At 40.2% G+C, this 72,089-nt stretch overlaps 1 protein-coding gene across 2 annotated transcripts; it reads right to left on the minus strand.

Moving 5' to 3' along the window:
* Window positions 1–21,803: 21,803 nt before the first annotated feature.
* kiz (kizuna centrosomal protein) lies at window positions 21,804–46,273 on the minus strand. 2 transcript variants are annotated; one of them, XM_073483528.1, is made up of 15 exons: window positions 46,113–46,273; window positions 45,494–45,556; window positions 44,826–44,988; window positions 43,374–43,448; window positions 41,432–42,047; window positions 41,045–41,294; window positions 37,852–37,971; window positions 37,001–37,165; window positions 35,382–35,532; window positions 33,210–33,366; window positions 32,662–32,724; window positions 31,194–31,289; window positions 30,662–30,731; window positions 23,044–23,090; window positions 21,804–22,118 (listed from the first exon to the last, which is right to left on the minus strand). In XM_073483528.1, exons 1-15 carry the CDS (start codon window positions 46,271–46,273, stop codon window positions 22,015–22,017), a joined length of 2,301 nt encoding a protein of 766 aa, XP_073339629.1. In that variant the 3' UTR covers window positions 21,804–22,014. The 2 variants fall into 2 exon arrangements, with proteins under 2 accessions (XP_073339629.1, XP_073339630.1); XM_073483529.1 differs by lacking the exon at window positions 46,113–46,273 and adding an exon at window positions 45,897–45,954.
* Between the last annotated feature and the right edge of the window lie 25,816 nt (window positions 46,274–72,089).

Genomic DNA, 72,089 nt, shown 5'->3' on the forward strand with positions numbered 1-72,089 from the left:
CTTTATTGATCCCAAGAGGAGCAATTCATTTGCGTCCATACCGACAACTCCAAAACACAAGCAAGGTATTTATATCTCAGAGGCAACAGATCAACATACATGGATCAAAGAAAAAAACAATGAGCAGCAGTAAATTAAATAAAACATGTGAATGCTCATATAAATAACTTAAGTTTAAAAGGAATGTTTTTTGTTACTTTATTCAAGAAGTTATTAAGTGTTTTCCCCACAGTCAAAGCAGCTTATTCAACTTGTTGGTCGTGTCCAGATGAAGCAAAGAATGTTATTAATGTTGATGATATTTTACGAAAGTTTAGGGATCAATATATTTAACAGTAAGAAACATGTCAATGCTGTTCCCGTTTAGCCTGTTGCCACAGTGTTTATCAGATAGTTCCTGGGAGTCAGGCAAAACCACTTCAAGAGGCCAACATTAAGGACTATAGTACGTGATGGAAGGATATATTCACAATATTACGTTTTACGAACACGGCAAAACAACACAAATTGAGGCCAAGTTCTGGTCTTAACGGTAACAAGAGAAGCCTTGATCATTGCTAGCTAACAATAATTCATGTGATCTCAAAATTGTGTCAGCAACCAACCAATCTGTTCTTTTTTAAAATCTTTTCTAAGGTTACCATAGAAATAAGGAGGAAGCTAATCTGGGTGATATTGGTGATCAGACATTAGGCTAACTCCTCTTGATATAACGTTAGCTAGCTAGCTTGGTAGCATTTTGCCAACATTAGCTAACCTCAAATGAGATGTCTGTGTGAAGATCGTGGCATACAATGTGAGTTTACATTGTGATGTTACCTTTGAACAAACAATGTAGCGAAATGCTAGTGGCACCAGGTGTTAGAGGGGAAAAACATGCATATCACAGAGGAATAGGAAAAAAAGAAAAAGAAAAGAAAAAATCAGATTAAGTAAAAACGTAAAATCTATGCTGTGAACATCTAGTCAATGACATCGCTTAAGTGCCTTTAAGCCAGTTTTTTTTTTACTTACGCTGTATAAACATAGAAAATGTGTAAAGGACCTTTTTTTGTTCAGGAAAAGACAGAACTTTATTGTGATAGATTTAAGTGCATGAGCAGTATGTAAGCAGCACATCGTTTAAACTAGACTGTAGATAGACTGCATGTAGTGCTCCCGCTGCTGTCTGATGGTTACATGGATTTAATCAACTGACAGGGACAGCCGTCTTAATTCAGTAGAACCAGCTTTAGATACTACGTTAAATTGGAAATATACAAAACTTAAAATATTGTAGCTTACATCAAAGTGGTTTATTATAGAGATGTGTGAAGACTCCATCAACTAAATGGAAAGAACGCTCTCTGTAATTACATTTGCAACAGGAAATGACTGGATGGACATATATGAAAGTGCAATTTTATGATCTGCATCAACACAACTGCATCTACATCACTGTGCAACACAAGTGACTTTATTCAGAGCTGCATATCACCACAACAACAGAAGCCCAAACAAACAATATTAGAAGACTGATATCAATCATCCATTAATATGAGATTATTGTTTTGGGTGTCAGAAAAACAATTCCTGGTCTATTACCTTCACACAGTAACTAGATATAGAATACTCCTTTAGGACTTTATGACATGAAACATCTGTCAAACATAATTTAGTTATACAAATTAAAATGGAAAATGTTTTTAAAGGCTATTTTCAATTTAATTTGCAAACCAGTGACAGGATTTTACTGACTGCTCTGCTTTGACCTGGACATTTTTGATTTGATATTAGTTTACTCATCTTCTTCACCCTTAATTTGTCAAAACACTGAAATGAGCTCTTCTAAATACTATACACTGCATCTAATTTTGACAAAATCAAAAAAGGAAAACTCAATTTGGTATTTTTAACGCACTCCTCATTACATCCAATTCAAACATTGGGTCAGAAATTAGCAATGACTTCATTAATATTCAATAAACTCGATAATACATTTCATTTCAACAAATGGATATCTTGTTTTGGAAAGTAACAGTTGTCCCTCAGTCTCCCTTAAAAATTGCTTGTCAATGTTTGTGAGCAATGCCACTTAAACCATTGGACACTGCCGACAAGGTTAACAGGGTGGCTTTTATGGAAAACAAAGGACAAATCTAATAACCTGTTTTGAACAAAGTGATGGGGGGAATGAGACATTAAGTTATCCTTTAAAATTCTAAATTAATTCAGAGATGGAAACATTCATAATTTTAACAGTCCACACGCCTTTATATTTTAATCTCAACCTTTATGCAACAAATTACATGGTCATTAGTGAGGGCTCATCTCTGATGAACCAAATAGAGCAGCAGTACTAAAGGACAGTCGCTTTATTCAGTCAGGTGAAAGCACTTCCATTAAAGTCTGCTTAATAGTTGCTTCGATTGAAGGATCCACAAACATGTTTTTTCCTTTTTAAAAATAATTCAAGTCTGACATCAATATTTTTTGTAACTTTAGCGATGGCTGTCGGTCAGTCAGCTGGTCAGCTGGTTCACCTCTCCTCAGACTGATATCTTTCAACAACTATTGGATGGATTGCTATGAAATCTTATACAGACATTCATGGTCCACAGAGGATGAAGGCTGTAATGACCTTGGTGAGCCACTGACTTTTCATTTAGCGTCACCAGCAGGTCAAATGTTCAACATACAGTGAAATATCTTAATATCTTCTATATATATTGGCATAATGTTTGGTACAGGCATTCATGGTTCCCAGACAATTTATCTTTCTGACATTGGAATTTCCACCAGTTTTCCGTCAGTGTTGCAGCCTGTCCTCGTCAGAAAAATGACTATATAGGTCTACTGTGCAAGCAGCCTATTACAACCCATATGTACAGTTATTGTTAGGCAGCAAACCCTCAAGGCCAAAGCAACTATTATGGCATGAAGTCAGGTGAAGAAGAATAAAGAGCGACAAAGTTGGCATAGTGAGAAGGGTGTGGTAGAGTGGATGGTTGGGTAAAGCAAACACAGGACTTTCACACAGAAGGCCGCTGTTCCTGTTCAGTGTGAAAACTAAAAGTCAACGACTGAGATACTCTAACTTACTATGTATAGTTAACTTAAGCTGCGTGCATAACGTACAATATGTAACATACATACATGACTTAAGTTACATAAGTGACATGCTTGTTTTAACCCAAAGTGCTTTCCTAAACCTAACCAAGATGTTCTAGTGCCTAAAACCTAACAAAGTAGTTTAATGACTAAACTTAACCAAGTACTACTAGTGCCTAAACCTAACTGGGTAGTTTTAGTGCCTAAACCTAACCTAGAAGTTTATTGCCTTAACCTTAGCAAGTAGCTTTCGTTTTTTATCGTGACAGGCACAAAATTAGACCTGAAAACGACCTGTAGGCAGTCATATCATCAATATCATACCGGTGTTTCACTACAGTTTGAATGTCTGTATCAGTAGAATATTTTTTTCCAGTGCACTCTCTTTTTCTTTCTCTCCTTCTCTCCCTCTTTTTCCCCCTCCCACTTTCTCGCTCTTTCAACAGGGGTAAAGGAAAATCACGTCATCATATTTATTGATAATTATCAAAGGCAAACTCCAGATAGGAGTAACTAGGAGCAGCGCTGCCTGTGTCAACACAAACACGCGAGTGAGCAGCAGCAGCTCAGCAATGCAGCCACCACGCTAAGAGCATCCTGTGTGGCCAGCCTGTTAGTGCTTTAACCTAACCAGGTCGCTTTAGTGTCTAAACCTAACCTAGTAGTTTTAATGCCTTAACCTAACCAAGTAGTTTTAGTGCTTGAACCTAGCTACGTAGTTTTAGTGCCTTAACCTTACCAAGGTGTTTTACTGCCTAAAGCTAACCAGACTGTAAGGTTTGGTTCATCTGTTGCAGATACGCTGCATTGATTATGATGTTTTGAGAACCCTAATACTTCAGTTTGTGATCAAATACAAAATACAAAACCTATCCCCATCAGCCTCAGCTGTATTTTTTTAGCACAAATTAGTAAATGTTAGCATGTTCACTTGCTAAACTAAAACAGGAATGTGTTAAACATTATGGATGCTACCATCATCATGCTAGCATTGTTATTAGGAGCATGCTTTGCCAAAGTGCATCCTCACGTGTCATCTTTTTCAATGTCCAAAATGCTTTCGAAAATATGACAAATGGGTGATAATCCACACAATGTTTTATCCAGCACCCACTTTACTGCCATTGCTAATATGCCACTTTGTCACTGTACAACCAGTGCTTAATTTTAATCTGTAATGTAATGATCGATGAATGAGTTGAAGGAATAAACTGCCCTCAGCGAAGTCTGTCATTTCTAAATAGGTGAAAATTTCATGAAAATCGACTGCGTTCTGCTTTTCCTGGATTAAAAACATGTTTTGTAGTCCATCCTTCACACAGTGCACATGCATACAGATACGTAATACTCATCTCACTTCTATCTGACATTGTTTCTGGTGTTGAATTCAAGGTCGACATAATCACAGTCAGGTTTGGAATGCAGTAATTAACTGTGTTGGGCATTACAGTAATTGATTTCTACATAGTAGAAACTTGCCATACACTGGAAATTAGTGTATGAATACATGAAAGAAACCTCATATATTTCATTGACTAACAGGATTTGTCCATCACAGCTGCAGAGCCTCATGAATTTCTCCTTTCCATTGAGGGACCTGAGGCTGAAACAAATCTGGCAGATTCACAAGCTGCCTTGCCTAATAATGACTTCCCTTTGTGCTAATGCCATGGTGATGAAGAAGAATCAGCAGCACCATATTTTTTAAAGATGGAAAATCCACGTCGTCCTTCTTCACATGATGCATATAATTGCTGTAAACTAATGAGCGAATTCATTAATAGATTGAAGGATGAATATTCTACTTATATGTCACATCACTGGAGGTCATCTGATGTTGGGGCCCTTGGTGATCTCTACCAAGCTGCTGCACATTAAGACCAGTCAGGTGTGCCATGAGGCATTTCATGGGGACATATCCAAAGCGAAGAGAGAGTAGCAGTAAAGTGTGGGGGAATTATTTAAGCCCCGCAATTAAGGCTGGGGTTGATAAGATTTTAAAGCAACAGCGAGGTAAATTTTGAGAGTATCCAACTGAAAAAAAAAATTCACCTCCGCCCTTTAGAGCCACTCCTCCGAAACACATGGACAAGCACAGCCTGTATACACAGACTGCCCCGTTGCTCTTACTGGCCAGCTGGGAAATGTGTTAATGGATAGTTTCCTGGCTCTCTTAGCTTTTTAGTCTATTAAATACATACATAAAAAACTCTGTTTAATGTGAAAGTGCCGCAATAATATGAACACAAGCAAAATAGCCGCCATGAACGTACTTCAGTCTGAAAAGGCTACCTGGCGCGACAGTTAGTCTTTACTGCTGTAGGTTTGTGCTTTGTGCTAAATGATTCAATGACAGGCGTTCCATTTACCTCGGAAGTCGGAACCGGGAATGACGTCATACCCGATGTTGACTGCCTCCCCGTACAACAAGTTGGAATATCAGTTCTAGCCAGGGAGATTGATAGAAATTTTTCACAATACCAGTTGATTAACAATGCATTACGCAGTATTTTGCAAATACAAACACCGAAGCAACATGTCTAAAGACAGAAGTTGGACAGAACTGTCTGTAAACCTGATTTAATAAGACAGTGCTACTGTGAGTGCTAATAAACAGTATATTCTACAGCTTTCACACCTTTTCAAGACTGGCAGTATGGAAATTCTGATTTCAAATGGAATGTACTATTTGTGTTAGATGGCTGCTAAACAACAGGCTCAGGGGCTGTGTACTGTGAGAATGTACTGATGAACAGTATCATCGCTTATCATGTCCAACTATCCAACGTCTCACTCACATATAAGAAAACATCTGACATTATCATAATGAACATAAACAATGAATATAACTATGGTTAGCACTCACCATTGTCAAGCTAGGTTTGGCTTCACTTTCTCTGCCATTCTTGTGCAACTAACTCACTAATAGCTTTAGCAATTCATCTGCCTAGCCTTGTGGAGGAGCTGAATGAGGTGAAAGGACAGCCTTATCAGAGGCCTGCAATAGCAACAAATACAGGACTGTTTTTCTTTTATTTGTCAGCGCATTTGATTTATTGATTGCTGTCCGAATGTTTCAGAATGGATTATTGCACAAATATATCAAAAATGTCTGTAAAATCACTCACCAGCCCTAGCTTTAAGATTATTCTCTGAGAGAAACTTGTCACATTATGTTTAAATGATTTGACATTTGGCGTATGTGACATTTTCTTTTTTTTTTCTTTTTTTCTTTTTTTTTTTAAGTTGAATCAAGGCTACATAAAAGGGAAACAAATGTCTTCATATTCAGTTCAATAAAATAATTATTTCAATGTATGGATAACAAAACACTGTTTAAAAAAACAATACAAAAACTACAGATGCCATAAATATATAATGTAGCATGCTAGCTGTTTTCTGTGTTGTTTACTTAAATAACTATAGTACATATTGTTTGTTGATCACTAGATCTTGGATACTTTTATTCCTCCTGAATGATGACCTAAATAGAGGAAAAACACAGGCTTACCCATGAAATGTTTTTTTTCTCTGAGGGGCATTATCCCCATACAGTACTGAGTAAACACATATCAAAGCATGGGACTAATGAATAGGCCTACTGCTTGGCCTTCCTTCGCAGAGTATGGAGCTTTTGAAAAGAAAACTAACTGAATGGCATATGTCGCCGTGCTCATGTCAGTGTTTGCATACAAAGAGCTACACTTATTTCAATTGAGTCTACATATATAGGTTGGCACAAAAGATGTTTCAAAATCAGTCCCTCAAACGTAGAGATAAGCATCGGCTGAAGAGATCTTTGAATTTAATATTTGACCTCACCAGTTGTAAAATGTTGATATCATTAATATTTAAAGTTCCATCCATCCATCCACCCCTCTCTTAATCGAATGCACTATTGTTACTCATGTGTCCTTCAGACTTTCATTCATAGAAAATCTGCTTAACACACACGCGAAGTCACGTTTTATTTTCATGTTTTTCCTTATATTGTACTTTTGTTTACTACTTGCTGCTGCAATACCCCATCTGATATTTATTGGCCACTAGTTCAAGGCTGCTATTCCACTTATTTTTCAATACAACCAAACTCAGTTTTTATATTGCATGTGCATGTGTTTGAGTGAATTCTAAAAAGACAAAAGTAAACTCTGATTATGACTATAATGTCAACTATAATGTCGAATAACATTAGCCTACATTCTTAAATTCTATTCATTTACATTTTTATCCAAACCAAGTTACAATAAGTGCATTCAACCACGTGGATACTACACAAATATTGCAACATTTTGCAAAAATGTGAATGACAATTATGTACAAATCTTGTAGTTAATGATCATCATACTGACTTACGCAGTAGCTCATTTATTGTTGTTCATATTTTTATGGCATTAAATTATACAAGTGCTGTGCTGTGTTGTTGCTATGACAAGGCTTTGACTTGAATCTCTGTTATACTGACTGATTGAACTGATACTCATCACAACTTTATGCAATGCATTTTTTTTCTTATTGTATCATACACTCAAAGATTTTCCTGTGTTTTAGTATATTTATTACATGTAAATTTACCATCTAATTTTATTACATAAGTAAGTATAAGTAAAGTGTCACATTTAATGTGTATCATGTTGAGTCAAAGTGAATTTATTAAATAAATTAGTCTGATTACATAAAATGAAAGCAGACTTATATATAAACCTTATGTGTTCATTCAATTATTATATATAAAGTTAAGGAGAACTCCTTTAAAAGTAATGGGGAAAAAAATCTCATGAAACCCATGTTTATAATGCATTATAGACATCAGCGCCATAATGAGTTATGATTATGGTTATAAAGCATTATAAATATCCATAAGTGCTTATAACTGTGATTGTACAGGGTTAGTAATGGGTTAGAATGCATGGGCTTCATAGAAAGGGTTACCTTAAGTAATGCATTTCAAGCTGTTTTCTATCACTTGTAATAAATCACATAATAAAGCACATCCAGTTATTTAATTTATTATTATTTTTAAACATTTGAGTGTGTTTTATATTAAGGTACACATTCTGTATATTGTGTTTATTGCAAATTATGTTTTGAGTGTACATGTTGTCTTTCAGGCTGTCTAAATACTACCCCAGTTGTTAAGATCACCTAGAGCTGTGCTGATTCCCAATGTGTAAGACTTCACACCTGTTACATTAACAATGTAAAGATTACTAGTAAAATAGCGCAAACACTTCCACTTGAATGATGCCATACTCCCATCTCATGCCTATAGTGAAAGCTCAGATCTGTTACAATATTGTTATTTACCAAAGGAAATTGGTTAGCCTGAGTCTGAGAACAGCATTGTGCAACAAATATTGATAGCACTCATGTTTTGATGCCGAGGGAGCCAAATTCATAGGGCTAATTGTCAAAATACCTCTTCCAGCTCAAGCGCTGCAAGACTTGAGGGCACTTGTTTGCCTCTTCTGCTCTGATGATTCAATAACTCCAAACAAGTTTGCAGCCTCAGGAGTGATGCCTCATACTTCCTTTTATCACCGTGAGAGACGAGGGAACGTATAAAGCTCTCAGCGATACTGCTGCAATCTAATAGTGCATTTTGACCTTTGTGTTGCACTCACAGATTGTAAAATTTGTGATGCTTTGGGTTCAAATGTGTCACACAAAAGGCCAGGCTGCACATGTGATGCTATGCTGCGGCCACACACCTATTTTACGGGGCATGTGCCTCGTGACAAAAGGCCATTCCTTGGTTACCTTACAAGAGACTTTGTGCCCTAAGGAAAGTACCCAATAAGCTTAGCAGCAGAGCCACGGTTCACCTGTTTGTGTCACTAGCTAATAACGGCTTTGAAACCTCAGCAATAAATAAATGGTGGCAGGCAGTCAGGGGTCTGTTGATTCAAGTTGAGCATTAGCATTTCTCCTCCATGCTAATGGCTGACCCTGTATTCCCCCAGTGAGGACTAGTGAGCGTGCCAGCTCCCAGATAGCAGCCGGTGTTAATGACAGGGGGTCCAACCAATCCCCTTGCTGTGTCTTGGGCTAATCTGCTTTGATCACCTTTGCTAACATCTCTATTATCAACAGATTTCAGCCATCAACAAGGAATTACATTAATGCCAGTTCCTGTGACCCAGCTGCACTGAGCACAGGTGTGTGCGTGTATGTGTGTGTGTAAGTTTGCTAACATGTATTCCTTTGGGAGAATAGAAGAGGTCGTAAGGGTGAAGATTTGCAAATGCAATAACATTCACTAGGCTGACATTATGCATTGTCTGCATTTCAGAGACTCATGCACAGAGCAGAGGCAAGTCGCACACTCTGAGATCACCAGGTCCCTGCAAGGATAGGAATATAAGACACTGCAACAACTCCCTCAGATCATTTAGTATTATTTGTGCATTCGGGGAAAGATGCAGAGCAGGAAATCTGTGGATGTGTGGCAGGCGGGCACAGCCACGTCTCTAGTGGCTGTGGGAGAGCGTACCATGAATAAATTTAGCGCTGTCCCCAGGAGATTGCCTTCAATCACGAAGCATAAGGTGTCAATGCTGCGCCCTGTGTGCATGGAGCACCAAATTACCTTCCACCAGATTGCTGAGCTTGGTCTAATAGGAACGGGGGAATGGACTGTTGAGGATGGACTGCTAATTAATCTGGCCAAAGTCAGAGCTCATGTCCTGGGCCCGCTGACAACTGGTCAAGTTGAGACCAGGGATACATGTATTATCAAATGAATGTGGGTAGACAAAAAAGTGAGCCTTGGCAGAAAATTCTCATGAAAGAAATGAAGTACCCTGTTGTCTTTGTATGTCTAAAAATCAGTGTGTAAAGATAATTATGTGTGTTTATTTGGTTTTGATCATAATATCTGTGCTAATACTGAATGCTGAATGGTATAAACAACAACAAAAGGGTGCATTATCTGCCTTGAAACAAATATTTGACAACGCATTTGACATAATGTTTATAATCTAATATTTATAGCCTTTGTTATGCTGTGCAAAAACACTGTAATATGAATCCATAATCAGCAAAGCATTTTAATGTAGCATAACAGCATCAAATGTTCCCAGTGAATCCTATGGTGTATGAACCATATTATTAAAGGCCATATCTAGTATTCAGCACAAGCTGAAATATTAACATCTCAATTTACATACAAATTTCCATGTATCTAAAAGCAAAAAACTCTTTACCAAGCCATTTTCCTATTTTGAATAATAGGTGGTTTTCTGAGATCCAGTTGATTGACTAAATAAAGACATGACTAGTGCATTAAAGCAATTGTTTATTGCCACTGAATCATGGCGTATGTATAATTTTGCAGTAAATGGTTATTAACTGATACAGAAACCATGGATTTGTATAATAGCTGGTAATCATTCTACCTCAGGATGTGTTTTCACCCTCATACACAGGGTTAAAGAATTAGAGTGTAGTCAATTACATTTAGCAGGTCACAGAAATTGATTTACTGCCTAAGGAATGTTTTTTTTTCTCCTGCTGGGCTTCAGCTCTGTGGTGGCATTCTGCTCACATAATCAAGGATGAGCGTTGCCTGTCTACCCAATCTACTACTTGGTCCCACAGGGAAAGATGACTTGCAACAGGAAAACCTGCATGAATACTAATTTGCCTACTTGGCTTTAACAGCTTTTGCAAGCCAATCTCATAGGAATTTGTAGAATATGATGCCTTTCCATCTTTCCATATTAATTACCCCAACTGAAAATGGGGACGGCAAGAGATGGGGACGGAGGAAAAGAGTGACAGAGGAAGAGGGAGAGAAAGAGAGTCAGAGAATCATGGGAATAGCTCTGAGCAGGGACTCTGCTCTCCATCCTAAATGCGGTTAATTATAATGTGATTTGAAGCATCTCAAGCAGGAATCTGGCAATCTAGATTTTGAGCTCTCTGACCACAGCTCCAGTTTAGGTCTCTTCATTATGGCTCAGCATAGCCGGCCCTTCTTGTCTCCTGACTGAGGATCGCAGAGGCAGGAGTAAAACTGGGGCACCTTGGTTACATACACACCAGGCATGTTTGGAGCAGATTATTCTGTTTCCTGAACTCTTACGCTTTTAGTTAATTTCAATTAGGTAGGTGACAACCATACCTTCTAAACACACATTATATAATTTCTGTCACTCAGGGTCTGTCAATCGAAACAATCAAAACAAAAGATGTCATTTAATGATGAGCATGGGATAATGGGAGTTGTTGTCTTCATTGTGAAAGCACAATTTGTAAGATATGGTCAGAATTTTAGTTTAAAACATTCATCATTCAAACAAACGTGATAGTTTCCGATAGTTTCAGCTGAGAGATATAAAAGTGATGAGTTTGATAATTAGACTAATAAGTAAACAAAATAAACTGTGAGGAGATATTTTTGACATTAATTTTCCTTACTAAAAAAAAACCCCTCAAGTTTCTCTTTTTACTGAGCTAAGACAAGCTTAATTGCCTCAGCAAAACTCTACATCAACAAAGTAAAATAGTCTTGGTTTGTATTTCCACAAACACCTCTGGTTTGGTTGAAGTAAATCCTCAATTCACTGAGTATAATGTGAAAATATTCTACATGCCATTTTCGCCTGCTGCTGATGCCAAACTCTCTCTCTCCTCTGGCACTTAACGCCTCTCTGTCCCTGCCTGCTGTGTCTTCCCATCCCGGACTCATAGCCCAAGTCAGAGCCAAGAGCCAAGTAAATCACTTACATACTGGATTCCCTGTCTTCAAACTAGCATCTGTTGTGCCCACTCAGGTGGTGCGAACAGAGTCCCGTCAGCAAAATGGGCCATTAGCTCCAGGCTTATTGAGCCACTTGCTAACAGCAGCTAGCATGGCAGCCAGTTGCTACAGCCAAATACAGCTGCAGCAAAGAGTAGCAAGTCCAGAATAGTGAGCAGCAGCAAGCAGTTATGCTGCCTCCTCTAGTATTGAAGCTTCCTTCCAATTCTGGCTTTATTTACCTCACGTTTAGTCACGTTGACTGGCTTTCTTCCTCACTCTCTGACATATCAGTTACACCGAACTTTGGGATGCATTTGGGATAATGCAAAACTCAATAAAATATACAATAAATGTCTTTTTCGAGTTAATGTACCAACACCTAGGAATATTATTGAATCCACTACTTTAATTATCAAATCACGTTATTTAATGCTTTATTATAGTAGTATTGCATTGAGGGAAAATTTAACTGAAAATTATTTGACCTACAAAAAAATCCACTCCACAGTTAAGAGAACCACCACATAGAGGAGCACCACATGCTCCTGAAGTACTGATGTCTTCATTGCTGCTGAGCAGAGGGAGACTGATGGACACTGATGGACACATATAGTGCCATGTCTTCTATTCTATTGGTAGCAAATTGGAGATAATTTGATTTTGTTTGATTATTTTGATGTGCGAAGAGTTTCAACCTGCAAATGACCTACAAAAACAGGTATTAATCACTGTGTACTCACCTTCATTATCAACACCGACTGAGTCTGAACATTTTGTACATTTGCATGCAGTTTGCTGAATTTTGACTTTCCTTCCACACCTTTTGTAGAGTGCTGTGTTGGTTTATGTGCCATAATGCATATTTATCAACAGCCACTCACTGTTTACATGAATTTAATGGAAGAAGAACTGGTTGATGATCATAGTTTGTGCTGTTCTGCAATTTACTGTATAACATAAGTCTGTCTACTTAAGCACCATTTTGAAGTGCTTGTACTTTACTTGAGTATTTACATATTTCTTCTACTTTATGTCAACTCCACTACATTTTGGAGGCTAATATTGTACTTTTCACTGCACTACATTTTAGACCATTTGACTTTAGTTAACTTAATATTATTAACACAAATTATAATCAACTAAAACATTATGATTATGACCCTATTTATGATATTTAAGTTAGTTGTATTAATTCATTTCATATTTTATTTTATTACTTTTATAATATTAGTTGTGTGTACTTGTGTGGGGGTTGGGCCATGCATTTGATGATAGCCTGCATATATAACTGAGCAGTTTCAACCTAAATAAATACCAAACAAAACAAGCAACATTTAACATTTGACCAGACACCGGCACCGGCAGAAAAAGGGCCATGTGATATATTAAAATAATGTCAACATACTGATGTCAAATTATAATTCCAATAATGATTTCTATGGGCTGATACTCATCATCATCTTATAAGATGTTTTAATGAGCAATGCTATCAAAGTTGAAAATGTAAAGTTTATTGTGGAGGCAGTTTTTGCACAGTGGTAAATGTTTAGGATACAAAATCATGTCATATACACAACCTATTGCTAACTGCCTTAGCTTAGAGGGACTGTGCATGTATCTTAGTTCCACACAGAAATGGAGACTGCTATATACTATACAATATTATATAGCAAAAATACAGTCTCGTTATCAAAAGATCAAAGCTGTATGGACATGTAACAGCAATCCATAAAGACACGGTATCCAGCTGTAGATGGGAGCACCTCAGTGCTTTTATATACGTCCACTGAAATCCTCCATAAAGCATCTCCATAATAAGGGTGTTAGGCGTCCGTGCTGAACAGATTTTCACTTGGCCCTTTGTGTAGGAGAATCTCACCTGGTCTTTGGAGTGGGGGCAGAGGGGAGCAAACCTTCCTGCCCCGACTATGGAGAGACAGCCTTCCTCTGTAACCCACTCTCATTCACAGACATCATTCATGTGCAAATCACCCTTGGACCTATTGTTCACCCACTGCGCTTTCAGATACTTGCTGAATCAAGTGATAAATGTAATGGCAGGGCTGGAGATAAGTTGCATATGAGTAAAAAGAAATAATAAGACATATCAGAGCACTCACATTTGTCCAAAGGGGGAAAACTAACTTCATACAACAAGTTTTTGAGTAGTACTAAAATGTCTTTCTGTTTGTGTATTTGAAAATGTACCTTTTCACCAACAATATTCAGTCTTGAGTGAGCATGGTTCTCACCTAAGGGTGTTACACAAAATGACTCATTCCTGTGCTTAGAGACAACAGTGATACATTAATAAGGTTCCTGTGTTTGTGCTGTCATAATGGCTGGTTTGAGTAACGATTAAAATAATTTTCATAATCATCTTGTCCTCAAAGGTGTAGTATTTATGCAGCATTCAAATCAATCAAGGGTTGCTAGGGTGATGTTACTTGGTCAGTATAAGCAGACAGATGTTGTAATGTGCACATTGTGATCACAATATTATTATGACCATGAGAAGACATAGAAAACAACTCATGAGGTAGAAGCTATTTATTCATAACTTTATGAAATATCTTAAAAAGTATTTTCCCAGAGTAGTAGTTCCTTTTTAACTGTAGCTATCTGAAGAGAAGACCTAATGAATGTAATATTTCTGTGTTCTTTAGTGACTATTAGTGACTGCAAAGAATCTACTGGATTTTTTATTAAGTACATATTTTAAAAGGATACATATTTTTAAAAAATAGAATGCTCCATAGATAATTAATCAGCTGTAAAAGCAATGAGGCTGTAATGCTAATTACAAAGAACATATAGGCCTTTTTTCCAGAAGACATTAAGGCAAATCACAGCAGAGAAAGGTAGATGTAAAGAGAAATTCAAGATGGCTGAATTCCATTTAGCTGCTTCTGAATCACTCCTCCATTCACTTGTTCACTCCCTGTATGATACTCAATATTTTTTAATGAGCAGTAAATTCAGATTTATAACATTTATGTTTTGTGTATTTTGTGTCAAGTGAAGCGTTATCGGTTTATATTAAATCGATAACGCTTTTAAGTCCTTATAATAAGCTTTAGTCAAGAGGTTATAAGTCTATGTAAGATGCTTATTAACATTATCATGTGTTAATTAGACTAAGGAATATATAAGTAATATAACACTTAAAACTATGTAAGTGTTAATAATAGCATCATAAACACATTTATTGTTAGATTATGGAGCATTTATAAGCACTTATAAGATACTTACTAACAGTTTATAGAATGCTTAATAAAACCTTACTAGTTTCTGATAATTGCTTGTAACAGAATTAAAAGGTACTTGCTTTATTAAGATTAATATAGATATAATAGATCAATTATGCTTTATGCAGCTACAGGATCTGAAGCAAGAACAACTGCATATTAGTTTATTTTAAAAAAAACTACTAAAATATAACATTTGTATCGTAATATATAAAAATAAATGTTAATAAATGGCTAACTGAGTATGTATTACAATTAATGAAGCAACAAAAAAGCTTAACAATGACAGTAAGTTAAACTCATAAGGTTTTATTAACATTTTTAAGCAGTCTATAAACTGTTAATAAGTGCTTATAAATGTCTTATAAGCTACAAAACTTGTTTATTCTGCTATTAATAACACTTATATAGTCTTATTAACATAAGGTTATGTTAAAAGCATTTTAATGTAAAGAGTTACCTTTAATTCTATAAAATGTGACACATTGCATTGTTGGATTGTTGTCAGAGAGTATAGTGTACATGTTCATGACACTATATTGTTTTTAAAAGTGCTGTATAAATAAAGGTTATTATTATTACTACTTTTCTCGTTTTGTTGTTCGAGGCTATGAGGGCAATACATACATCATAAGGGTACGTATAAGATATATAGATATATAGGGAGGGATTTTGGACCCAATACTGGTATCGTGCATGTTGGCTCATTGTCTCGATTGAATAGAACAGAGCCATCTTTAATGTTTAAAGTAACACCTGTGCTTTTCATACTACGAATCAAAATGTGTGCTGTGTAAAAGGTTTATTCTTACCACATGTGTGCGCAAAAAATATCATATTTGTTCTAAGGAGTGGCCCAAGTGTAAAGGACATGTTGTTACTTAAATCTGAAAGTCGTGTCTTCTCCGTACAGTGGCAATTCTAGGGAATGGTTATCAGGTTGTGGCTGATGGGGAATCAGTCACTATAGTCTGCGAGGTATTCTGTCATGAACTGAAGATGTGGACACCTGCTGGTGGCCAGGGATCACAAAAATCATTATGATTCATCCTCTGTGGACTGTCATGTGTAGACCAAATGCAAATCTATCCAAATCTATCAAATAGTTACTGATCGGTAATGTTGGATAAAAAGAACGGAATAAGAGTACCATTCCTACATTCGATGCTAACGTGGCCACAATGAGTAATGCTGAATGTTGCCTTTATTTTTTTATAATCCGGCAAACACAATTTTTTAGAGTGTGATACTTGCTGTAGATTAATATAATTTAATACAATTAATACAATACAGTATTAAATTGAGCATACATTCTTGTAAATAGGCAACCAAACAGGGCATAGCTGCAGATGTTCCATGATGTAGCAGCACAACATGACACATGGAACAGGAGCCTTGGAGACACAGCTTGATTAAGCTTTGAATTGCACACTGAATAACTGAATTGTTTTTGTTACAATGTTCAAGGACAAAATCACTAATCGTAGCCTAAGTAAACATTTTACCAACAACTCTGCTGATCAGTGGAAAAGATTGTTTAACTCTATATAATGGTGCCTGATGTCTTTGAAAATCAAAAGCACAGCCTTTTGTCTCTTTAGCACACATACCAAAGAAGCTGCCGAGGAGGCCACATCAGAATGAATGAATATTTAATTGAGGCCTATTGAGGCAGGAGATCAAAATGACCTTGCTCTAAATGATTATTCACTGATAAAAATAAAAGTAGGCTAGCGGAGAATGGAAGGCGCACACTCGAGAGCCTCGGTTTGTCCAGCGAGTGGGAATATATTACCCAAACATATGAGAACAAAACCATAGCATTGTTGATGAATGTGTTTAACTTTGCCAATTGCTTTCATCTATGTGTCCCCCCCACTTGCAGCTAACATTAAATTCTTATTTGAACAAAACTCTGAAATACATAATAGCCATTCTAAGAGCACATAGAGGAAGAGCGGATTAACAGACTGTTAAAAAAGAAACCATTTTCACACATTTCTTATGATTACATGTGCATTGTATGCATGAAATCTGCTGTTATGGAGAGATAAATCCACTATTTCACTTAATAGCAACACAAGTGTCTTAGTTGAACAATTTAGACGCATGCATGAGACTCAAATGCAAAGACACCAATGAAAGAAGAGTGACCCTTTCCTATTGGAAGTTGTCTGGACAAAAAGCAGGTCAATCTGGCTTGTGAGGGAGCAAGACCCTCCTCTCAACTTTCCAGACACTCATGGCAGCCATTGGTGAGGGGAAAAAAAGGGCTGAATCGATGTGGACTGAACATGAATGGCTTTAAGCTCAGTACTTGATAGCAAGCCAGACGGAAAGGAACCGGCTTCCATACTCAAAAAACACTGTAGTGGTTGTGAGTTCACATTCTAAAGTAAATCTGTAATATTTTTGTGTGTTGAGTAACCTGCTCTAGTCTTAAATCTTTGCAGAATTTTCGGGATCACTGCACTTTTCACGTACATTACAAAAATGACATTCAGGGGCGACATTTCTGAATAACTGGCCATACAATATACATCATACAATATACTGAACTCAATGTTCTGTGCAACTACAATGAAGAAAAATAAATGTTTCAGTGATCTAACATGTCACTCGAAACATCAGATTTTGGGTGTCAGAGATGCAACAAAATATCTAATTTAAAGGGCTTCTGTGGAACTTCTGCGTTGTGCCGGAAGCCTGTCATTAGTTTATATTAATGGCCTTTATTTCAAAACTAACGTGAGCCACTGTTGCTCTCTGTTAGCGGAGTGGAGAGAGGCTCTGAGACGAGGCACTCGAGAACGTGCCTCAAAAGTCAAATCCTTTGGACTGTAGCGTAACATCCGACCCAAGTCCTTCACAAAGAAATCCACAGTCCAGCAGCATCAAACAACTTCAACACAAGCTTGTATAGGCAACCGAGAGAGATGGGGAAGGTCTCATTTTTCACGTCACGTTACAATGTGCTCACATATGGCAAATAGAATAAGTGATTAATACATGTAAATTGCTACAAATTGTTACATAGAGCCCCTTTAATCTACAAGTTATTTTGTTGAATAAATTGATTAATTGTTTGGTCTATAAAATGAATTGATAGCTTGAGTTTACCCTAAACTAGCAGTTAGTATGAGATGTTGCTATTGGACCAATATCAAAGATGCTTGCAAAGCAACACAGTACAAAGACTAAGCATAGCAGAGACGTCAGATAAATCAGACCGCCGTGTTTAACTATTATTCTTTAAATGTTACAGCTACGGCTGAAAATGATGACAGAAATAAACAAGTTTGCGGATTTCACATGCCTCTGTAATACAAGTCAACTGTTGTTTTTAATACAACATCAGTTATCTGGTCTGTAGGAATCGTGTACATGGGCAATAATTGTGGGCTGGAACGTGGAAAATTTGTGTCCATGTACATGAATCCTACAGATTCAATTTTGTCACTATTGCGTTAACTAATTTTAATAAACATATAACTGTAACCACAATCTTTTGCTAACCTCAACCAATGTTAACTCTACAGATTACATTTATAACCCTAACCCTGACTGTTTAATGAAGTGGTAATATCTTTTCCCAACCTTAACCACAGTGCTCTTGTTGCCTAAACCTAACCACAGACTTCTGGTGTGAAAGTCCTGGACTATGCACTTGCCATCCACCCCGACCTTCTTCCCTTTGATGCTAATGCAGTGTATAAATATAGTGTTTCATTCATTCAAAGAAATCTGGTGCAGACACAAACGATTATCAGGCTGACAGGCATGAAAATAATTTTAAAAAATGAGTGTCCATGTACACAAAAAAAAAGATTAGAGTTTATTTTGTGACAACTTCTCGAACAACCATGATCTGAACCGTAGAAACTCACAAATGTTGTGAATAATGATGCAATGGCAAGACTGCTACAATGGTAGTTCTGGAGAATCTAGGCAATGAATAAAGACATTTGAGCAGACTTTGAGGGCTAACTTAAAACAGCTACTATTTGAATTCACAAAGTTTTGTTCTTTGTGTAATCCACTAGTTTATGTAATATATATTTTATGTGAACGTTATATGAACTCAAAAGTCTGGTTGCTGCTGCCGGGTAGCTGGTTTGTGATGCGTGGTTCCCCTTTTATATTAGTACCGAAATGTTGTCTATTGTGTTCTGCAACAGCAGACTGGTATCTATTAGCATTTGTACATCTAACAAGACTGCATACAGTCAGCCCCTGACCTTTGTTACATATGGTAGATGTGGATCTCTATGGGTGCACAAAGATTGAGTCATAGTGTCAGACGTATTTACATGCACGCAATGTTAATAGATTGTGTGCATGTTATTGTTATGTTTTTACTCATTTTGCTAAACTGCATTTTTTGTCTGCTTAACACTTCATTAAAAGTGAGACGTATTGCTTCAGCAACCAGCTATTACTGATTGAAAACATAATTCTAAATGGTTACCGATTACATTTTGAAGCTGATGATGAAGACAAGGTTCTCTCTTTGAGCACATGTAGCTGCTAAAACGCAGCAAATTTGACAAAGTTTTCACAATAGAAGGAAAGAGAATGTGAAGTTAAGTCTGACATTGCTCCTCACAGATGTTTCGTTTTGGTTGCTGTGCTTATTATCATCTGAAAGGGACATGTGCTTGCAAGGGCAGTTGAGTTTATATTTTGGACACCTTCACATCTGATAAAGAGACAAAGAAACCTTGAGTTTTCATTTTATAGAAACACACAAGAAACTGCTAGGTCCATAGGCACACACATATATTAAAATCCATTCCAATGTTAATCAATTACACAAACTCATGTCAATCTCTGCTACAATCATTCTATCTTATAATGATAATATAATTATTAATAATGGGCATGTCTGTATTGCAGGCTGAGATGACAATCCATTAACTTTGTTAATAAATACATATAAATTGTGAACCAGAAAAATCAGCCCTGAAAGAAAATGCTGATCTTAAGGAGACATTTTCATCAAGACTCATTAGTATCTGTGCAACATTACAGCTTGGGGGTCGGAGGCTCTCTTTGATTCAGTGTAGTGACTGAATCATCCAAAAAGGTATAGATATGGCCAGTCTCAAAGGAAAACTTCACTAAAGGCAACTTTCTTTAGATCTCTGTGTTCTTTCAAAATGGAAAACAATGGCTTTAATTAAGAAAAGGCACAGAATTAAAAGCGAAAATGCATTTTGGCATAAAAGATCATAACAACAGTATTGCAGGGGTGGAAGTAACTAATTACAACTACTCGAATTACTGTAATTAAGTCTTTTTTTTGGGTACTTGAACTTTTGTGGGTATTTGTTCGTCTGCAATTTTACTCGTACTTAGGTATGCGTTACACAATGTTATCAACTTAGTTACTTTTAAAATCATAATTGTGTAGTGAGTACAGTTCGAATTAACATCCAAACATTTCATCTGCATTTTTTGTAGCCAATGAGGCTATCCGATCACAAAAGGGCCAATGAAAACCCTGACATACGGACAAACTGCCCAGATTTTCTGCACTCTTTCCACCACTGCATATTTGTCTAAAGATTGATGGGGGATGGGAAGGAAAAAAAAATCAACATGGACCACCTTCACAAAACCACAGCTGGAAGAACTGAGCTCTGTCTAATGTCAACTTGACGGCGACGCAGACACTGTAATTGAGTGAGTCACTATATGGATAACACCCCTTAACTGCAAGATAAAACATGACAGCCTGACAACATGCGCTCGAAAAAAAATGAGCTGGATATCATCCTCCTCATCATCGTCATCTCTCTGGCATGGAATCAGAGAAGTTATTTTAAAAAATGTTATTGTGTTAGTACACATTAGTACAATATAACTCCACTTCCACCGTGAGCTATCTGTCGCACACAAGTATCTGTTGACATGCTCCTTAACATGGATATTATGTTAGGGAGCCTTTTAGCAAACTCCAAATTATTCTGCCACAGTCCCTTTTCTGTGGTGGGTCAGGGCTGTCTGAAGCCATTATTGGTAATGAATGTGGAGTCCTACTTTAAAAGGTTCAGGCATGTAAAGTCACCTAAAGCTGACTAATGGAATCCTGCTGACACTGAATGCCAGGGGCTTTTACCACATCCCAGAATGGCAGTTTTGGAAATTTACACTACAGACATAATGAACTATAAATGTAAACTTGGGAATGTAGCCTCCCACACAGCAGCTCGGAGTTATTAATAGCTACAGAACGCTCAACATGCTGCAAAATCATAAATTGCAGAAGACTACCCTGTGGTTTCAGCAACAATTCCACTACTCGTGACTCATTTGCACAATAATACTAAAGAACTTAAACATGCGTCTTTCTGTAGCATGAACACAGGTATTGAAGAAGCAGCTGTGAAAATATGTGGAGGGTTTGTTGGAGGTTCTAAATATTCTGAGTTTGTTAGCGCTACAACACTTTGTGCCCTGGGAGATGGGCCTCTTCAGCAGGTTCACAGGTCACGCAGCAGCGTGCAGAGTGGCCATTGTGCTTTGTCATTTCACAGGTGACTCACATCATTACACTCGAGCATGCTGGAGGTAGAGCACTCGGAGATGCTTGCAGCATTCAAAATGCATGATTTTCAGCCTAGTGCAAACAAATCGCTTTAAAAGATCAGTTTAATCTATTTCGAGCTGTTATTATGAGCTGGGAGAGTTGTTCAGATAAAGAGACTGAAGCAGGGTTAACATCAGAGTGTTGGACAACTCTTCACATACTTTACCCAGCGTGAGAGCTGTCAACTTTATTATTTGTTTTTATGATACAGTGTGCATATGATTTACAATGCAAACCACTAAAATAATGGTCAGGGGGTGAATTACTGTGAGCCAACCTGCCTGAAAATTTCCAGCGATATAATGTAGTGCATTAAAAAAAATATCTGCGGGAAAATATCAGTCGCAGAAGTCGTCAATGTCATCGTTGTTTGTGCTGAAAGGTTGAGGACGTAACGCTGCTTCAATGTCTGAGTTGCTGTCATCCGATTCCGCCCAGAAGGCTGTACAAAAACGTGAAGAGAAAAGAAACACAAGATTACATTATTAGAGCAGAATGTTTACCATTCCACGGTTCACATGAAGTGTAACCTTTTACATCGTCTTCATGAATTCTTTATCGTGACAATTTTACACTCTTTTTACAGGCACTCGAGGATTTGAAAGCGCTGAAGCTGCAGCTTACCTTGAGCTTGATTTCATTGTGAAAATCTTAACATTTGACCCTTTATACTTATAAATCTCTTGTCTTGTTAACTTGTGGCGACAAAATGCAGTTCAGGTGATCTGATCACCACTGAAAATTAAATACAGATGTGATAGTGGCACCCATGGGATCCAACTGCTCAAGCCATATTCAGAGTATTGCTTATTTATTTATTCAGCAGCTCATATCTAAATACATTGATGTGATGCTTGTGTCAATTTGTCAATGGAGTGATGAACTGAGATGCAATCTGCCTCCAGATTTATAAAGAAATGTCATAAAAGGTCAACAATGTAATGAAAATGCACTTTTCTGACTGTTCCCCATTAGAATCAGCGATGCTCTGATTTAATATCGTTACCTTGGGTTTTTGTTTAAGGTTTCATCAGAGATAAAAAAGCCCAGACATTTCCCTAAAAATGGACCGTTTTACTTATTTATTAGAGGATTAGGTAGTGCTTGCTGACAACTTAAATCTAAGCTTTCAGTAACCTGAATTTGGCTTCAAGGTCATTTCCTTTCATTTACACATCCTCAAAAGGCATAGCTGCATTTACAGATAAATTTAATCAAACAGTTGGTGTTCATACAAAGCTCAAAATTTACAATAATTTCATACATGTCTACACATGAACCTCTTTACTGTGATCTGTTCAGTGTAATTAACCTTTTTTTGACACTGTGTCTTTACACGCAATTGAAATGACTTTGTCTATACTCACCTTTTGACTGTAGAGCAGAATGAGCCTTTGAGTTAGTGTTCTCTTTCCTGGAGACACAAAAGACAGTTATTAGCCTTGTAAAGTTATTACCTTAGGCTTTTCTCTGAAAAAGAGCCACTAATTCTCGACACAAATAACTAAAAAAAAGGGAAAAAGGCAGGCAGACAGTGTAGCAGAGGTAACTTCCTTGACTCCTGTTCTAATTGTGCCAAAAGACTTCCACAAGGCCCTCTTTATTCAAAAATAGTCCAAAGACCGGGTTGCCAGGTTCCCATAGCTCTGGTGATATCGCTATGTAAATGTGTGACCTACGAAAAGGCTTTGATCTACCTCAATGCATATGCAATAAGGCCCCCCGTCCCACTTTTAAAGGCCTCCTCTTTAATTTACATCATCACAGAGCCTATTCAAAACCCCACAATATAGCCTCATCATCTCCCAGGTTAGCATACATATCCATATGGCTTATTTGTTTAGTTCGGACTGTCTATATCCGAGCAGTGTCAACGCTTTTCTTGGAAACAGGAAGAGAAAAGATGCCGAATTTTAAGTAAATGAGCTCGAGCAAGAAAAAAAAACCCCAACTCTTGTGTGGTGTGTCCCTCCATCTGCGTCATTTCAAACCCATGACCTCTTTGATTGTCATCCTCTCAATCACACTCATCTCCTCATCTCTTCCTGAGCTAAGTCTTGGCACATGTGACTGTACATTGAGTATAAGGACCAAATTACTCTGGCAGCGTTCCAATTGCTATCTTCTAAACTATATATTGCAGCTTTGCACCACTCAAGGCAGAATGAGAGAAAAAGGATGCGACATCTCATTCCTAACTGTGAACAGATTGCTTCGTGCTAAAAGCAATATACCATACAGCCAGTATAATCACCGGAATATAACCTTTACATTCATATGCTGATAGGACTTCCTATAGGACATTTGGATGATTCTTGCTTCTGTTTAGACAGCATGGTGAACCTCGGATGCTTAAAATTCTAACACATCAAAGCAGAGGCTGAGTGAGAAAAGCAGTGCCAAATAAACACCCTGCAAAGAAAGCAAAGAGACAATGACAGACAATCAGAATGCAAGCTTGAAGGTACACTACGGATGAGGGTGTTGCAGAAAAAAAGAGAATTTTGTTTTGCCAAAAATATGTGTATGTCAGAAAATGCTTAATTAAATCTTGTGGATTTGGTGAATGGAGAGTAGTGCAGATGGTATTCCTTTTGGTCAGGCCTATTTTTAGACCAACATTATAATAGGTACTGTGTCTGGTTTGTAATATCTCCCTAGACTGTGTTATGTTCAGGAGCAGCAAATGTGAGTTTTTATCACTTGCCAGAATCATCATGTACTGACAATAGTAGACTGACAGACGACTGTATACAAAATGATTTAGATGAAGGAAAACATCATCATGCAACTTATCATTAAAACTGCAACAATTAATCGAATAATCGATTAGTCGATCAAGAGAAAATAAAGTGCCACCTATTTTGAAACAAAAATGTCAAACATTGGCTGGTTTCAGATTCTTTAAATGTAAATATTTGCTGCTTTCTTTGTCATTTATGACAGTAAATGAAGAATCTTTGGGTTTTGGACTTTTGGTTCGACATACAAACCAATTCAAGGATGTGACTTCGGGCTTTTTAAAATTCATTTGGACATTTTATAGATTTAACGACTAGATTAATCATGAAAATAACCCGTAGACTCATTTAGAATGAAAATAATCTTTAGCTGCAGCCCTAATAATGGTTACCTAAGTTTGTAAAACCAGATATATGAATCCTGAGTACTTTAAAGGGGCACTATGTAGTTTTGGAGAATAAATTCAAACTCAGAATTTCAATATTTACAATATTAATGTGGTAATAATACAAACTCAGAAATCTATTTTTTTTATGATTGAAAAAACAAGCTGTTCTAATGGGAAACAAGGTCCCCTTCAACACTGTCTGAAGCTAGAAAGGTGGCAGGGTCCGCAAAATATAAAAAGTCATGAAAACAGAGAGAGTCTGTTTATTTAGTTTGTTTCGGAATCTTAAAGAAAATTAGTCACTGAAGATCTTTAGATTAAAATTCCTTCCCCAAAACTACATAGTGCACCTTTTTTTGGAAGGAGAGTACCAAATTATATATCTTTTGTATGTCCTTCTGTATAAGATTTTTTCCCCTCCAAAACTATAGCATAAAATGCATTAAATGTTGACATATTTGGGGATAGACTAAGGATGGATACTAAGCTGAGGAATATATACATATCTACATTTTAAAAAGGGACATTCACATCCACTTTCAGCTTCACATTAAACTGCATACGAGATAAAGTAGAGACGTCGAAGCACAACTACACCGCGAGGACTAGTGCATCCATTTACAACTGTTAGGAAACAGACCCTGCAGCAGCAAAAATACAGCAATAATCTATACGATTACTTCCTCTCCTTTGCCACAATAATAGCTGTTACGGAGAGTAAATTAGGCTTTTCTTTTCTTGAACTTCCCCCTGGGATGGGAATGGTCTATCAGCTGTTCCACTTCAGTGAGGGACAGGACTGATTTCAAGACAGGGTTATTACCATAGAGAGCCCAGTCTGGATCTGACCCCACCAATCTAATATTCCGTTTCCATAAACATTTATGCCAGTTCATCTTCTGCTGAGTTTCCCTTAATTGAGGCAATAATCTGAATATGTAAGACTGGGCTGGCCAGTGTTTTACAAGCTCTGTTAGACAGAGGTGAATGTAATGTGTAAAATGATGCAAATTACAGCTATTGTAATGTCCTCTTTTTTTCCCAATGGCTCACTCATTCTCTTTCTCTGGCCTCTGCAATCCTTCCATATTGTTGTTTATCTCAGGTTTTAACAGTTACAGTTGATGTCTGCTATGCATATAGCCATGATGACCTTTAAAATTGTATGATGAGTTATATGCACATTACACAATTGGAGCTTGGAGGAGAAGGATATTTGTTAGTGTTGTCTGCGTATTTCCTTAATCAAACCTCTGTTCTGTCAGATTACACCAAAATCAGACAACACTCAAAGATTACATCTAAAGCTCCTAAATTTACATGTTTTGAAATCATTCTCAAATCAGGTTGTAAAAATATAAATTGGCTGGAAATGCAGTGATTTATAATCTGCAAATACTACAAAAACCAAGACAATCATGTTACCACTGTGTGTGCAGAAAAGGATGAAACTGGTACTATTTGTAAGGTATGCGGGGAAAAGTGACATGTTTCTTTAAGAATAACACAATGACTACTCAGCTTGCAGAAATTGAGGCACTCTGATGGAAGTTAAAAGCCCTTTTGAGACTATTCTCTACATTTTTAGATCCGGTGTAGGAAAACATTTTGCTTTGTTTGCCCCTGAGAGCAGCATCCTCATTCTGTTTTGCCACATCTTTTGCGATATATTTTTAGGCATATCTGCTGTGGAACAAATAAACAAGATCAGTTGGGGAGAAGACCAGTTCAGCTGAAACAACATGCTGTATAAAACATTTTCATGTACTACAGTTAATGCAGCACAGAAATGTAGAAATATGATCAGCTACAACCTCACATCTAACCTGGGTATACAGTGGTGTTGCTATATGTTGTGAAAAAAATTGTGAAAATTAATACGGAACATACTGTCCTTTCAAATTGCAGTTTAAAGTAATTCCCAAGTAAGACCAGAATATGCGTCTTTCGAGCCACTGAAGACAGATTTGACTCATAATCCTACAGTCACATTTGGGAATGTGGTGGCTGTCGAAGGAAATAATGCTTACAAAGCATTTAACTGCCTTGCACAGACCGACAGCTAGAAAACTGCTTTTATTTACCCTGGCTTTTTTTAAGCTACTGCCACCCACACACAAATGCTAATAGCACAATAGCACTTTTGCGCAGCGGTGCTTGTCTAAAGGTAAAGGGAGACCCATCACCTCATCATTCCCATCAACTCCTACTCCCATCCCAGCTATGACCCCACAGAAACATTGTTTAGGCTCCTGTTTAGATGTACTCTAACAGGCCTGAATGGTAGCAGGATATAGCCCTCAGTAGGGGGCAAACAGTGAGAGGCAACTGTGAGTGCACTAGGAGTGGGCACTCTCTAACGTGTGAGTGCTCTCTGCTGGCAACAAGTAAGTACTGCAGCTCAGAGGAAGAGGTACTGGGCTCAATGGTTTGAACACTGTGTGCTCTCCTCCTGACTGGTGGCAGTCTATTGGAGACAGCCAGTGGAAGGGATGGCTGAAGGACAGATCATTCATCTCATGTTACTTTTTTTTGGTGCTTTATAACCTATGCGGGTGTGGACTAACATTTGCTGGCTTGTCCAACACATACACGTCAAAGTCTAACACGTGGAAAAAATAATATGAACAAGTTACAATGTAAAGCAATGCAACAAAACACCATCAGACACAACAGCTTAATAAATTACCACAGATTTCTAAACTGAATATGCGTCTTTTGTCTTTTTGGCCTCAATCAGCTTCAAGCACATCACAACACATGTACTTGAGGAAAGTAATAAAAGCCAAAGTAAATATTAAAATGAACAAACAAAAACACAGAATGTGTCAGAGAGCCAACTTAATTCTTTATTGGGCAATCAGGAATTATTTACTGGTTTGAAGCAGCCAATGTAGGACAGTGACCTCCTCTGGTTGGAGCCTCTAAATGCCACCTCACTCTATAATCACTGTATTGTTTGTCCTGTTGAGGCCCAAGTCTACACAGAAGGAGGAGATCGACTATTGTATTGTCAAATCTAAAAAGAAAGATGCATAGTAAGTATCAAATGTATTGGTCGTTTTCTGAGAGGATATATTGTCCAACAGAAATATTCACAGAAGTACAGATTCCACCTGCCTCATTGTGCATCTACTTTGTGCTCATGATTATTGTGTGTATAATTGTAAACATAGATTTTGGAACAGGAACCCTCCAACTTTCCCTACCTCTTTGTCCAGTAGTGTCTCTCTGTCTCCCTCTATCTCCCGCTCTCCTCTTTCTACGTCCCCTCCCCTCCAGTCCTTTTTCTCAGCTCATGTCCCTCTTACCCATCCAATCCCTCCTCCCAGTGAGCTGTCAGAGATCCACACACATCGAGAGAGAGAGAGGGAGAGAGAGAGAGTCTGATTTTGACACTCTGAGTGATTTGAGGTCGAATGCTTGAGCACATCCTGTTGTCCAAGGCAAAGCTGTAAACCACTAATTGTTGAGTCAAGGTTTTTGTCAAGCAGGCACTAGGCACAACAATCATCACACCAGCTGATGGCTGGAGGATTCTGTGTGTGTGCCTGTGTGTGTGAATACGCACATGTTTTGAGGCATTTTTTAGGATCAAAAACAGGGTGAAAATAAAAAGGTCTTAACAAACCCAAAATAAAAATAAGAAAGGAGTGGCATCTGAAATGCCTACAGTAGAAAGGAGCACAATGATTCTTTGCGCGAGAGGAAGCAGTGGCATGCACTCGCATACAAAGGGGAACAAGTGGTCTTTACATGGAGTGCAGCTGCTTATTAAGACTCACTCCTTCGTGCATTATTCCTTTCATCCCCACTCAACCACAAAGTGATTTTACTTTTCCACTCACAAAGACAGCAAAAGATTTCTAATGGACAAATCAGTCGCTTCCCCGCGAGTTATAATACAATAAACAGCACATTCTATAAAAGTATCTGACTGAAAAACACTGTGTGGGAGAGAGCGAGGAGGAGAGAGAGAGAGAAAAAAGAATATGAAAGACCTCAATTCTCTACAACGCCATAATAGTGAAATGAGCACATATAAATGTGTTAAGAGTATCTCTTTGCATCTTGTATAGACTGCATGTATTTAATCTGTAAAGCTTATTAAGGCCCTAGTCATTGCTATGCAAAGCAGCACCCAGTGCTTTTCTCTCGCTTTTCAGCCGAGTGCAGTGTTTGGCCAATAGGACTGGCCCCCCGCCTCTCATTCTGCATTCATAACATGCAACATTTGCACAATGTATCTCTCAAAGGCCCTGAATAGAAGGCCTTAATACTCATGTAAACAACTGCAAACCAATTACTTAATGAATCGGGCCCACACATAATGAGGAGCCTCACAAAGGGCTATAAATGCATTTTTTGCACTAAAGCCTCTGCTTTAAACTACAATCCCTCTGCTGTAGTCTAGGCTTAACTGGCAAATCATAATTATTGTCTAAGACAACAGAGAGGAAGCCATTTTTGTATTTTGAGTCCAGTTCCATCCTCCTTTTGATGTCACTCATCAGCTCGCTGACAAAATAAAGCAAATAATTAGCAAGTAGGATGGAGAAGGGGTGGGTGGGGAGGGCGGTACAGGAAGACAGAGAGGAAGAGGGGCAGAGAGATGAAGAAAGGGCAAGACAGCGAGAGAGTGAGACACAGAGAGAAAGGAGAGAAGCAGGGCAAGAGCATGCTGCAGTGTTACGCTGCCGCTTAAGTGCAGGGCTTCTAGACCACTTGTGGAAGCAATAAAGCGCAAGAAGTGACTGTGGTAAGTGGAATGCTTAAATCTAAGCGTCCAGGAGAAGCAAGAAAAGACAGGGGAAATTGTTGTATGACCAAAGAAAGCATGATGATGACTATAAGCTCTTAGCGCTACTTCCTTGTGAACCCTAGTGCGATTACAGTTTTTCTTAAATACACAACTTGTGTCTCAACATTGCTCACAGCATTCAGTTTCTAATTTTTTGTCCTGCAAATTTTGTTTAATCACACATATTTTGGGCTTCCCATGCACGTTAATGACAGGGAGACAGGCACCATCTGAGAGGGTCTGGGCCCGAAAATTGGCTCATGTTTATTAAAGAGGGTAGTCACTGGGGCTGGCAGTGGCAGACATCAGCAGCTATGAGGACCACAATAGAGCCAGCCCATTAGGCCCTTCCCTGGGCTAATAGGCAGACTGGGAGCGTCTGCTTGCCAGGCCAGGGAGATACGGACTTCACCCCTTGTGTCAGCGTGGTGCCCAGTAATCACATGAAATCAGAGAAGATTATTCCTCATAACGTTTACCCAGCCATTACTACAGCCCAAATGGGTTCGCAGTGAAGAGGTGCTCTGAGGACCCACATGCAATTGCAGATTTGATGAAGTCGTGTTGATATTCAAATGTAACCACGACAGTGTTAGCTTCCACCAAGCTATTTATCATTAGATCTTCTTTTTCAAACCACTTAGGGCGCTGATTTGAGCAGCCTAAATGCATTTCAAGGGTGAAAAATGAAAGGACATTTGTCCTTGTCAACACTTGAGTCCCCTTCTTCCAAAACAGTTGTCCCTGATTCTCTTCTTGACATGATCTGTTTGCATTCTGACAACAAGCCTAAAGACAGTGATATTATGACTCCAATTTTTTTTTTTTTTTGGTGGTGCTTTTGATTTCTAAAACCTGGCTGAACCCAGCAAACAGTGAGTGAGAGGGGCTTTAGGGGCCTTTTGTCTTTGTAAGCGAGTTAATGGGTGGCGGCCCCTTGATCTTATGGAAATGAACAGGGAATTATGAGAGTGGCCATGCAAATGTACATCAACCACTTTGGTGTCTGGTGGCCCATTTCCTGTGGCCCGTTGAATAATAACAATGTTCTTACCGAGGGTAAGGGTCTTGATGTGAGGAGCGTTTGGCCCTCCCCAGGTCCTCTTCACAGCCATGATTTATTCCTTAAAAGAGCAAACAGGGCCTGATAAAACCATCTGATTTGGACATCTCTTCACAAGCTAATTTACAATGTATATTAATATAGAAACTTAAGGTACAGATTATGAGAAGCTAAGGTTGAGTATCTTAACCTTAGTGTTAGGATTTCTTGATGTGCACACATGTTGATGTGAGAGGACTAATATATATTTCTTTCTTTGGAGCTCCTTGGTGAATTATAAACATGCAACACCTAGATTCAGATGACAAGATTACTACGAATGAGGATAGGAGCCAAAAATGGTTGAGAATACTAGGACTAATAGCTTTGTGCTTTGACTCTCATTAAGCTAGCACCTATGTATACAACAAATATGTCTTTCTGGGGAGTCCTTATGTGTTGTGAGAACACATGACCTTTATTGACCAATGGTTAGGCTCCAGTTGCTAGCTACATGCCTGGCAGAGTGGACCGCATCACTCACCTGAGAGGTCATCGTCGTCCTCCTCCTCCTCCTCTTCAGATCTCTGCAGGCTTTCCTGCATGGCTGATTGTTTGAGTAACTGATATGCTTTGGTTTCTGTTCACACACACACACACACACACACACACACACACACACACACACACACACACACACACACACACACACAGTCAAATATTTGTTTAAAACCAAGGTTTCCAACTTTCAGAGGTTTCTGTGTTTGATGAGACAACACGCTTCAGTAGCTGAGTCTTTTGGTCTCACTGCTGAACAGAGTGGCTGAAAACACTGTGCTCAATCAGCTAAGCTGTTGATTCTAGCCTACAGTCTGTAGCAACAGTTTCCATGAGACAGCAATCAGAATCTCACAGTATCTCAGCATCCCCTACCAGGAAGGCAACGATTGATTTTCTGTTTTAAAAACGCTCATAATTACTTTCCGCCGCACTAAAGTAGGTATCATATTTGAAAGGTGTAAGGCGACTGTGCAGGCAAGAACCAACGGAGCAGAGGTAAATAATAAATGGGCTGTTGTCTCAATGATGTTGCTTAAAACACACAAATCAAATCAAAGGACAGAGCAAAATTGTGGTCTTGTATGACCCAGACATAACATTTTTAACTTGGTTTTATAATAAAAGTACCACTTTTAATCATTTTCTAAAAAACATGCAACATTTACAGTGCATAAATATCTCCAGTGTTATTCCACCCCCTGCACTTTACACAGCATTGCTTTTACATGTAGTCTAAACACACCCCCACTAGATACAAAGATGCGCATGGCTCGGCAATTACTATCAGCTCCAAGGTCATGGTATTTGATTGTGACATTGATGTTGCTCACCCCAGCAAAACCCCTTCCTTGAAAAATCTTCGGTCATGTTTTTTTTTTTTTTTTTTTGTTGGACTGGTTATGGCTCTTTTGATTAAGTGTAGCGATCGGAAACTGGATTCGTTCTGCTAGCTGTGCACCTTAGGGTTGCAGACACATGAAACACCCTGTAGGAAATCTGATAGCCAAGGGTAATATAGGGTTGCTTTACATTTCAGAGGTGCAGCTCAGGGCTGGGCACACCAACTGCTTCCAGGATGCCTTCACATCTAGTATTTTTCAAGTCCAGCCTTGCCGGAGCATTGTTTAGAAGATAATGAGAGCCGGGGACAGATCTCTCGGGCTTCCCACCCTGGCGTCCTGACAATTAAAGCAGCCGCATTATGCCGGGCCAGCGAATTATCAATTTTGCCAGAATGCCTCAGACCAGGCTGAAAACATAGCTAGTGTTTTCTCGGAGATAATTAGAGAGAACTAGCGCGGCTCTTCAGGTGGGACTTTGACCCTGGTTTCACCTTGATCATCCTGCCTCAGCCATTGTGTAAAAGAGCCCATTATTCACTGCAGTGGGAAGAAAACAAACCACAACATAAGGACAGTGTGAATGCGGAGGCACCGGCGATGCCTTTTTACCTCTAATAGGAACACTTTCCACAGGGCTTTCGTCCTGGCTGTCCTCTTCAGTACTTTGTAGTTCTGTAAGAAAGGGAAGGGCATAGTGAGAAGCGGAGGCAGGGAGGAAGGGAGTTTAGGGATAGAAATGGGAATGGGGGGTCTTTCTTTAGCTCTGAATAGAAGGCTGTATGAAAACTGGGCTGTGAGGGATTTATAAAAAAGCTCTATGGTGAAATTGATTTCTTTTATAAAGGGGAAGTTTTAGTTCTCTGCAGCGGTAGTTTGTAAAAAAAATAGCAGTAGTCTAACATTTGTTCCTATTAATGGTCTTGTTACATATTACTGGGCAAAGACAGACTTATCTCAGTGTGGAATGGTTTGGATATGTGGGGGAATCTACTGTCAGCCGTAACAAGACCAGAACACTTGCTGGAGACAGAGTTTTTGATTGTTAGAAAATGCAGCCATTCCAGTGTTACTAATAACCAAAAGTCAGCATTCTAATATTGAATTATAGTTAGAATTTCTCAGGCTTATTTCATATCACTCTAATAATCTTCAGTAACCTTGGATCTGTTGCTTCTGCATCGGCCTCATGGGCTTCACATCACCGTCAGCCAGGAGAGAAGGAGGACCACACGAAGAAGACAAGTCACTCTCGTCCTCTGCTGAGGGGCACTCCTCACTGGACCGGGACACAAGTGTCCTCAGCAGCACTTTGGCCTGCGAGCAGCACAAATTAAAACCACACTCTTAATTGTTCCCATTTTGTGAAGGAAGTGTCAAATTGAACTCTCGCCGATTAGGCAAGTCATTTACTTTGGCCACGGCTGCTCGCACAGAGGTGCAGCTGTAGTGCGTGTTCAAACGCCAAGAGAAAATAACTTCAAATTCTCTCGCTCGTTTAACTAAAAAAAGATTATTTCGCACACTTTCGCTCCCGCTCTCCCTCTCAATCACACTTTTTCCCCCTCCCTCCCCCCTTCTCTCCCTCTCTTCTCATCCATGAGATTAGAGAAGCGCCTAAAGAATGCAATCACCCTGGCGTTAATGTGCAACACATTCCAGATATCTCCCCCTCTTGGCTGAGAGAATTGAGACAAACTGCTCTCTTCCTCCCTCTCCAGCTCATTTTTTATCTCTGGGGAGATGAGGATACACAATTAAGAGGAGCTGTTCCGGGAGATGAGGAGCAGGGAGATGCCACACACCGATTTCCTTTCTCTCCTTCTTCCCTCCCCCATATCAAATTCTGCCATCATCATCTCTCTTTTGTGATCAAAGACTGCCTCTCAGCCTCAGATGGCCATTTGCTACTTTTAATGAGCACTAATATGGAGGGGATGATCAGGAGGATTTTGACAGTAACAAACTTTAAGTACGTTGTAAGTTGTTATCAGTGGGTCGCAGTGAGCATCGACAATGTACATGCTTTCATTTTCTGAGAGGGGAAGGGAGGCAAACACATGCCAATCTGAGCTTGCCACTTGGTATTTGATGCTGCTGCACAATAAAAACTGTCTTGATCCTTGTCCCCAATATCCGTCTTTGTTCTTTTTTTAGATTTAGTCAAATGTACCGTGGGTTGAGGGCTCTCGCAGACCCACTGCATTTTAAATATCAATGAATGCAACTGTTAGCACTTGAATATTCAAAGGGCCTCTTTGAGTGTGTGCATGCGAGCTGCATGCTCCCATTTGTCAGTGTAGCCAGGCTGTATGGCATTACGTGAATGGAAATTTCTGTTTGCTCTTGTGTGTGGAGAGTAAGCTGTTGTATGAGAGGACAGAGGGGAGAGAGAGAGACAAAAATGAAGGGAGGCAAGGAGAAATAGAGGGAGTGAGAGAGAAATAGATGGAGTAGATGGAGTGAGAGAGATAAACGGAGAGAAAGATTTTCGCTCAGGCTTTTCCTGATGCACTTGGACACAATGATGTAGATGGCAGCGCCTCTCTTCCTTTTGTCCGTTCATATTTTCAAGAGGCTCTACAGTCTCCCTCTTTGCCTCTCTCGTTGCGTTGGGGACGCTGGAGAAAGATCTCCAAGCCACAAGAACCCAGACAAGATGAGTCCACAAAAATTAATAAAACAAAATACCTGTGTGTGTATGTGACCGTTCCTGCAGATAGATAGAATGGTGCATTTTCTTATGTGGGATTCCTGACAATCTCTTGACTTTATCTTTGGCCTCTAAGTGCGAATATTAATTGTAATTTCCTTCTTTGTTTAATTGAGCATGATCTGCACAAGGTCAATGAGTGGGAAATTTAAAATAATCCTGTCCGTTGTGGAGAAGGTCCAAATGGCTCCCCCTTTCAATCGGACCCAGCTGATGGCTATACTTTTGGCTAATACCAAATTAAAAGCAAGTGTTTCTCAGATGAATACGCCACATGAGATGAAAGAAGCCAAGCAGGGGCTGTAATTTGCGATTAGCACATGGGTCAGGGTTTCCCTTCTGTCTAGGTCAACGTGTGGAGCAATCTGATGAGTAGGCAGCCGGGGCTTGGTTTCAAACACCAGACACAAAGAGGGTACTCAGTACCAACTACAGCTCTCTTCTAAAAAAAACATGCAAAGAAACAAAAACATTAGCCTTTTAAGAAAGAAGAAAAAAGAAGCCATTTTACTCCTATAGTCATATGTGTGTGTTTATGTGCTCTGAGTGCCAGTGAATGCAAGTGTGCGTGACCTCCTGTTTGTATGTGTAATGGCATTGTATGTGCCTCCAACGCTACCTGGTGGCTGTAGGTGGCATGGCGCTCCAGCAGCAGCGGCGTGAACAGCTGGACCAGGCGCTTAGTGCTGAGGACACGGCGCTCCTTGAGCAGGAGGGCGTGCTTGAACCAGCGATCCCACAGCCGAGCGGCATCAGGAGGGAGGCTGGCGCTGCAGTGAGGGTGGGGGTGGGTTTGGTGGGAGAGACAGAGAGGCTTTCTTATCAAATACACAGTAGGACATCTACAAATAGTCATAATTCTACCTCCTTCCAATGAAAAATTCTTCGACTATCAAGAAAATTGAGGTTGCTTAAAAGTTTGACCATTATGTGAAGACATCTGAATATGTTTGTCAAGCTATTTTTTATGAAGTACTCTCAAAAGGTTGCGTGCTAGTCCACCTTAAGACACTTTAGAAGGTAGAAATCATTAATGAATTCCAGTTAACACTGAATACACAGAGACAGCAATATAGCTCCTGGTTGAAAAGTGGATAACAGGTGAAAAAGCCAATAGGTATCTCCACAGGAGAGAGAGGGACATGTGTGTCTTTGGACTGAGTATATAGCAGGGAAGGTCTCGGTGGAATCAATAGAGTAGTGAAGCAGAGCATGGATTTGGCTCAGAGTATAACTACTCATTATCCAAAGGACTGGAAGTCACAGATAGGGCATTTTAATTTACTCATGACATTCACCCGTGCAGTGTTACCGCACAAGGTGACACCAAAGATGACCTTTACATTTGTGGACAAGGAAGACTGTATCGAATGGTAGCGTGCAATATCGCAGCGTCTCTTGTAAGTGCGTGCTCCCTCCCCCACTTTCTGGTCAGAAAAAAAAAAAAAGAAAGTGCACAGGCAGCTATCCACTCTTGGTCTGAAAAGTGGAATTCACCTTTACAGTAAGTCTGTTCACTGTCTCTCTGAAAAGAAAAGAAAGGACTATTGACCTATAGCTTTCAGCACATTGATATTTGTGCTGTGAATTATTCTATTTTAGCACTATTCACTACAGTTGTTGAAAATATCATTGTCCACACAAAACACAAACTTTATTACATAAACAATACTTTATTTTTAAATGTTCAAGTTTTTCTTTTCTTTTTTCCCAACATCACAGAAATTTCGGATTGTTTTAAATGCAACATTATGTAAAAAAAGGTATAAGACTAGTAATGATAATACCTGATTAGGTCATTGTGAGTCCATTTCAGAACACAAAACAAAGGCAACACTTTATCTTAAGGTTCTTGTAATAAGTGTTAGTTAACAGGTAATAAGGCCTTTTCTAAGTCCTATGAGATGCTTATCAATATTAATAAGACATTATAAGTGTTAATTATAGTATAATAAACATATTTATTGTAAGATTACAATAATCATTAATAATAGCATTATGAACATATTTATTGAGTTTAACTAAAGTGAGTCATTGTTAAACTTTTACCAAGCTATTTTTTTTCAAGCTGTTTTATTTATTATGCATTCATTAGCAGTTAATTATGCACGTATTAACAGTTAATTATGCAATAAATACTTTTAATTACTTTTAAAGCGCTACCGAAACAAACACTCACAAAAGAAACACTGACATCAGCCTTTGGTGTTAAATTGACATAGAAACCAGGAGCCTTACCTTATTTCATTAGGCTCAGTGCAAGACTGGTGAGCCCTTACTAGATCCTTTGGTAGCAGGCAGCCCTTTGCTGTGCTCCATGACAACCTCTGAAGCTCATGAAGGATGACTGCTCCACATGCTTCAAGGTCCTCGTCATTCAGGCTTGCTCCACCATTACAAAGGCTGTCCAATATATAGAGAGCAGTCAGCTATTGCCAATAGAGCCCCGGGCTCAGCCCGCGGGTCAGGAGTACATCCAGCAGCAGCTAACATGTCACACACAATGTAGTATAATCACAAATATCAATGCACATACACATTTGCTGACATTATATCATAGCAAGACTAAACAACATGGTGAGGGTCATGACACAAGACGGCCACTACCCCTTACTACTGAAGATGTTGTTGACATCATTTACAGCACTCATGTTTGCACAGATGGGGATAAGTGTATACTGGGTTTAGAAAGAGTGAGAAAGCCTCCCTTTGCCAGACATTTATCCGTACTTTACAACAAGAACCCCAATTACGGTAAATTAATCGTGCTATGAAATATGAAAGGCTTATGAAAAATAAGCCCAGTCTAATGAAACAAATTCTCCATCCTCCATCTCCCTGACTCCCAATAACAATTCAACAGGGTGGTAACTAGAACAATCCCATGTGTTTGAAAACCCCTCAGAAATAAAGACGTGTGCATGTCGGTTGATGACACTCCATCTAAAGTGAGAGCCCTTGGCAGGAGGATAATATGTTTTCCTCGTCTGCACGGGCTTCCCCATGGCCGTTAAATAAATATACAAAGCATTTAGTTAGTGAGAAAGGGATAAGACTGTAAAGTTTGAAGAACGACAGGAAGAGCACACCTGATAATTCTATTGAGTCGTCTTTCATCAATTGAAGAACCCCCATACACGCAAGTCCGTTCACAATGGAGTCGTCCTTCGATTCTGTCTAGCAGATTAAAGAGTCCTTCCTGGGAGAGACTAAGAAAAAAAAGCAATACCCATTAATGTAGTGAAAAGAAATAAAAATGGAGGATGCCATGTGATCGATAGGCCTGCCATTTGTTTCTAAAAAAAAGAAAAAGAGGATTTCTTTTGATCAGAAAAATCAGTGACACATTTTTTCCAGGCAATTTCCTTGAGGTACTCAAGGACTGCTGGAAGAATCTGATCATTACAGTGCCATCGCCACAATACAGGACTTCAACGATTTAAAGTGTGTCTGTTGATGGTGCCACTTGTGATTACAGGTCACATGGGAAAGCTTGTAAAACCTGGCATTCAAACTAGAGCTCGTAGAATTGGCTGCCTACTGTTGAACTTAAACTTTAAATCAGCTATATGCACTTACATTGCAAAATAAACTTCATAACAAATGTGTAATATGATAATATAAATAAACAAATGAAAATTTTAAAAGATTTGTAACACTTGCAGAGTATCACATTAAAAAGTGTAAGGGAAAAATGCAACCATAAAAAAGAGGGGCCTCAAGGTGATTTCTTTTGGTGAGAGATTTACACTTTAATCTGGTCCTGTGTGAGGCTGCAAAATGAGAAATGGATGCCTAATGCATGTGGATATTGGGAATCCATCTCTTTTTTGAGAATTAAGCTCTGGGTGGCCCTCATTGAATTCTCCCAGAAACCCCAAGCCGAGAGATCCTGAGACCCGCTACATAAAAGGAGCCAAAAAAGAATTTATGACAATCTGTAATGGGCTCCTGGGTTAGGGGTCAGCAAACAATTGCTCCCTCTTTTTTGCAGGTTGTTTCCTGGTAACATCCTGATTAAGCTGGCAGCTTGAATTATATCCATGACATTCTGTAGTGTGCAATCCGTCTGTGCTAAGTCCTCTTCAGTGTGGCTGAAGTAGCATAGGCAAAAGCTCTATCTTTCTCTCGCTCTCTCTCTCTCTCTCTCTCTCTCTCTCTCCCTTATCGTCAGCGTGGGCCTTGAAATAGTCATCTTTCTCTTTCCACTTTATTTGTCAATGCTCTTCAAAAAGAGACCTTTAGAGAGGGAATTAGTTGTGTTTTTCTGCAAACCTCTCTCTGTCTCATTGTATTGTTGCCAGCTTCCATGTCAAGGTCTCCAACCTCACTTTAGATGCTGCCGTTGTCCGCGTGTTGACATCATCAGGAGCGCATTGTTAGCTAGGAGAAAGAGGTCAGCCTCTCTGCAGCGATATTGCTCCACATTGTACAGCACTGACTCTGGGGTGATTTACCACACAGAATGGCCTCACCGTTGAGTGATTGGTGTCAGAAGAATCTTACTGTGCTGGCACAGGCAGCAAATACACACACAGGAATAGAAAAATGTACCACAAGTGATAACAACACAATGAGTGCAGGGGCCGCCAGACTAAATTTGGGATATGTCCCACTGCACTATGAACACACTGTTTACATAGTTCTGTGCTGAGACTTGAATTGAAAACCAGGAAAAAACACACATCTGAAGTATATTTGTAAAAACACGCTGACCTAATGACACTGCAAAACATTTACGTTATTGTTAATTTTTTACACATGAATTGGATTTTTAAAAACTCAACTTTAAATTGAATGACATACTGTCACCATCATGGTGCATCATGCAGTTCAGGGACGACATATTTGAGAGCAGGACACAGTGAGGCCATTATGTTGAGTCTCTAAGAATAAAAAAAAAAACCTGGAGGATATTTCAGTCGTATACTGTCACTCACCCCAGCTATGCTGGAGGAGAAATATAATGGGATAATCTAATGAATTGCCCAGGCTTGTTTTTCCTGACTGTGAGCTGAATGGAGGCAGCGATATAAACTCTAACCTTAAGAGAGCGAGAGGGAGAGAGGGAGAGAGGATAGAGACTGGATGCTCTCGGAGCTTTACATCAAAGCCTCCGGTTTTCTCCTCGTACACAGAAGCCCTCCGTGTTAACAATGAAAGCAGCAACCCCCACCATCGTCTCCCAGCACAGGCTAACTGCAGTTCCTCTTGAGGTCATGCTATAAACAGTATAACAGACCACACAAAAACACAGTCATGCACAAACAAACATACTACACTCTCCGAGCGAAAATAAAAATCTTTCATACTACTTTTGACACATAAAGCGACCAGACATTTTTTTAAATACAGCCTTTGATTTGAAATAATGCTTGGAAAGGTTCTTCATATTTTGCAGTTACAGTAAAATGATGTGCTTGTTTGAAATAACATTATTGTGAGCACATGTGCAACTGGATACTAAATCTAAAAAATAAAGCATACAGTTGTAGACAAGCATAATGTATGTAACCCAAAGACAGAACACAAAAAATTAGGCATTGGGACTTTCCCTAAGAATAGGTAAATGGTAAAGAAAGAAATTACACACCAAATAAAGTTTTCTTCTTCTTCTTCTTTGAGAGCATAAGAGGTCCTGTTCATAAAATACTGCATATTCTAGTGACAATGCAGAGGCTTTGGGCGCAAACATTCACATGGGATTTTCTGTGGCTCTAACCCCATCCAAAATGATCCTTCAACTCAGAGGCCATCATCACGCCAAGGATTTGTGGCTGTAAGTGCTGTCCACATGCCCACCCTCCAGAACACTCTATGGTGCCACAAATTTCCTCCTCCATTGGGGACTTCCTGAGGTCTCTCAAGCAGAAAATTGCTCTGTTACAGCATTATCTTGGATTATGGCAATATTGTTGGTGACAGGTCCTGAGCTCTCCCTATAAGATGCATCACTGCCACCACCACCGCAGCTGCTGCTGAGCTATAGAGAGCATGGTGGCGTGGAGCGTGACTCCCACAATCCTTTCTGTCAGCCTCTGATGTGATGGTGGCAAGGACTGTACAGTGTCTTCGCCCGCTCCTATCATTACCAGCCCTCTGTGGTTCAGCATGGCTGTGCACAACATTCTCCTTTCTCACTTTACTTAGCTTTAAATCTTAGAAACACATTCTGACTGCATTGTACATGTTTTAAGAAGAGCATGTGCCATAAAGCAATCAAAATGTTGATGCACTTTTGACAATTCCAGCAACAAAGTACAGAAGTCATACATACTGTACCTTTCCAAGGTCACCAGTGGAGCTGAGTTTAGCTGTGGTGTTTTCTTGGACCCATCAGAGTTCAGGGATGATTCACAGCTGTGCTGATTGTGATCATCGCTCCCTTGAGAAGTGGCACTCCTCTCAGGTGCCACACCCTCTGGCAGATCCTCTTCCAGCTCAGATTGTGTCAAAGATAGGGACAGGTCACTAGCACTGCTCTCTGACAACTGCACATCAGAACTTGGGGTGCTGACACTCTCACATCTATCTGAATGTAAACACAGTGCAGTGCATCACTTATTTTAAATCGTCAAAAAGGCTAAATAAAGTGTTTTCAACTGCCATTTTGAAGAAAGACACTAAAAAGATATAACAAGGTAACAAGCAAGGAACAGCATTGCAAACCTGGTGTATCTTGAGCTTCTTTTCCAAAAGTGGTCTGAGGCATCAAATGGCTGAGACCTCCCTCTCCATCTTCCATTATGGGCGTGTGACCAGCAACCTCACGGTAGTCAGTGTGTTCTGCAGGGGAATTCTCAGCCTTCACTGGGCTGCTGCCGCTAGGAGACAGATTCTTCTCAGGACCCGTCAAGGTCACCAAAGGTGACCGTTCTTGTTCATCATCACTTCCAAAAGGCACATTGCCAGCTGCGCCTGTTAAGGCACTAACAGATGGGAGCACCACCATCGTTCTTTCATGTTTGTCACTCAAATTACAGCCGTCAGGGGAATCGTTTGAGCCTGAAATGTCATCTGATAAATGTGCTCGGTTGCTGTCGGCATCCTCTCCGCCAACTCTGAAGTCCTTCAAAAGGCCACTTGGTAGACGTTCGCGGGAGTGCACGCTGCGATTGGGTGAACGATGCAATGCTTGGTGTGAGTGTACACTTGTGGTGCCAGCTTCAGCGTCAGACCCTCTGGAGGTCTGGTGGCCCATAAAAATTACTGCTGGTGGTTGTGTAAAATCCTTAGCTAGGTGAGAGAGGGAGCTATCCTGGTGCTGGCTATGCACAGCTTCGACCTGCAAATATAGGGAAGAACAGTGTATGTAACATGAAATGTATTCACTTTTGGCAACAAAATGTTCCATTGCCTCATTAAAAATGTATTTATTTTTCAAGGCATAAATATGATTCTAAACTTTTAGATTTCTTGTTTAGGTTAATTTTGAAAGATATTCAGCTCAAGTATGTTAACTATCCACTTTGCAACTTTGAATAAGTGTATCGTACTTGGGCCAAGGTCGGAATTCTTTTCACATCATCTTTCAGAAGAATGTCTCAGGATCAATGTTTTAACTTTTCATCTTATTAGAAATCCTTTAGACAAGTTTTGATTCATGTCTGCAATGTCACCAAGGGGGGGAGAGAGTGAAGCAAAAAAGCCTCCCTCCAAACATAATAACAAAAAGCATGGCTTCTGTTTCTTTTCTGATAAGCGTCTTAAATACCAAACAGTTAGCTGCTTAATAACATTCACTGTAAACCATGCAGCCTGCCCAGCAGATCCACAAAGTAGGTAAAAAAGAGGAAAAGTTAATTTCTTGGCTGAGTGATTCCATCGGTAGCTGCAGGGCAAAGTAGAAAGTGTTTCACTAAAGTAGCAATTGATTCTTCTATCAATCTGCGGCACGCGTGTGCTCTTCCAAGGAATGTATTAAATATGAAAATCATATCCCGTTATCATCTGTCTCCAGCTTTCAGCCCGGTAAGCTTCCCTTAATGAATGCTGCAGCCTGAGGGACATGCACACTGCCAGCCAATGGCTTGTATGCATAATGGAGTGACGGTACCATTTTGCTCATTACAATATCGACAGGCTGACGGGGGTTTTGCACACAGTTACAAGTGACTGCTCTAGACAGCATGCTCCAAGTTATTATGAGATGTCTTAGACATTTCATCTAAAAGAGCTTTAACTGCTTTAAGTGAAGGGAGAAAGCAGCTATGGGCTTGAACTACATCGCTTGTACAGATGAACCAGCTAGGATTAGACACCTGTGCTATTACAGATACACAGTTTAAATGCAGACTCCTCTACAGATTTACGAGGCATAATGTCTACTTTCCTTTGTTGTTCTAAACCTGAAAACACAGCTTGATAGAACTGAGATTTGCATAAACCTTGTAAACATTTCAAAAAGGAAGGATCCAACATAAAAAAAAACAAGTGCCTTTTTTCAACCATACAAAAATATGTGTAAAAACACCCACACACAGAGGTCACAAAATACACAGCAGAAGAGGTTTAAAATATATGATGCAGAATTATGTTACTTCCAAACAGGAATACTATTGTTATTACTATTCTAGTAGCTGACATTTTATGTTATACATATTAATATTACCTTTTCTGCATTAAGCTCTTGTCCCATTTTCTTTCTTGCCTCCATTAAACTGGAAATCCTTTTTAAAAATTCAGCCTGTTAGAGATTTAAGAAGAGAATCATACACAAAGATAAGAGCTGATAGATAGATAGATAGATAGATAGATAGATAGATAGATAGATGGATAGATAGAACACTGAAAAATATCAAAGTAAATGACAAAAAGATGATAATTACTAAATTTATGTGGCATGTGGCAGGCAACTGACACTGTATGCAAACATGACGAAAGGTCTCTCATAGTGCTGTGATAGTGGTGGTGAATATTATCTGCATGTGGCTTGAAAGAGGTTAAAACGTCAAGCATCAGTCAATCACAGTCAATCAGATGGCGTTTTCCCCTGTGAGTGTCCTCTGTAACTACCGACACCCTTTAACATTTATCTGACTGGCCAGACAAACTGCCTTAATCCCAACTCCAATTAAAAAAACCCTAATGGCCTCTTTAGGGGCACTTGGATTAGCTCAAACATGCCACACTTTTTCATCAAAACAATGGCTGCTTTACAATAGACAACTTTCAGAATTTTTCATTTATCCGCTCTTGTATTTGAACATTTTTCACACTAACAAAAAAATACAACATGCAACATCTCAGCATGTGCATGTGTACCTTCACCTTTCTCACTGTACATTTGAGAATGTATGCTTAACATTGTACCAAAACATAAGAGTTTAAGCAGAAAAATTTGTGTAATTTTACCAAATGGAAACAAAGAGCGACAGGACAACTAAAATAACAACAAACATGTAGGACTCATAAAGCATCAAGAGGAAATAAACCAACTGCTTGAGGGGAGAAAATGACTAAACCTCTGGAGCACTTCAGAGTCTCTATATTGGGCAATTAACTCAGCGAGTCATAATTAGCCAATTTTGTTAATTTGATATTAAGCTGTCAAGCACTGTCGTTGAGTTTTAAGTGATAATCTGACTGGCTCATTGTTTTCTCCCTCATTCATTTGCTTGTCATGACAAATTGCACAGTTTGAGTGTTTACTATTGTCACATCAAGCAGTTGCAAGCAAATGTTTCTACTGCGGGGTAAAAATGACAGCACAGCATTAGGGCAAATGTGTAGGTACCTGCTTCATTAATAAATATTGATTCCAAGAAAATGATCTGTTAAACTGTAGGTCTGTGAGTTTATTGTTTTTATTCTAAAGTCCCAGTGCATTTGGTAACCTGTTACATTAAGTCTTTTTTTTTTCTAAATACACAGTGTTGAAAAAATTAATAGATGACTTTTAAATTTGCTAAAAATATTTTAGAAAAAAAGAACAATTTTCTAAACCGGGATCAAGCTCTGTTGACAGTGTTTGTAAAGATTTCTTTTACCATACATCATTTTAAAAACGTTGGTTTTATCTGTTCAGTGTTCCACTGAATGTGTGTATGCGTGTGCATTATACCTTTTCTTGTTGCAGAGGGCCTTGGTCAGGACTGTATTCCTTCATGCCAATTTCTATGCACTCCACATCTCTCAGAAGCTCAAGGTTTCTCATTTTTGCTCGTGCTTCCCTGTCACAGATTTCCTTGAGATAACTGCGCAGTTTGGAACACTTTATCTGTGAGCTGAAGGCAGTGGAGAACTATTATTCCAAAGAAATATTATCTGGGACCATTGTCAAAAAATAAGAGCTAGACTTTTCACAAGAAAAGGTTAAGCACAATATGTTTTAAATTAAAATGGCATTCTCGACTCTCTTATCAACCTCAGCTTTGCTGCTTTGACCTGGCATGTTAATATTTATGAGAATCAATTTACAATGAAAACAGGATGCTCTGCACACATCCAAATGTGCATTGTGCTTGTAAAACACTTGAGTACTTGGGTGAACAAAAGAAATTACAAATGAAAATACTAACTTAACTATATGTATACAGTAAGTGATGTATGCAGTATGTATACTCATTAAATATGTGGTACATTTGCAAAACTAATTTAACATAAACTGACTTGTACACATTGAGGACTCAGCTTAAATATTTCAGGTGTTTAATTAACGTCTCGCGTGAAAGTCAAGGAATAAAAGCTGTCAGATAAATTCTTTATTATAAAGTAATCTATATAACTTACATTCGTTTGTCAGATCTGGAGTAAGAAAACAGCTCCTTCTCCAGCTGCAGCCTCCGCTTCTCCCTGCACGCTCAAATCAGAGGAACTGTCACACACACACACAACACTGCAGCATCTCCGTGGCTAATTTGTGGCTAATTATCAGCATTATTAACGGTACTTATCAATTTACCCAATAAGAAACGCATGCAATGCGTGTGCTAACTTTGATACACGAATAAGTTACATACAGTTAGCTAAATGCGCATGTTAATGTCGATGCAATTATTTACTAATGTACCCAGGAAAGAGGCACGAGCGTTAGCTTCATACGAACTTTGGCTAATATGCTGACGCTAATGATATGTTAAGATACAGATATGTCAAGTTAGCTTTCCATTCATCTTTAACATGCAAGAACAACCTCAACGTTACTGTTGTAAGCAAAAGGTGGCGTCCGAGGTAAACAGGCTAATGAACTAGCTAGCTACCCAGCATCTCCGTCTCCCCTGTCTTTGCTGGTTAGCTAAGCAGCTAGCTCGTTATCTCCCTGTGCCAAGCGGGCAGCAGAGATCACAACTCGAGCTCGCGGTCTCCACCAGGCCTTGTTCCAGTTATATAAAAATGAACGAAACCTCACCTTTTATGCATGCTCTGCTGGATCGATTTTATCTTTTCATAATACTGGTCCTCGCTGGGAGCCAAGCTTGCCATTTTCGCCCGGTTTGGCGCTACTGCAAAGCCGAGACGGGGAAGAAGAGGAGGCGGAGGAGGGTGGATGGTGTTTACGTTGGTTACCATGAGCACCGCTTCCCAGAAATCACCGCTGATAAACACAGAGAGCACGTGGTACGAGCTAGGGCGCGAGCGTCTCTAGATATTATGTATCAAAAGCAACTTTACGCGGTAAAGGTATGGTGTTGAAGATGAAAATGAAGTCTTGCTCTCACAGATGTGCGGGTAAGGAAACATTTAGTGAAACACAGAGCACATTAATTGTATACAAATTTAAACAAATCAAATTAAGTATAAAGAATACTTCCAGGATGAATTATTGCCTCATATTTCAGAAAAGCCTAACATTTGCTTCCAAAAAATGTCTGTAACCTGACTGGCCTAAATACCAGCCATCAAAAGGCTTCCTTTGTCTTCATTTGATAGCTTCCTTTTCTCTATCAGATACAGATTGATGTCTCATTTGCTCAAATGGCTGTAGTATCATCCCCTGATCTTGTCTTGCATTATCAAAGTTCACCACTGACAGCTCTCATAATGTCATGTTTTGACTGCAGCAGCACGTCATTTTATCAAAGCGACAACACTACATGTCCTTGCTGGGTTTCTGAAATTCACAGCCCCTCCAAATGCAAACCCTAATCAAGCAATTTCCCCAATTCCAGTCCCATCAAATTGCTCTTTAGCCGTTGAACTGGGGAGTTTTGTTGTCCTTTTCTAATGCTAATCTGTCCTATTCAGCATGTCTCTATGAGGCTATTTGTTGTGAAATAAATCCCCTTGTTTGCCTCCTGCATGTATAATTGATATTGTTGCCAGGCCTTTTGTTTGTGCGGTGGAGAGCTGAAAGGCGGTACTTTGGAGGTGATGAAGAAAATGGGACTTGCAACATTGCTGTTCCAGCTGAGCTCAGCTGAGGTTGATGCAAGTGATCAACCTTGGTTGGATGTCATACCAAGAATTCATGATTGTTTTCAGCAGATTATGGTTCACAAAATAGATAACATTCACATCCACTGTTTAATATGCATGTGTTGCTCTGCTCTACTTTGTGTATCAGGCAGAAAAATCATCAAGATGTACTGGCATCATGAGTGAGATTGCTTCAAAAGTGGAGACACTCCAGTTAAGGTGAAAAGCCTGGACTCAACTTGTGACTTATATGTGTTGGTGAGTATAATTTCTGTCACTTTGCATAGACAAATGCATAGAAAAACTACAGAGCTCATAATTTATTTTCTTCCACACTGTGTTCTTATCTACATATCATTTAAACAGCATTCATTTGAACTCTACTATGAATTTTCTGCAGTATAATTCCTTCCGAGTGAGAAAAAAATGTATATAGCCCAAATGCAAAATAAAAATAGTTTTGATGATAGAGAAGGTATAGTCTTTACAAGTGTTTATCAGTAAAAACAAAAAAGTGCCTTGCCTACATTTTTCAAATCTTACTACATAAATGGCTGCACTGAAAATATTATTTTCCGTATTTGTAGTTTCATACAGTGTCTCTGCCTGCTGCTCCTCTGAAGACATACAATGTGTATGGCCATTGATATGCCCTAACAGAGGTCACAATTTGCATGAGAATTAACAGCTAGTAAATTAAATTGATATTCAGTGCACATCTCCGTTGAATCCATCAGACCTTTGTTCCCCCTGCCTGGCAGAGCCCATGTTCAGCCCCTAGCTAGTCAGAAACATCTGTGCAGTTAATAATTTGATAAACAGCTTACACAAATGCTAAATTATCTTCTCCGCCCCCTCCCCTTTTTCTTCCTCCCCTTGTGTGAGACTTGGAACAGTTGGCTCACCTCTCTGTGGTGTTGGGTTTATCTGTCTTTTGTGGCTGTTCTTCCACAGCTCTGGTTTTTTATGGCCCTCCCTTCACTTCTTTCACTATCACTTAGATACTGAAGCAGTGTTTGGGGTTAATGCAAATCCTCAATTCTCATCTATGAAGAAAAAAGGCGTAGGAGTCACCTATTGTTGCAAGTTTGAAATGAACTTAGTGTGAACATTTGTTATTCATTCATTCGCAGTTCTGTCTGGATAGCATTTACAAAAACGTTGGAGAAGAACTGTGACATTTATCAACACATTTTAACATTTACAATGCCATTGTGGGTTCCATTGAGTTAAAGCCCATTGTTTGCCCAGAACTCAGGTGACTGCCTGTGAAATTGCAAATTAAGGTCTGACACATTTTTTTCCAGAGAGCATTCTGCATCAGAGTGCAAAAGCTTTCAAGTTCCATGTGTTAATTCAATGGTCACTTGTTTCTATAATTGGCTGATACCACTAGCGAAAGAGATTTGACCGGGCTTTTATAATCGTTTCAGAAAGTAGGCACTTGTAGTTGGCACAGGTATAGTTTGATTTTCACAAAGTTATATTAAAAAGATTAAATGTGTCCAGATGATGATATTAGTAGTATCTGTTCAAAAGCAGGCCTGATTAAATTTTAAAAAGGATACAAAATATCACTGCCTAATCTTTATATGTTTGTGTGTGCGCACACGTGTGCCCGCATATGGTTTACGTGTGTCTATGTTTTGTGAGTACGTTTTTGTCTATGAGAGGACAGCAATTAGTTAAGTGCTATCAAGTGGATGAAAAGCTGCAACAAATCCCCTTTATAATTTCATGGAAAAGAAAGCTGACAAAATAGAATGAGATGGAGGGGAACTAGTTTCCAATGTTTGCGTTTTCATTTGCGACTTAAGACGACATTGAACACTAAGAGGCTGTGCTAAGCTGTATTAAGACGCATAGTGTGCATTTTTTTTTTTTTTTCAAATGTAGAGTTGTTTCTTTTCGCTTTATTTTTTTCTGTATAGGTGTTGTCTCTTCTAGCACTAAGGATGAGTGAGGAGATCAGATTCACCATGATGCTGCACTTGTTGGGTATTTGAATAAACATCAGTGCAGTCTCGAGTGCTGTCTGAGAGCACAATGCCTTCAGTGTGGTTTTGAACAAAGACTCACAGGTCTAATGACAGTGGCCTGTTGTTAACGCACGCACGCCTTGTGATGTCGTAGTTTGCAGAGTGGATACATTCTCTGTTTTCTTTTTTCTTTCTAGTCATTCCTTGAGCGTTTACCGCCAGTCTCATCCAGACTTTTTCCAATCATTTTCACATGCTCACAGTCTGTGTCACACATCCTGTCAGTGGGCGAGAGAGACAGGAAAGAGAGGATCATCTCTAACTTTGACAAGAATCTGTGAGCCAGGAGTTTGACTGACAGCTGTTAGCAGGGGCGGTGTGGTACATGGCAGCGAATAAGGGCAGCGTGTGCGGTTGTCAGATGATGAGATTCACGTGGGCTGGGCTGTTCAGGTCAGGCGTCTGGCAGGCAGGGCTTGCTGTTTGCACCTGTAGTGGTTGTTTACACTGATCCCTGGCCTTGTTAAGATGGTGCCTTTCCACCTCCATGTTTACTGGCTCAGGCTCAGTGGTAATGAACCGGCTGTTGTGCAGCTGGTGACTTGCGCTGAAGTGAACCTTTTATTGATGCTGAACTAGAATGTGGCATATATTGTTTTTATCTCTTCTTATTGTGCATCAGTATCCTGTAGGGGAGGGCGTTTTGGCCAAAAAATAATGTCATGATCTTAATCGCAGTCATGAGCCACAATCTAATTTGCTATCTTTTCTCTCAATTTTGAAATGCCCTGTAGACTATTTCCAGACTTTAAATAGTCAATGAATTTCTATGGTTGCACCACTAAAATACAACATTGCATTAAAGATATCTATTTTTGGCACAAGCTCCTCATCCACCATGTTGGTACCCATAACTCACGTTGCATTGTTTACAGTACGTCACCAAAGGAAGAGCCACATGAAGAAATTTCTCCAATCAGCTTAGCCATCTAGTTGGCTTCATCACTCTTTTGGTTTGCAACGTAGCGCAGATCTGCTAGTCACTCAGGTTATGTGAAGTTTGGGAAAAGAAGTAAGAAGACATTAAAGGTGTAATATATAAGAATTGAATTATAAAACCTTTCTAAATGAACTAAAATTATCAACAGAATGTAAAGAAAAAACGGTCTTTATTTTATGTCAAAGACGTCCATATATTGTGTTGTAGAGATCTACTGTCTGTCTAGCTGCACAGCTAGCTAACAACCTAAGAGAAGCTACAATCATATCAACAGAATACAGTAAGCAGTTACTCTGGTGATATGCTATTTGTTGGGATTATGAATTCAGCAGGTGTCCAGTTCTTACATATTGCACCTTTAAAGATTGAGATCTCTTCGATTCGCCTGAAAAGTAGATCGTGGACACTTTCAAGTTCAGTCACGATCTAAAATAATCAGATTGCCCACCCCTAGTATCCTGTGTCTTGAACTGATGTATACAGAGGTTTTGAATAAGCAGTTTCTCCTGCTCATATAATTTAGTAGTGTGTGTCCTTTCTTAAACTGTATCTGGCAGTATTTTTATATCATATGTACAGTAAAACTGCTTTAATGGACTTGAACTTCTATAGCACTTTTCCACTTGTCACATTCACCATTCACACACTTATGGCAGAGGCTGCCATGCAAGGTGCCAACCTGTTCATCAGGAGCAATTTGGGGTTCCGTATCTTGCTCAATGATACTTCGACGTGCAGCCAGGGGAGCCAGGGAATCGAACCAGCATCATTACAATTACTGGATGACCCACTCTACCTCCTGAGCCACAGCCACCCCAATAATGATAGACGTAATCAGCTTGGACTCTCTTTCTTGAAACAACTTCATTTATAAAATTGTGCTACAAAGATATTTAAGTTTATCTCTGAGGAGCCCGAATAGACCTGCAGCCACGAATAGACAGCTCATTATATGAGCACCCATTCTTACACCTAAAGAGCCAATCCAGTCCTGGATGGCTCATTTGACCCCCTTCTGCAGAAGAGGCCCACAGGGCACATGTCACATCCACATTAAAGCGTTAATACAGGGAATGCTTTACTTGTTTGCGTGAGCGGCGTCCTCTCCCGTCTCTTCCGGAGGTCGCACTCGGTTGACACTGCTGCTGGATGTCATTGTGCTTATGTGGGTTTAGTCTTCCTGGTCAAATTATCCTTCGATTTGAACTGAAATTGGTAATGGCAGAGGCAAGGATCAGCTTGGGCCCATGCCCTCTCCGCTGTATTAAGCCATCATCGTGGTGTTGTAAGGCGAGCTCGTATAATGAACCCTGTCACCGCACCAATATCCCCACAACATAGTGTGCATATTGATTGCAGATTGTGAGTGCATGTGTGCGCATGTATGTAATGTATGTGTACATGCTCGCGCCAGCTCACCTTTTTGGAGCGAGGAGCAAGGGAATCGTGTTACTCTCTGACTGATTAGAAAGCTCATGCATAGGAAATCACGACAGAGACACTGCTCCCCATCTGCCCGCAGTGCAGGTGAAAACAATTTACACATCGGCAGGCTAATGGATACATTCATAGGGAGCACAGACAGAGGGAAAGAGGGGGGAGAGGGAGAGAAAAACGGAGCGAGAAAAGGAGAGGGCTTGTAATGGGCCCAGGCCGATGCAGGCCAGTGGCCCTGCTCATGCGGCCAAGCCAGATAGCAGCGTATCAGATAACACATAATCACCAGGGTCAGGGACTAATGAATGCGGTCGTGGCCCACCAGAGCAGGCTTTTGCCCGCGCTAAAGACACTTGTAAACAATTCGGCTGGGTGAAACATGGCAATAATATGTTGATTCAGCAGGTAATGAGGTTCTCCCTGAATCAATACCCCCAGCTAACCCCTCTCCCAGGTGGGCCAGTGAAGAGCAGCGAGCCAGGTTGGTGAGCGCACACCTCTGCCGATGACCTTTCTGTGGCAGTAAGGACGCGAGGCAGTCTGAAGAGGACTATTCTCGTATTGCACAAGGCGCTGAGTGTCAGAACTTTCATTCGCAGCAAGCAAATGAACAGGCAGGCGCTGCATGCTAATGAGTGGCAGGCTATTTTCCACCTTTTTTATCTGCACATTATGCTCTTGACTTTGGAGAAGGTGGGAATTAGGTTGGACCTCAGTGTCAGGCTGCCTGATGGCTCCGCTCAGGAAAAACTGGTAATTGAAGCCGATGGCTGCCGCGGAGGAGGTCTGAATTTGGAAATAAACAGTTTCAAGCACTGCACGTCATTTCTAGAGAGATGACAGGGGGAATGGAAATGAGCTGTCTGGATCTAATGTGCTTTTGCAGCAGGGAAAAAAAGGGGGCCATCTTTCAGATAACAATTCCACTCATTAGGACTTCAGTGGCACTGTAATGACGAGAGACCAAGTTGCTAAATTCAGAGAGGACAATTAGGAAATGCTGGCACCGAGACAAACCAAGTAAACAAGGACTCATGGCTCTGAATCGTATATATACTGTGGCTCGGCATTGTGAGATACATCTAATGGCTTTCAAGGGGAATTACAAAATCAAAAGCAATAAATAGCCTCCCCCTGAGTAATTCTTTTCACAGTAGCAACTTCTGTATTATTGCTGGTTTATTAGCATAATGGGAAATAGACCAATTAATCACTCTTTGATTGGTAAAGTAAGCCATTTATGTTTGAGTCTATGCTTATTAAAGGGGAATGCCACAGATTTTAAGTTTCACACCATACCGTTTGTATTCAGATTTGGATTTAATACTTTAAAAGACAGCATCTGGATTTATACATTTTTTAAATGGAAATTTAGCTTCCAATTGCTGTCTCTCTGTCCCCATTCATTCACAACTGACATGTATGTGGTTTGAAGAGCTAAGCATTTTTCATGGTAAATATGAAGTATTGTCATAATAACAGATGCTAAACTGTGACAAAGTTATTGTAGAAAGTGTAAACAGACTGCATGAGACTTTGCTAGCTCATTTTCTCCAGTTACACTGCAATTTTGGCAGATGTGGCCTCTTCACCTTCCTCTCACATGGCCCCTATCCACTGTACCCCCTGTGGCTACCACCAACTTCTCAGGCTCTGCAATGCTCCAGTGTAGCGCTGCCATGTGTGTGTCCGCTTGCGTCCCTCTCCCTGACGAGCCACTCCCTCTCCCTATTTCAATTTCCAAAGGATTACCGACAACAATGCATTTCCTGAACAGTTGTGCAAAGTTCCTCCACTCCCCTCCTGCACCAACTCTTCCCCTGGTTGCACAAACAAAGCCCCCTGAACCCTAAAATGTGACTCGTGGACATTTCAAGCAGGATTCCATGAGCTGAATGATGGTTTGCTAATTATAATTTTTCAACATGGCTGCTGGGTTGATCTCTCTCACTGCATTAGGGTGGAGAGTTTGTTTATATACTTTCAAATGACAGCAGCAGTTAATCTCTGATGTGTTTTAATGTGGCATGTAAAAAAAAAAAGAATGCAACCTTCCATGGACGCGGCATGCAACCTTGATGTAGCAGGCGCAACCACAGGGGTTTCTTAGACTGCGATAGCCTTCATGCTCATGAATAAAACAGGGGGTTTAGGGGGCTTCCTGTGCAGCTAATTCACAGTGCCGAGCTTCCAATCTGTTTTTATGGTACTTGGGCGGAACAATTTCTCTTCCCCTGCTTCAGGGCTGCGTACAGCCAGAGAGCGGATTCTCGGCAGCTCGTACAGGGATAGTAATTTGCCATAATCAGTCATTGTGCACTGGTGAGTTCAGCACAAGCTGAGACACATGATACTTTGTGGTATTTCTTCAATTTTATGCAAATAAACAAAGCAGCACAGCTTCTAAAATTGCCCTCCATTTATAACATGACTATGTCTGTTGGCATGTAACTGCTAACACAACTTTCATGTAGCTGTTAGGTATGACTGATTTATGCATTAGCTAAGCTCCACCGTTCCTTTATATGAGTTGTGTATTCGGCATTTGTCATGAAGTACAACAATCTTTTATAACAAACAACCGATTATGCTAAACACCTTATCCTTTTAAACCAGAACCTGTTGCTAAAATACCAAGCAACACATTGCCATCAGTCACTGCAATTAGTAATGAGGAACGCAGTTCTCTTCCTCGTGACTCCTGTTTGCAGACTCATTACCAGGCCCTGCTGGTTCCTCCAGCACTGAGAGGAAGTTAAACAAAGCGCCACTCACACACAGCCCCTCCGTGGCGACAACAGGCTCCAGACCCATCGCCAAACGCTGAGAAGTGAAGGGCCTGTGAAAACAAACCACTACGACACCCTTCACTCTTTCTTCTACTCGACCGCACCCTGTCACCGTCCAAGCCAATCACTAGTACCTCGAGCTACGTTAAGAACTGAGAAAACAAACCACTGGGCAGTAAAGCCCCAAACCTCTCCATCTTTATTCTACCATGCACCTCATCATGTCTCAAATAGCCTTCCCAGTATAAGCACCCCTCTCTCCTTTGTTGACGTGAAATCATTGATTTAGCTTTCTGATTATTCCTCATTACACAAATAATGAATCATGATTTTTCATACTGAACTTGTACAGACAAATGCACACAGATACACAGAAGTGGTTGCAAACATAGAGGCAGATGTACATATTGATACACTTTGTGTGCAAACAAACACACACACACAGTATACAAGAGGCATAGGGGACCTAATTAAATGCAGACAGTGACTGTGTGGACTGGCGTACAGTGGAGCTGGGCCCCCAAGCTGCCACAGCAACAGTTCATCTCGGCCAATTAGATGTTGCATCAAAGCCGGGGCAGCCATAAAGCGGTGGGTTCACAGGCGACATTGTTGTGTGCGTGGTCAGCAATCAGCAACGTCCCCTGCTGGGATCTGCCGCCGTTGAAGCCGTAGAGAGAGTCACCTGACAACAGCAAGTACAGCAGAGGCCGGCCTGCCCGCTGTGTGATCTTCTCCTAATGTGCATGTGACTGAACCACAGGCCTACGGGATGGAAGTAATGCGACGTTGAAAAAAAATATAGCTGAACCCCCACTAAGTTTGCTGGTTATTGGTCCTCTTTCAATCAGAATATGTGTGTGCTTGATGCTCACAGTACCTAAGTGTGATGCAAACAAACTAAAGATAAAAAGTAACTACTTTTTCACAAGCAATAATACAAAGCTGTTGAATCGCAGCAGGTTTTACTCATTGTTTTACCTCCTGTTTGCCAGGGTCACGAGCAAGACATCAAGTGATTACCTTCCTGGCGTGGAGCTACACATTCCTGTTTTTTGATTCAGCAGTCCTAATTTGCATGGTTAATTTTTCCGCTGACTTCAGTGAGAAAATTAGCTCTGAAAATTAGAAAGGGTTTAATTCTTTTTTTTTTTTTTTCACCTTTTGCATTTTTGTGCAGCTGTCTTATCTGGGCTCCCATAAATGCAGACGCTCATTTCCAAGAAGTAATGACACAAGGATTACGGATAGTTTTTGTCCATAAAATGAAATGCATTAGCAAACATCTCCGGTACTTATATCTCAGTAGTAAGTCCAATCTAATGTAGATAAGTGATCCCATAAGAGCCACGAGAGCCAAGACAATGATGACAGAAGGAGTGTAGTGAAGAGTGAGTCTGATGTTTAGCCTGTGAATGGTCACAGGTACATTGAGTCTGAAACTGAGCAGCAGCAGTCAGTCTGTTCCTGTGAGTGAGGCGGGAGTGAGCCCAGGATGGGTTTCCCAGGATTAGGAGGGGGTCAGGGCTGGAGTGCTGCCACTCTTCCCTCTCAGCAGCCGAGCCACAGCTCCCTCATTATACCTGAGGAGTCAAAACAATGCCCATGGTGCACTGGGGCCTCTGGGACAGGCCCACCCCTTGCACCATACAGGGCAGGGTGGACTCGCTTCCCTTTGGCAGGGGAACGAGTCGATATTTCTTTCATGCTCATTATTAGTACATATTGAGCTTGAGATTTGCATGCGGTTGAGAAATAATTCCAAAGAGGAGAAAACATTACGTTTGAAATTGGTTTTCAGTATTTAAACTTATTAAGAGCACTTGAGAACGCACGCTCTGTCTTCTGACTCTGCCTCTCCAACATTCCTGTGAATGTGTCTATTGTAGGTCACAAAGTGTATTTCAGTGCAGACCTCGCCTTCACAGCACGTAAAGGCATCCATTAACCAATCACATCAATAGGCTTGGTTAATTTATGTTTATTTATTTATATATTTCTTCCTTTCCTTCAGTGACACATAATTACAGATTATGTAATGTTTAGGCCTGGCATGTTGATTACTGTCCAGTGTATTTGAAAGGCTGCAGTTCTTAGTGAATTAGAGAATGATTAGTGCATGGCAAATCTACTTCATTCTAAATATGTTAATTAACAGTCTATGCAGTGGGTGCAGTAGTTAAAAGCACTAGTAACCTCACACAAGCTTCAAATGTAACCACGCTCTAAATTGCTTGCTGTGGGTTTCTTTGAAAGGCTATATTTAATTAAATGCCATACAGTAGCCATTTCGGGGCTAATGGAACTTATATTATATGTAAGAGATCTGGTGAGGAGTCACTTAACCATCCATTACGACGGGCGGTTTCAGTTCTGCAGCACTGTTTCCTAGCCACATGTAATCGATGGGGATTAAATCAGCATTCTAATACAATTTAGCCGAGAAGTGTGAATCAAGAGGAGTTCAAACCAGTGAGTTATTCCTTTGATTAACACAATTTCTTTTCTTTGCTCTACTGCGTTGTAACATTCTCTACTTTCTTTTACGTGATTGGCAATGATCTGTAATAACGATTTGACATGGATATTTTTTTTAATTTTAGAATGCCATTTTTCATGTAGTTTCGGATTCAGTGTTAGATGAGGACAGAAGCTTTTGTCAGATCTACAGTATGTAAACACAAGACCAATCCAGTAAGACTGAGAGGCTCTTCAGGACCACTAACAGAGCACAGAGCCACCTAGTGTTGGCACTCAACACACAATGAACCCCACTAGCAACCTCAGGTACAGTGCTGTCGCTGAATGGGCCAGAAATCACATTAACAAAAGTGTTCGAGTACATATCTGCTTACTTGTTTATGATAATTGTAAAGAAAATCCATCCTAGGTTAATGTCACATCATATCTTGAGAAACATGCAGGAAAGTGTGCAGTTAATTCAAACAAGTGTATCTGGGTAAAGTGTTGGAGGTTTGTATTTTTATGTTTTTCAACTTTTGAACAGTTTTAAGCGAAACAACAAACCCACCTCCTTGTTTCATTGTGCTCCACTAATGTAGCGTGGTTTCTCATATCTTGGTTAAGGGTGCCCCCATCTGGCCAATAGCTCACCAATGTGTGCACAGATTGTGTGAGGCTGTCTGGTTGCTCCTTTGGTTCCTTGCACTCTTTGCACTGATTCCTAGAATGAAGGATAATTGTTAGCTAATATGGATTGTGTATGTAAACCACCAATTCTAATTTTGCATTGACAAAAAGTGATTTTAATTGTTCGTTGTGTGATAAATTATGTTTATGATGTAGAATTTAAGAGAACAGAAAACACTTAGGAGTTGTGGAGGATTATGTTTTTTTTAGGATTTATTACTGTCCCTTTTTGCATTTCTCTCTCTCACACACACACACACTTACTCACACCCTCAAGGTCCATGCAGCAACAGTTGTTTTGGGGGAGTCTTACTGTATTGGGTGAAATAAGGGTGGCGGTCTACAGCGGTGTAATTTGGAGCCTTTGCCGGAGGAGCCCATTTTCTTGTGCTTGGTCACTGGGCGCTGGCCGCTGTTCATTACTATGGAAGTCTATGAGGTGAGGAGAAATTGAAATGATGGACACTGAGCGGCGGGAATCAGCTGCTCAATAAGTCCCCCCCTCCCCCCCCTCCTAATTGCTTAGCAACAGTGTTCCAGGGTCTCTCATTTGAGATCAAGAGTTTAGTGGACTGAAGACTCCGCTTTGGAGAAATAGAGCTTGTGCCATTCGATAAGACGGCGGAGAAATGGGCTCTATCTTCTACTTCCTTTGTGCCCTCCCTCCCATTCCTCCACCCCCTCTTCTCTCTCTCCCCTTCTCTTTCTCACTCCGTCTCTCTCCCACTGACCCCCCCACCAACACCACCCAACCCTTTCCTACCAGGATGATTATGTTACTTTCAACTGCATGATGTATTCAGTTCACTAGATTATTTTCTGTCATCTCAGTTAATTGAATTCTGTCCATCACATATAGATGTTTTCACATTTGCATAAAGGTTAGAGTGGTGAAGAGTGTCAAACTTCAATTTAGACAATGTCACTCAAATAAATATACTGGCCTCTTTCTCTCCCTCTCCCTCCCCTCTCTCCTGGCTCTCCGGAGGTGGGTATTTACGGATTCTGTCTGAATTTAAATAGATCTGTATTCCTGGGCCACTCTGGCTCTCATATACATGTAAATATGAATATGAAAAATGACCGGATGGCTCTCTGATACGGGGTGCGTGACCATGCGTGGTTGGTTGTGTGTGAATCTTTTCAATAATCTGCAAGTTTGCACGTGTGTGATTATATGTATGTGTGTGTGTGTGTGTCTGTCCACATGGTTGCCCTCATGGCAGGTTTGTGACACAGACAGTATGTGGGCATCACTTTTCTCTACAGAGGCTCTCAGTAAGCACTTCCTCCTACTCCCCTACTCATTGTCAAGTGCCTCTAATATCCAGCCTACAACTGTCATGTGAAAATGTAGGACCACTGTGGGAGGAAAAAGAAAAAGGACCTACCTGAGTATAATGTGTGAATGTATCTATGCACATAAAGGCATGTGGTGAGACATACACACATTTTACACACACACACACACACACACACACTCCATTGAGATTTTAAAGCAGTTTCTCCATGGCAGGCAATCTGTTAAATGGCTACGACTGACAGAGGGAAATGGAGCATAATAACATGTCACACAAGGAAACATAGCAAAGAGGGGGGGTGGGAAAGCAGACTTCTCTGACAGACAAGAAGACCTGGGCCAATTCACATTTAATAAGTGTCCCGGAATATCCAATTATGTTTGCTTTTGAAAATTGATTCATGTGTCTTTAGCTGCAATTTTCATATTAGCCTCTTTCAAATAAACATCTATTAGGTTTATGTATCACATTGGCGTGTGGCGACAGCATGCAGCCAGAGCTAAAGTCTAAGTCTGTGTCAGTTAGTCAATAAATGGGAGCGCGGAGACGACGGACAGATTAGAGTGCTTATCTCTTTTCATCAACTCTGAATGCCGGCTGAATTGAAGGTCAATATCTGAGGATTCTCCAAGCCGAGCAGGTGTCTGGAGAGTATGGATTGGCTAGTGCTTGCAGCGCCTCTGTCCGTCTTTGTGGGCAGGCCAGGGCCAATTTCAAATGTGTCACAGGCGCATTTGAGCCAACAGTTACCTTGACAAAACCACTATACATTATACTACATTCCTCTTTAACACTCCTTCCCCCACCGCTCTCTTCTTCATTCTCCTTTCTTCCCTCACCGCCTCAGAGTTCTCTCCGTTAGTCTAGATATGTCACTGTGGGCTTTGTCATGCCGTGTGACACGTGGTGTGAGCTATCTGTAGGGACTTGGGAAAATGTCTATTGCGAGACAAGCAAAGGTGGGTTATTATTTATGATAACATGAAAGACAATTGTGTTCTGGTATTGACTGGGAGATTTGGAATCTTTTTTTCTGGGAACAGATGCAGCCAGAGGCTCAGCAACGGAGAAAACTTCCTTTTTTGATTGTAAATTAGAAAGCAGAAATATAGGAAGGGAGTACAGAAGGTGAAAGCATCTTTTCAATGGGCCATCTGTTTACAGCCATTTTCAAGGTTGCTCATTATTGATTACATCTATGTTTCTCCTTGCAGAGACACAGTGAAAAACACTGTAGATAAAGAACTATTTAAAACTTACTCAGGCAGTGAGCAACTCTATCTTGCTTCTTTTCTCTCTCCTGGTTTGCAATGAATGCAGAGGTTTGCTCGTTGGAAATGGACAGTGAAAGCCTGATAGGCCGTGAACAGGGCAGATGGCGCTCTGCTCTAGCCTCCGGCTCCCAATGTTTGCGTTTGAGCTTAGCTCTAAAATCACAGACACACAGACACACACACACACACACACACACACACACACACACACACACACACACAATACAGTAGATAAAACAACTTTGGCACTTGTGGTGCCTCACATGCACATATGCAGAATGTGCGCACATGTGTGCGTGTGTGTGTTTAGTTGGAGGTGTGGAGGTGGCGCTTGTATATTGAAGGGTCTTGTCCAGCATGTCAGAGGGCCCTTTCGGCTACTCTCTTCTCAGACAAAGCTCTGGTGAAGGGGCTCACTCCAACAGGACATGGCTGCTGGGGGGGAGAGAGCAGCCGCAGCAGCACTCCAGACCTACTCGCCTGCAGGAGGAGGCTATCTCAGCCACCTAGTCCACTCCTCAGGCTGGCCGATACCCTCCACCACCACCACCACCACCCACGGGGAAGGCCATATCTGACCTTATCTCAGTGTGTGTGCAGCTGTCTGGCAACACACACTGGTTGAGCCACAGAAAACAACCTTTAATGGAGAGTGTAAGAAAATCAGAAAATTGGCAGCACTTAAAACTGAACACTGTCTAGATAGTCTTGAAACAAGATGTTACAGAGTTAGAAATTGGTATTGGACAATCGCAGGTCTAATGAAATCAGTGATTGAACCTGCTGAACAAAATTGTACATGAATTTATTTTTGTGCTTGGAATAAAACTGCACAAGAAATTCATATACTTTTGCAGTACTGAATAAAGAGAAAGCGCCTGCTGAGTATTACAAGGAAATGAAAGGCTGGCTTTATTTGGGTATGCATCTGTAATGTTATTGTGGGCATTTTTATTCATGCAGGCAAAGTTGTGAGCTCACCCTTGGCTTTTATTTACATGGTAGTCTTTCGTCTGCTCAACGGGAGAGCCTAGCTAGCTGTAGATAGGTCCTTTCAGATTCTCACAAAGGCCGCTTCAGCAGCTTTTTGTTGCAGTAACTACCTCTTTCTTCCTCACATTTCAAATATCTTTGGTTCAAACCTGGTGGCCTTGATGAACAAGGTCTATGGAATCAATCAACTGCTACTCTCAGAAGATCTTAACATGGTTTAATGTTGGCCTTGCCACATTGTCCTTTTGAGATATAAACCTCATCCAACTTACGCCTGAGATCCAAGTTTCTTTCTGAGGGGTCTTTTTGTGTAGAGTGGATTTCAGAGAGGCCTCAGTGTGGGGGGAAAAAACACAACCAGAGACAAGCAAGGCTGAGGCATATTGTTCTCACTAATAATGAATGACAGCATACCTCAAGCATTTTTTGTAACTCATTTATTCAGAGCAGTCAAAGAAACATCTCTAAATCAGTCAGCTTTAATTTATATTCAAGTTTTCACAAAAACTGACATGAATGCTGTATGAGTCCATTGCTATTAAATAAAATTCATGCATTCCATCCATTATTATAAATATAGCTTTGACAGCAATTTACTAACTGAATCTTTCACTTCCTGATTAATGCACTTTTTTTTTAATAATCCAGAATACAAAGAGATTGCCACAAGTTACATATTTTTGGTAGGACAAAAACATTTACAAATCTACAGTGATAGGCTGTTAAAAAAGACAAATATGTTTTCTGAATAGAACAATTTCACCCTATATGACCAGATAACAAATAGCACCTGTATTTTTTTTTTTTATTTCTGTTTAGTCACATGTGACAGGAAACATTGTTAGTGAAACAGACAGCTATTCATGGTGGACATATGTGCGGAGCCCCATCAGCGTCTACAACCTCTCCCAGCTTCAGTAAAACAGCAACATCTGCCTTCAGTTTTTATAGCCCACAACATATGTCCCTTCTTTGGTGACAAAGCTGGCTAAGGCTCTCATGCTGTTCCTGTCCCCTAGTCCAAACATACATCTTTAGATACCTGTCAGCGTTTATTATTCCGTCCTCTGTCGCTGCAGATAAGGGAAGTTAAAGTTTAATGAAATGCAGCCCGGCTACAGAGGCCTGGCTTTTTATAATTTGTCACAGGATGGGTGCTGGGAGCCCACTGCTATGTAAACACAGAGGCAGTGGTCACGGCCATTACTTGTAAATGACGGAACATGGACGAAGTGGCAGAAATGTCACTCTGCACCAGCCATTTTCCCGTGGTTGCCACGCACCGCGCTGTGCTTCCCCCATAAACCAAGACGGAGACATCAAAATTTGAAAAACACAAATTCTAATAAAGCCTGCGGTGGTAATGTTTTCACAGCAAATTACCCACAGAAAGTATCCAAATGCAGTCATTCCCCGTCTGTATTTTCACATAAAATTGATAGCCAGCATGTTTCTCAGGCTGTGTTCTGGGTTGCCTCGGATAGAAGAAAAAAATGTGGTCGCCGCTGTAGGTGTGATGAGTATTGAAGCTTCCAGCAACAGTGCTCTCAGTGGGCCTGGGGTAGAAAAGACAACCTATTCCCTGTCTCACGCACTGGGGCCACAGCACTACTTACACTGTGTCCACCTATATAACCTGAATGGTAATTAAAGATAGGCGCGGGAAGCCTCAAGGGATGGTGGTCAAGGAGCTCTGATGCACTTTCTATCACTGGCCTGAAGAGTCTTATAGCTAAATGCCTTGAAGTATCAGCAGATGAAATATTTTCTGAACATTCATATGTGTCATGTTCCTGAAGGTTTTATACAAAAAGAACAATAACACAGTGGTCATTGTCCATTATTGAGTGCTGCAGGAGAGTTAGCAATTTGCACTCCAGTTCCTTCATCTCAGAGTCATTGGATTTTCAGTTAGAAGCCTGAAATAAGGTCTGTGGTTAACACAAGCTTAAGAGATTTACAGTTTTTGTTCAACGACATAAGATACATCAGTGAATACCCCACTTGTGAATTTTGAAGCTTTTACTTAAAAAAGGCAGGTGCTAACAAGTGGCTAATTGAGAAACATTTGGGCACATTAACTGTCATTGGAAACTCAGCTACTCACTAGTCCTTCTTTACACGGCGACTTACTTGCAAACTACTATATTATCACTTTCAAACCAATATTAGCGGGAACATTTTCTGGGTGAACTCACTATAAATAGACGATTAACTCTTTCCCATTGCCAGGAGATGAGTTGTGTGTCATGTTGGTCATCACAAAAACGCTGGAAAAACAGGGAGCAGTAGAAAGCGGCAGATCATATACCTCATCAGACTACATCCAGGAGGCAACAGAACTTGTTTTAAATAGTCGCCTCGCTTTTTCCAGAGATAATGAATGAAGTTGCTAAGTAGTGACGCATCACGCTTATCTCTCTCAACTCTGTCGAGAGCTTGATATGAGCAGTACCAATCAGGCAGCTGGCAAGGCTCGGGTAGTGAGACAGAAGCCACTGACAGTGTAACGGTGGTTACTTTTTTAAAATTCCTTACTTAAGTCTCTCTTTTAAAGAAGCTCTATGTGACTGTTTGTAGAAACTGACATGCATTAATCACTTTTTTATTGACCACAAGTGAGCGGAATATAACATAAAAATGAAGAAAATAAGACCTTCCTTGTGTCTCTGGGTTGTCTATACAAGCCTGTGAACGATTTGTTTAAGTTGTTTAATGTTGCTGGACTGTGGTTTTCTTTGCAAAGGACTCAGGTCTGATTTTCCACGATAGTCCAAAGGACGCGATTTAATGTACGCTCTTGAGTGCCTCGTCTTAATGCCTCTCTCTGCTCCGCTAACAGAGAGCAACAGTTATCGTTAGTTTGGAAATGGAGTCCGCTAACATAAACTAACGACCGGCTTCCAGCACAACATAGAAGTTCAACAGAGCCCTCAGTGCCGACTGAATAATGTACGAGTGCTGCTTGAACAGAGTCGATAGAAAAGTATTAACAAGCCAGCAGCCTGAATTTAATTGCACATCATAGCATCAAAATTAAAAAAAATATATATATTATAATTACATATTAATTATTATTATTATTACTAAAATGATTAAAAATTAGCATGTCCACTGGGGTGTTGGGTTTCCATCACAGCTGGAGACAATAAACAACCGTGACTACTGCAGTCATTTGACACAGGAGTGAATGCAGGGCTCTTTTGACCAGTGTTGAAGGGGTTTCACTCAAACTTTCCAACTTGATCAATTTATAGTAAAGTCTACTTATTATATTGTAGTGGGAGACTTAGCGGTGGTGACATTGAAATCATTCCGACATAGTGTAGATTGTTTATAACATAACGTTAGCTTTTTACTTCTGCCGATTGCATTCACGCTTCAAAAATCATAAAAGGTGTGCTTTTGTGAAGATTATCTTGCTAGACAAAAAAGTCTCAATATTACAAAATGTTGTTTGTTACAGAGTTTATTTTCTGCAATAATCCAAAATTCAATGGAAATATACTAACTAGTAGTAAATATACTGGAGTATATACCAATATACCCGAAGGAATCAGGCCAATGCTAACTTGAGCTGCCAAAATACGTCATCCCTACAGCACTCTCTGTCAATTCAAATGGTTATTATTTAAAGCTAGTACTGGCAGTGTTGTTAATGTGGCCATAGACAATGAGCGGCACAGTATGACATAGCAACACGGACCATCCCTCTTCGCTGGTTTGTTCTTAATGACACATAACTCTGGGAAACAGCTTATTCAGCCACTTCCATTTTGAGCTCCATATTGGCCTGGACCGCAGTCTAGCTGAGAGCGAGGGTCTGCACACCTAAACACATACACCATACCCACTTCAGCTGCAGTTGATGTCTTAATACAGGCAGGATCTAATTTAGCTGATCCTCTGACATTTATCCTTTAGGTAAACTCTCGCCCTCCCCTCTCAGTCCCAGTGGCGCTCGTGCCAACAAACCGGCGCAAGCATATTTTAGAGCACCCGCTTCACCCCTCAAAGTGCCCTTAGGGACACTCAGAGGGACTCCTCTCTGGTTTCTGGTGAAATACTCCGCATTTGATGTTATTTCTCGGGCCCTTTGTGATCAGGTACAGGAAGTTAACTGAGAGTAGCCTCTTGATGAAAAGAGAAGGGGGTGGCTTTTTATTTATTCTTGGCTGCAGCCATTTTCAGGTGGTGCAGAAATTGATAGGCAGCAGTACACAACAACATATGTGCTCACTTATTGCAAGGCACACCAACAAAGCTGTCGAACAGACATGCGCAAGTATACTCAGAGGTGGGCTGTGTGTGTGCATGTGTGTGTTTGTGTGTGTCTGGACCGGTAGTGGCTACAATCAGTAGCTCTGTGACAAGGGAGGGAGGTGGTGGCTAGCAGGAGGGACAGAGGGACAGGAGTGATAACAGATTGAGCGACTCTGATAAACTCTCCTCTAATGGTTCTGCCTGTCCCTCTCCCCCTCTTTCACTGGCGGCGGATTAGAAACCTGGATAAGGAGAAGCAAACACTGGCAGCTTCTCTGAGTAAGCAACAGAGAGAGGGAAGCAGAGGAAGATAGAGAGAATGAGGGAGAGAGATGGGAGGAGGAGAGACATGAGGAGAATGAAGGACAGAGGGAGAGAAGCGGAGTGGGAAGGGAGCCGGAGAGGATATTCAAGGAGTGGCACTTACCCACAGCCATCCATCGTTTCTCCTTCCACTAACCCCCCCACCACCACCACCAACCCCACGATCCCCTTATAGCCTCCCGCTTTATTTTTGCTTTCTCGGGCCCTTGACAATGCAGTTACTGCTTACGGAGCACTGGAACTGCTCTTTGAGGCCGAAGTCAATGATGATGGGTTCAAGTGGCGGGTTGCAGGAGGTGTCAAACACGGCCTAATTCTGTGTGGTTAACGGCTAGGCGTGACACGTGCAGGACAGTGTAAACATGGATTAGTTTGATGTCTCAATCACAGCATGGCAGACTGACAGACAGGCTGCTGACAGTGGTGGTAACATGGGGAGGCTGCTTCAAGTTCTTACAGTGACTCATAGTATATATGTTGTCTGTGATTGAAACATTAAATTATAATGTTTCCATATTATTTAATTTTATTTTGACTGGAGGAAACAATAGTTATCTGGAATAATGATATTTGAGTCGATGTATTTGTCTGAGTGTATTGTTACCTCTTGTTTCCAATTGTTTTCTAAATGTATTGATTAGTTGTTTAGTCTATAAAATGGTGAAAAATATCCATTGGTGTTTCCTAAAGCCCTTGTTTTGTCCACAATTCAGAGATATTCAGTTTACTGTCATAGAAGAATAAAGATGCCAGAAAATATTCACATTTAAGAAGCTGCTTTTCTTAAAAAATGACCCACACCGATCACTCGATTAGCAAAGTAGTTGGCAATTAATGTATTAATTGACGGCAATAAAATAAATGTATCTCCATTTAATAGTGCAATTAAATATGGTATTCCTGAAAGGGGCCAGACCTCAATTATAGTCCCAGAGGTCATTATTTCATTTAGAAATAAATATTTTTTATTAAATTGGAAATTTAGATTTACTTGGATTATTGTATTACTTACAGCTGCCGTATAGTTTCTCTGTTTTCCATGTGTTGTTGAATGTATTTGTGGTATAGGGGAACCTAGGGAGGAGTGGGAGGTGAAAGCAGCACAGATTTCATATAAACAAGGGACTGACAAGATTAAACATGCAGCAGTGAAGCAGATCATTTACTCACTCTGCACTTTCAACTGCATTCCCACACAGACCTTTGAGTGAAAGAAATAAACAAGAAGAAGAAATAAACAAATTAAATAATACATCTTTGAAAAAGGAAGGAATGAATACAGAAATATTTTTAAACAATGAGTGGGACAATTCTGTTTGAATGTGCCTCCCAAATAATTAATTACGATAAATGATTAATTTAATTAATAGACAACGACTCCTAGATTTACAGCAGTGACTACAATGTGACCCCGCTGAGCATCAGTACAGAACTAGATATTTATCAAGTGAGATGCTGTTTTTTCTGTTGAATAAGGAATGGGTAGAGCCCTACGCCTGGCTACCATTCGACTGAGAGAAGGCTAGAGAGAGGGATAATGTAACCATGCAAAATGAAAAGCAAATAATTATATCCAGCTTTAAAGCCTCTATTAGTGCAATCCTGTACGAACCAATGGAAAATTGCACACTTAGTAATTTGTCCATTTGATTATGGTCGCTGAGTATGTGTGATTAAAATAGTGTAATTATATCTACTGTATTGCCTTCGTGCTCTGAACAAGATGTTGAAATATCTGACAATTGCATAAATGTGGTGACAGTTTGATTAACTAGACACAATACCATACACTGCAGCAAATTAATAGAATGTTCCATTTGCTAAATTGATCCATGAAAAGGATTTACCCAGAAGAGCTGAAAGTTCAAACTGCACGCAGCTTTTACAGTGCAACAGGGGTTAAACTATTAAAAAGACAACCATTGACTTCTACCACTGACTGTTCCTTTTCAGATTGTGCAAACATGAAGCATTAAAGCACCGCTCCAGTAAAATACTGCAAAAAAAAAAAAAGCTTTAGTGAAACTCACAATGTCAGAGAAGAACTAACACAAATTGCTATACACTGGTGGCAATTATGTTGAGTAGCATTCTAGTCGACAGGGTCGTCTTTCTCAGCACACAAGACAAAGTCACACTTCTGAGGGCCAGCGAACTTGACACTAGAACGTGAGGCTTCACGTTGTAACGTCAAGTGCTGCAAACAATATGCACTTACAGCGAGCACTGCTCGACTCAGCAGACGACATGCTCCAATGATTGTGCCTTTGCCACAACTATTTGTGATTGACAAAGGCCCGTGTAACTCACCATTGACTTTACCTCACAATCTAGTATCTTCCGTATATCTCAGTGGGAGAGCAAACAAACGAGCAGTAAATAACTCGCCTGCTCGGTCCCCGCAGGCCGTCAATCAAATGGACAAGTGTACACTATGCTGTGTTAGAGAGCTCAGAGCTGAACTAATCCAGTAAATACAACAAAAGCCCGACCTGAGAAAAATCCTGTCTGAAGATCCAGTCTCAAACCACAGGAGAAAAGCTGGGAACACAGAAATCTAATGACTCCAAAGCAGGCATGAAGTGTGAAATCCTGCTCTTCCCAAGAAACAGCTGAGCCTGCATGTGAGACGAAGCCACCGACGTTTGCCGCAATGATAGATAATCGTATTTATTGATTCACTGAGTGGAGTCATTAGCTGGTGAACAAGTCGCTACCAGAAATATTAGCCGTTATTGTGGAAAGCCATATTTAAAAGAGTGTCACTTGAAATTCATAATAACCAAATGAATGCAACCATTGTCGTGTATTGGGTAAGTCTTTCAATAGCTGCCTCGCCATCATCACACTCATCATGCCAATGCATTACACTAAACAAAAGAGCTAAAGACTAATTATTGAAAGATCCACACAAACTAGTGAGCTAGTTAAATATTGTCAACTCTAGCCAAATTCCCAATCTTCCTCTATTAATTAAGCCATTTAATCATCCACCACACTAATTGCATAATTAAATCACTGCCTCCTGGGTGTTACTGATGTGCAGTGGGTAATCTGGCGCAAAAAATACCACTCATCAACAATGTGGGCTGGTTGATAATGGTAATGGATGGCGAGGACCACAGCAACTCACCAAGGACAACTTGTTTCATGAATACACAAAAGGTTACGGTCAATTTGTACACCATTGTGATGTAAACCGGATATAACAATGGGGTTATAAGAGAGGGAAGAGATTCAGTTTTTCCAAAAACTAGAAAATGATGCAGTATTACCAATACCTTCCTGCATTCATGCTGCTGCACATGTTAAAGAAGCTTTTTAGATTTAAACCACATTTTCTTTTAAATAATTATGAAAGTACGACATTTTTGACCATGAAATCCACTTGAAATAATATATTGACCTTGTTTAAAGTGAGTGAAATAGTTTCCCTCCTGTTAACGTCTCTAAAGCATAAATGGCTTTTTGAAAAATATGATGTATATTATATATATGATGTAATAATTAGTTAAATGACAGCGAGGGTTTTAAAGAGTCTAAAGAGAAGGACTTTTCATACTACAAATAATAAAAACATTCCTCTGCACAAAACATACAACCCCTTGTCCAAATACAACAACATGCTGCAGCCCTCCAATTTAGCACAATCATGGTCAGTCGACATGAGTGTGACCAGCACAAACACCTTGTGTGCTGGCATTGTTGGGTCCGCTCGTCTCAGCACAAGACTCAGCGGCTTCAGCCAAGTGTTTAAATTCCTGAAGAGCCTCCAGAAGAAATTAGTATGTAATGGCCACACTCTGCAAGAAGAAAGACCCATTATGGCTTTCCACTGACTGTACTCGGCTTTCATTTGTGAGCTAAATGGATGCGCGTGAAGGTGAGAGTTCACTAGCCATTCAAGTATTTGGCTTTAACTGGCTCCAGCACTCTTGCTTTAATTCAAGCAGAAGGACAAGTATGAATAATCGCTCTGGATAAGACTCATCACAACCGGCAGCTACCCCCCACTCTCACACACACACACACACCACCACCACCGCCGCCGCCACCGCCGCCAATCCCCCGCCCTCAAAATGGCTGCTGAAGCTTAATGACAAAATACCATTTACATCATGCCTTTTAATTTGCAATTTGCCAGCTTTTGTTGCTGCTATCTGATTTTGGTTTGTTAGCTGCACACTGTATTATTTTGATGCAAATTTCCTTGCAGCTCATCTCAACTGGTTCTAATTTCACATTTGTTTATCAGAGCTAGAGAAAATAGCTAGGGAGAAATGGGTAACTCTAATCAATGTAAAATAGAACACAAAATATCCAATGATTACGACTCTGCGAAGGCTGGCAGACTGTGCAGAGAATTAAGGCTGTAGGATGAAATAGCACATGTGGTCTCATGGGGACAAAGAGACCACACCCAGCTGACATTGTGGGGATGAGATTTAAAAAAATGAGGTTTTGAAGAGAAATGTCTGTCATTGGGCCCATAACGAAAAGGAGTGACTGGTTTATTTAAATACACAGGAGTGTACAGCCAAAACTGCTAATACGAGTCCCCAAGGGTGTTCATCTCATGTAATATATGCACAGGCTAATTTATTGCACCAGGACTAATTTCCATTGCTTGTGCTTGGAGTTGCCTTGCTAATTATGGAATGATTTTTTTTCTTTTAACCATTTTTTTTCTCCCTGATTCATAATTGCACATCCACATTCAGGGGCAGTGTCTTTGCAAATGAGATGAGGCCTTGCCATTTGGCATTCATGGCCCCCCACACCCAGGTGAGCCCACAGCCTACACAGGGCACAAGCATCGCTCAGTTTCTTTCCAAAAAACACCCACCCTCCCAATCACCAGTGCTTGGATCTTTGATGGGCTCTGCCCCCAGAACTGCTATGACCATCTCAGAAATATCAGATAGGCTGGTGTGTAATTAGACTTGGGACTTTAATTAGGAAAAGTTAACTGTTAGATGAAAGCTGTCACATCTGTGATACGTACTGCTGGTTCAGTGGATGGATCCCAGGGGGGTCTGCATCAAAAGGCCCTTCCCTGCTGAGCAGGCCCACTCTAGCATGTTCTCATGCGCCAAATCAGGCCCTCTGAGTGGCAGCGGATGTGAGGGGATGGAAAAACAGAGGCGAAGACACAAGTTAACTGCAAAAGAGACACGGAGAGGAGGAGGAAGAAGGGATAGGAAACAGAGGAAAAAGAGAAGAGAGAGAAGAAAGGGAAAATATCGCCGAGTCGCTCGGCCGCTTTTTTGTGTGTCTCGTTAAATGGAGAACACGACACAGACACAAAGGGATCTGAGGGAAAACAATGTCGCTTAACAAGACATCACTGGCTCATCATTAGCAATTTGTTGAGGGCATAATTTTCCCCTGCCCCTTGCATAATAGGTGCCCTGGGATATTGCCGATGCTTTTGTTAGCCCTCATTTGGCTATTTATTTACTTGGCTCGTGTCACAAAAGAGATCTGGCCACCTCGAGCAAGAGCCAAGATAACGCCGTTATGGCTCCACATCACAGCCCTATTAAGATGGAGCTCCTTTAATTGACTCCCCTAGCTCATTGCCTGACCTGTAGTCTCACTGATCCCACCCAACCAATAAGAGGCCTTGTCTCACAGGGCAAGGCTTAAAGGGATGTGTTGTTTTTGTTCAAGTCATCCTGGCTGGCGTTGTGTCAAATGGCCTTGTTATTGGGTGCACTTGTTTATTTTTATGCATCGTGTTCTGAAGGTGCTAAAAGAATGGTAAGAAGCGATTCTTTGTTTTGATTGAGCTACTCTCTCTCTCCACTTTCTGTCTCGTGCTCTCTCACTCTCTGCACCGGAAAAAATACAATACAGCTGCAAACTGCTGTAGCAGTGTTAAATATGGTGAAACGGCTTGACGGATATCACTGCCATTAATCACAAAAGCGAGGAGAGAAAGCCTTATAATTTCATTGTGTGCCTTTCCTGTTTACCCATCCCCACAGATGGTACTGCCAGCGCTTCACAGAGGAGCTCTCACACTGTTGTTCCATCACCCCCGCTTTCTGTGGCCTTTTTGTGACAGTATAGACATTGAGCTGTCGTTTACATTCAATAGACACATGCACTGTGGGACGGATGGATGGTCGGATGGATGGATGACCCGAGTCATGGCAACAACGCAGCTATTTGGAAAAACAAAAAGCAATTTTTCTGGAAATGGAAAGAAATTGATGATGCTCACTGGCCGCAGTGCTGACAGATTGCGATGAGTATAATGACGTGCATACACTATCTGCGGACCCCTGACTTCCTGGGACTGGCCCCTTTTTCCACCCATCGTTCTTGTTGAATGACAGCATTCACATTTGTGTAACTGTAATACGATTGTGTCTGTTGTTGAGGAAATGAAAATCAACTATTTGACCTTTGTATCTTACAAGTGGCTTAGTCTTATTCTGTGGTGGCCTTCAGA

Source organism: Pagrus major, chromosome 16, assembly GCF_040436345.1.
Source record: "Pagrus major chromosome 16, Pma_NU_1.0".
Classification (NCBI taxonomy): Eukaryota; Metazoa; Chordata; class Actinopteri; order Spariformes; family Sparidae; genus Pagrus; species Pagrus major.

What these genes read in the sequence shown, in the direction of transcription:
- kiz (XM_073483528.1), bottom strand. Translation starts at nt 46,273, where the DNA reads ATGGTAACCAACGTAAACACCATCCACCCTCCTCCGCCTCCTCTTCTT. An exon ending in ACTGAGCCTAATGAAATAAG is followed by an intron (nt 35,533 to 37,000) that starts GTAAGGCTCCTG and finishes CCCTCACTGCAG; the next exon opens with CGCCAGCCTCCCTCCTGATG. An exon ending in TTCTGCTCTACAGTCAAAAG is followed by an intron (nt 22,119 to 23,043) that starts GTGAGTATAGAC and finishes GTTTTTGTACAG; the next exon opens with CCTTCTGGGCGGAATCGGAT.